The 69,761-nt window shown below is 43.5% G+C and overlaps 6 protein-coding genes across 12 annotated transcripts; 2 read left to right on the forward strand and 4 right to left on the reverse strand.

The window, feature by feature from the left end:
• Positions 1-11,774: 11,774 nt before the first annotated feature.
• On the forward strand, positions 11,775-24,370 carry glrx2 (glutaredoxin 2). 5 transcript variants are annotated; one of them, XM_062563409.1, is made up of 4 exons: positions 11,775-11,830; positions 22,617-22,677; positions 22,874-23,050; positions 23,653-24,370. In XM_062563409.1, the coding sequence occupies exons 1-4, from the start codon at positions 11,790-11,792 to the stop codon at positions 23,815-23,817; spliced, it is 444 nt and encodes a 147-aa protein (XP_062419393.1). In that variant the 5' UTR covers positions 11,775-11,789; the 3' UTR covers positions 23,818-24,370. The 5 variants fall into 5 exon arrangements, with proteins under 5 accessions (XP_062419393.1, XP_062419394.1, XP_037325883.2 ...); XM_062563410.1 differs by lacking the exon at positions 11,775-11,830 and adding an exon at positions 21,435-21,457; XM_037469986.2 differs by lacking the exon at positions 11,775-11,830 and adding an exon at positions 21,460-21,535.
• Positions 24,371-24,639: 269 nt separating this feature from the next.
• Positions 24,640-29,201, forward strand: uchl5 (ubiquitin carboxyl-terminal hydrolase L5). The gene is made up of 11 exons (XM_037469984.2): positions 24,640-24,846; positions 25,333-25,396; positions 25,479-25,584; positions 25,941-26,066; positions 26,687-26,748; positions 27,131-27,261; positions 27,395-27,458; positions 27,561-27,663; positions 28,232-28,345; positions 28,486-28,584; positions 28,890-29,201. Exons 1-11 carry the CDS (start codon positions 24,771-24,773, stop codon positions 28,932-28,934), a joined length of 990 nt encoding a protein of 329 aa, XP_037325881.1. The 5' UTR covers positions 24,640-24,770; the 3' UTR covers positions 28,935-29,201.
• Positions 29,202-31,710: 2,509 nt separating this feature from the next.
• rgs2 (regulator of G protein signaling 2) lies at positions 31,711-33,720 on the reverse strand. Its single transcript, XM_037469699.2, has 5 exons — positions 33,621-33,720; positions 33,422-33,508; positions 32,992-33,053; positions 32,636-32,802; positions 31,711-32,505 (listed from the first exon to the last, which is right to left on the reverse strand). Exons 1-5 carry the CDS (start codon positions 33,707-33,709, stop codon positions 32,323-32,325), a joined length of 588 nt encoding a protein of 195 aa, XP_037325596.2. The 5' UTR covers positions 33,710-33,720; the 3' UTR covers positions 31,711-32,322.
• Positions 33,721-46,681: 12,961 nt separating this feature from the next.
• On the reverse strand, positions 46,682-50,201 carry LOC119217274 (regulator of G-protein signaling 13-like). Of its 2 annotated transcripts, none has more exons than XM_037470795.2 (5): positions 49,292-50,201; positions 48,900-48,959; positions 48,534-48,595; positions 48,223-48,389; positions 46,682-48,109 (listed from the first exon to the last, which is right to left on the reverse strand). In XM_037470795.2, exons 1-5 carry the CDS (start codon positions 49,369-49,371, stop codon positions 47,921-47,923), a joined length of 558 nt encoding a protein of 185 aa, XP_037326692.1. In that variant the 5' UTR covers positions 49,372-50,201; the 3' UTR covers positions 46,682-47,920. The 2 variants fall into 2 exon arrangements, with proteins under 2 accessions (XP_037326692.1, XP_037326691.1); XM_037470794.2 differs by having other exon boundaries at positions 46,684-48,109; positions 48,534-48,598; positions 49,292-50,180.
• Positions 50,202-52,960: 2,759 nt separating this feature from the next.
• Positions 52,961-55,528, reverse strand: LOC119216661 (regulator of G-protein signaling 5-like). 2 transcript variants are annotated; one of them, XM_037469692.2, is made up of 5 exons: positions 55,345-55,528; positions 55,160-55,255; positions 55,023-55,075; positions 54,707-54,873; positions 52,961-53,235 (listed from the first exon to the last, which is right to left on the reverse strand). In XM_037469692.2, the coding sequence occupies exons 1-5, from the start codon at positions 55,419-55,421 to the stop codon at positions 53,050-53,052; spliced, it is 579 nt and encodes a 192-aa protein (XP_037325589.1). In that variant the 5' UTR covers positions 55,422-55,528; the 3' UTR covers positions 52,961-53,049. The 2 variants fall into 2 exon arrangements, with proteins under 2 accessions (XP_037325589.1, XP_037325590.1); XM_037469693.2 differs by lacking the exon at positions 55,023-55,075 and having other exon boundaries at positions 55,345-55,485.
• Positions 55,529-60,813: 5,285 nt separating this feature from the next.
• On the reverse strand, positions 60,814-66,258 carry LOC119216171 (regulator of G-protein signaling 8-like). Its single transcript, XM_062563470.1, has 4 exons — positions 65,842-66,258; positions 64,511-64,572; positions 62,271-62,437; positions 60,814-61,633 (listed from the first exon to the last, which is right to left on the reverse strand). The coding sequence occupies exons 1-4, from the start codon at positions 65,844-65,846 to the stop codon at positions 61,457-61,459; spliced, it is 411 nt and encodes a 136-aa protein (XP_062419454.1). The 5' UTR covers positions 65,847-66,258; the 3' UTR covers positions 60,814-61,456.
• Between the last annotated feature and the right edge of the window lie 3,503 nt (positions 66,259-69,761).

Raw genomic sequence — 69,761 nt, forward strand, 5'->3', positions numbered from 1 at the left:
TAAAGCCATGACTCAAACCTTGGGAACAAGGTTTTGGTATCATTCATGCATGTCCATATGCAATCAGAGCCCCAGATTACCGGCATCCGGCCGCACTCAGCCCTTCAACAAATGATGAAAACGAGGGAGAGGTCCGGGGAAGAGGTGAGATGAAAAAACCCAGGCAGAGACAAATAGACTGCTCCGCTACTGGAGAAGTCCAAGTAAAAGAGAAGAAGATGAGGAGGAAAAAAAAAAAAAAAAAAAGCTTGAAGGAGAGAGTGATGAATGAAGGGGAAAGGAGCAGTGACTGATCACTATTGAAAACCTGTGCTGCTGTAAACGTGGTATAAAAGCCTAACAGTGGAAAAAGATTGAGATGTCTGTCATGATGGAGTGGAGGCTATGGCCCGGCTTTAACATCGCAGCTCCCTGTTCCTCAGAAACCAAAAGGGAAAAAATTCACTTGAGGAAGAGACAAATCTCCTGACCTTTGAATAACAGCCAAGCCTGGAGCCTGCCCGATGGGACTACCTCTCCGTGGGCATGACTGATGAATCCATAATGGAGGGTTTGGGTGAAAAATAACTGAATTAGACAAAGAAAATGATGAATGTCACCTGCTGCAACTGCAAGTGAAAAGTATACTTTTAAAAAAAAGATTTACAAAGTAAAAATCCAGCAATTAGACTACTTGATGAAATACCATTTAAAGCCCCTACAACCCGGATCGTGAAGCTAAGCCAAACTGCAGTAACTGCCCCCTTTTCTCAGCAGCCATTGAGACACATTTCAGGAGAAACACAGCCATAATGAATGACTTTAATTATGGCCCAAGGGTGGGCCAGGCCCCCGGTATCGTGCACAGTGGCTCACCGGAATCACTGTGACAATACGAGAATTGCATTATAATTAAAACCCTCAGACTGGTTTAGCTCCATAGGGGAGTCGGTATGGATCCTCTCAATTCACACGCGGGCATCAGCACACATGTCGGAAAAAGTGAAATAAGGATCACAGCATAAAAGAAGTGAAATCAACTAGGGCTTTATTAGAAATGCCATTATATGACTTTACTTGACCTGCAATTCTATTATAACGGTATGGAACGGTTGTGGATTCCAGCCTGAGAATCTATGACAATTGAGGTTGGATTCAAAAGCGTCAACAGGTGTGTGGTGGAACAGTGCATGGAGATAGCAGGAAGGCTGAAGTGTGGAGGATCCTCAGTTCAAACCTGCTCTCTCAGAAGGAGGGTTTGGTTGCAGTCAGGGCTTCAAACTGTAAACTTTGAAACAGTTTTGAGGTTTATTAAACAATTCCAAGGTCTAATATGAGAAACGGACACAATGAGGCATGTGCTTGAATAGCACAAGGGACCAACTAAAGGGCTGCAGGCTCCAACCTGCTGTCTGAGGTTGTGGGTTCATGCCCTCTTCATGCAGACATCACTTTGCAAGAGTTTTGAGGTTTGAGTAGCAGTCTCAAGGTTAAATACGAGAAACAAAAATTTAATTTGTGCATGGTGAGGTAGTACAGCGGAAGAGCTGCTGCCACAAGCCTGCACTGCATTTGAAGGTTGTGGGTTCAAGCCCAGTCTTGGGTTTGAGCCTTTGCCTTTACTTCAGGTTTGAGTAGCAAGCTCAAGGTTAAATACAACAAACAAAGGGTAGTTAGTGTGTGGTGAAGTAGCAGAGTGGAAGAGCTGCTGCCACAAGCCTGCACTGCATTTCAAGGTTGTGGGTTCGAGCCCAGTCTTGGGTTTGAGCCTTTTGCTTTACTTCAGGTTTGAGTAGCAAGCTCAAGGTTAAATACAACAAACAAAGGGCTGATTTGTGTGTGGTGAAGTAGCACAGTAGGAAGAGCTGCTGACATAAGCCCCTGCACTGCACTTGAAGGTTGTGGGTTCAAGCCCAGATGTGGAAATAGCATTTAAAAGAGTTTTAAAGTTTAACTCACATGCTCAAGGTTAAATAGGAGAATCAAAGTTGCCAAAATGTGACCAGGACTGGTAGTGTAGGGGTGCAAGCTAGAGCCCAGAAGCCTCTGTGCGCACCGCCAGTGGGTTCAAATCCCGCTCGTGCCAAGTCTTGAGCACACTGCCGCGGAGGTAGTAGTGGGGGCATTGTCCCCACGGTTGTTTCAGAGAAGTGAACCCTGGGGGTTATGCAGAAACACAAGGCGCGTTCACTTGAGTTATGATGGCATGGTCAAGAATGATGAAGAATCTTTTGCTGACGAATTGAATTTGATGTTAATTGCTTTTGCCTTTTAGCACTTATTAGCCATGCTACGTAGCCTATAGGGTTCCACCTTTTTGACGGGAGATGAGCAGATGTGTCTCATTCAGTGGTCACACTGACATGAAACTTATTACAGCCTCTGAGGGCATTTTCACATGTTTGTCTACTTCAGGGCATCCCGTGGACAACCTTAAACTGACAGTCTGGCACAGGGTGTAGATTTGTTCACCCTTTTTAGTGCATCCACCCTCCAATTCTCTGTTACATTCAAATTCAACTCACTTGTGCCTTTACCAATGCAGGAAGAATGAATAGCATGGTTGATCCTCCAAGATGCAACAATTGATTATATGAAATATGATTTTTTCTAAATGTCAGTTACCCAAAACTAAAAAATGATTTAGGAAGAGCCACCATGTCCCTTGAGGGTTGAACCCAGATAAGGTTTAAAGTACAGAAATTTGGGGCATTTGGCATTAGTGACAGGGACGTGTAGGTTGCTCCATCTAAGATAATTCCAGTCATGTCATGGGAAAAAATATATTGTGAAAAAAGTCAAAATATGTAGGGTCAAAAAATGTCACAGAAAAGATTTTTTTTAATAGGTAAAAAATTATTATAAAAAATATATATATATATATATTATTAGGGCCGGGACTCAATTAAAAATATTAATCTAATTAGAGGCTTTGTAATTAATTAATCAAAATGAATCGCATTTTAATTGCATAAATATTTGACCTGAGAACAGTGAAAAGTAAATGGGTCCTTGTACTCGTAGTCGGGCTAACGTCCACGCTAGCTGCTAATCGTTTTGCGTTGAGGTGATACTTGAGGCTCGATGCGAATTCCTTGTTGCACAGCTTGCACGCAACCATGCTCTTATCGACGCTTCCATCCGTGTGATTATTATAAGATTTCCCATTCACGAGGCCACCCGACACGGTCTCGTCAGCTTCTTCGTTCATGTTCACTGTGATTTGGTGTTGTCTGAAGTCATGAACGCTAGTTGGTGCTCCAGTATAATCGGTCCTCCGAAACTCATCCAGTGAGAAACGTTCCACGGTGCAAAAAATAAGTGTAAAAATGCGTAAAAAATGTTTGTGTTATTTTTTGTGTAATTAACTAATCTTAATTAATTAATCATAATTAACGCGCTAAAGTCCCGGCCCTAATTATAATCAATTGTCTTGATTAAGCCTGGATTTACCCTGCCATGATAGGTCAAAGGGCTGCTTCGAGTAGTGTCTGTTGTAAAGAAAGCTCAAGTTGGTGCTATAGCCGTGGATAAAGCTCAATTCACTGACAATGTTGAAAAATGTACACTGACGTTTTTTTAAATTTATTTCCATATCTAGTCAGTAGCCAAATGCAATTATTGTGGGAAAGAAATGGCCAATCAACTACTCGCTAAATGGATACAATAACATAGTATGCCACATTTTAAATAGATATAGAGACTTAGTAGTAGAAAAAAAGATCTTTAGGAAAGCCACCGGTTAAACTCATCATAAAACCAATTAAATTAGATAAAGTTTTAATATTAAGGAGATAGCAAAATACTGCATGAAATAGTTGCATCTGCTATATCTAACTCAATGTTAGCCTCCAATTCAGCTACAATTTACTTTAAAATTACACACTAAATTGAATAAATTCATCTAAAATCAATAATTGTCTGCCGTCTCAATTTAACAGGAAAAAGGCAACATCCATTGTGTCCAATCATCCAAGGGAGAGCTCCCTCATGCTTTCAGACAGATGGCGGATTTCAGCCAGGACTCAATGATGGGCGGGTGCCAGCGTTGAGCCAAAATCGATTTATATATATATCATTTGACAGTAACACTGCACATCACAGGGGAAAGGCTGGACATCTCACCTGCCAGGGCCCACGTAAACCCACCCTGTTAGCAGTTTGATGGGCTCTCTGAAGACGTGGCTGGCTGTTTGCGTTGCACTCCGCCCCCAAAACCAGCAACAACCTGGACACGGAAGACTCAACGCAGCCATCATTTCTAAAGGGTCGATTGGACAAAGGCACATACAGGAAATGAAATTAACGTTTGCTATTAAGGAATTAAACAACAAACTTTACACCTATTTACAACAGGGAATACACAGGTGCCGATGCTCCTTTAAGGAGGAACAATGCAGTTAACGACCCTGAACATAGATGAAAAGGGCTACCAAAGAGTCATTTTCAGAAAACTCCTTGGCCAATTTTTGGCCTATTTCTCTGAAATATTCTGCGGTGGACGTGCAGTAAGTTCCATGTTTCCATTTTATTCTGAATAAAAGCAGAGAGTGCCAGCTGCCGGACAGAGGAAGTCCAAGGAAAGAGACATCACAGCAGCGCCCACACTGATTGACGGGTGATCTCGAACTGCCAGTCGCTGCAAAGAAACACACCAGCAGTGAGAAATTCACACCACAGATGGTGTTAACGGAAGAAAAATAAATAAATAATCTAGTACCATGATCAGAGCGTACGGGCTTCACCATTTACGTAAACGATCTCATCATCACATTAAAAGACTTGAGTCACAACAGCCTCGTTTGGTATTGTCCTGTTTGACTCTGGGGTTCAAATGATAAGCTAATAGAGTTCAGGTTTTATTTATATGGCTTTATATTTGCTGTCGATGATATTCTACAACACCACGATGCCAATCTCTCAAACTGTAAAAAGAAAAACTTAAATGACTTTGCCGTCGTCAATGGTGAGCCGTTCCTCACGTGGAACAATTTATTCCCTATTGCAGTGACAGTACCACCCTCAGTTGACACTGTGTTAACAGCACATTTTACTTTCCCATTCCTTGGCATCAACGGGTCCCTTAATCTGGCTACTGACTCCTGATAAGAGGTTGTAGAGGGCAGCCGGCCACACGTCTCCTCCTCCTCTGCCAGGCTCATGTTTCAGACAAGGAGTTTACCCTGGCACTTTCTGCCATGACAAATGAGAACGAACCACAGGCCAGAAGAGTACATTAGTGGGTTATGTGCCTCTGAAATATAAGACTGAACCATACTTTTTCTGTGAGAAATGTACGTGCAAAATGCATTCGTGTCTGGCACTGATTTGCTCCTGAGGGAAACATTTGGATCTTGAAGCTGTTTATTATAAATAATGTTCCTCAGTTAATTACTAACTACGTATGCCTGCCCTTTGGAGCTGAAGTCCTAAAATGCAGTGTGTCTTTTGCAAAGAGGAAATTGTCTTATGCAACAATGACAATAGCAACGACACTGATTAGAAAGACCAAAACAAGCTCCATGCTGCTTATCTGCAGAGCGATAGTGATAGATTTAACTGTTTATACCTAAGAATATGGATCAGCTTAATAATAAGTGATTATCAAACACGACACTAGTAAACACTGTAAATTGGATCCACATTCCTATTTATTTAAAGCACGTACATCGTCTCATCTGTCAGCGGTTATTGCCTAAAACTTCTTTCATTTTCTTCATATTTAAGCATGTGAAAATAATCCAGCATGAATCCAAAAATGTGTCACCTGTAAAATTGATGACACAACTCAGTCGTGTCGAAAGATCCAGCGATGGAAAGCGTCCCCGGCCGACACTGGATTAAGTCTCATAGCGCTGACATCACGTTGGCAGCAGTTCCTTCATTCCTTCAATGATGTGAAGGGCTCTTATCCGCCCTTCTCTCTCATTTTTACTCCAAAAACGTTGGTTGTCGAGCTGCTTCTTTCTGGCCTCTCCGAGACACCTTCTGGAGACGTTGTTGGTGGCTGGATGTAAAACACAGGAGCACGCAGTCTTTTCCCGAAGGGCCTGATGTATGGCACAGCAAAGAGATTGTGACAGGGCGCTCTGCACATGGCGGACAGGTCTGACAATCCCGCATTGTGATTCTCCATCCTATTTGCTTAACGGCCTCGGCAAATGGAAGAAAACGGAAGAGATATTGGAGATTTTTCCGAGACAAGAGGAATTACGCAGATATTACAATGACAACATTCGGACAGAGATATTTAGCACCTCCAACGACGTAGAAGCTATTAAGCAGAAAATCAATGCAGAACTGAACATAGGGCACCAGCATGTTTTAAATGTTTTAAAGATAAAAGGTCCACCCCCCTGCCCTCCACACACACGCACACACAAATACAGAGGAATAAAGGATGTGCAGACTATAACCGTAGCACCCTCTTGCCTATTGGAGGTGATTGATGTTGTGCACTAACCTGTAACATCCAGAGTTTCATTAAAACAAAATGCACGGATCAAGATAAAGGCACAGGGGGGGCTAAATAAAAGTGTCAGCCTTGAAATTGGAAGGGTTCTAATTTAATTCATAAAAAGGACCCTTTTAGCCAAGCGATAAATTCAAGGCTTTTGTCACTTTGTTTTTTAATTAGTTTGGTAACATCAGTGATAGATTAAGGTTGGAGTCGGGATCTCTCTGCAACGCGAGCAAAGGTTGAGTAAAGCAACTCTCCAGTGTCACACATTTCCATTCTTACAAACCCAGTCTGATGCTCATAGTCCACTTTGACCTCCACCTTTTCTGCCTTGTTAAATACAGTAGGGAAAACACATCGTCCTGCATTGGCGCTGAATGTTCAATTTGTGTCATTTGGGTGTCTGTCTGAAGAAGAAAAGCCGCTGATACAGTACTTGTCAAGTTATCTCCAGCTCAAAACCCAAAGGACAACTCAAAGTTTCTGGCTCAATCACTTTTATTTGGTTTTTCTTCTTTTGCCTTGATTTCCATTGATTTGCCAGTTCAGTTGTAAACCTTAAAAGACAAAGAACATTAAGTTACCTTTCAAAATGAAACATTCACATTTAAACATTCTCAAATTAAGTTTTTAACTGGTTTTGTATCTAAATAAACATCTTTGTACTTTCAAATTTAATTAAACATTCTAGCAAATCCTGAGAATTCACTTGATGCTGCAATGATTCACCCTACTCAGTAACCCATGCTTTAAACATAAATCAGAATTTTAAACAAAAGTAAATAAAATCTTACCAACCATTGGCGTCTTTGGACCGAACCGTAGAGTAACTTGGCCTCTACTCTGCTGTGGCTGTTTAAAAAAGGGGAATGAGGACCTCTACACAGGTGCTCCACGATTACAGGGATTGCTGCTGGTGCACTCTGGGAAATGTAGTCCAGATTCAGCTCAACAGTACTCCATAGCTGCTTTCACATGAAACGGCCTGAGAGGAAGGGCCACCCGGGGATCTCCCCCGAGGAACCATTTACCTCTTTTACTTTTAACCATTTGCATTCACACTGGAAATAGTTGAAGTAACATTTGCACACATCCCAACGAGGGATCATCAAAAATATATTGTTACGAGTGACATATTCTCTCGTGAAAATCTGTTCAGTTCAATTCCATTTTTTCTTTGTATAACACAAAATCACCAATTTGCCTCAGAGGGCTATATAATATGTGCACATACAACTTCCTCTGTCCCGGGACCCTCTCATCAACACAGGAGAGAAACCTCTTGTCAGTAGGGCTGGTGCGAGGGCAAGGAGGGAGGACTCAGATGCGGAGTAATGAAAAATAAAAAGACTTTAATTGTCAAAAACTCAAAATCAAAATCACTCCAACCGAAAAAAGGACCAGAAGGAGGCACAAACACAAACAGCCAAAAACAGGGACCTGGACTTGGAAACACGAAGACAGACTTACTTGACCAGAACATCGACATGTAATGACGCCACTCAAGACAAGAGACTCACAGGGCTTAAATACACAAGGGAGGTGCAGGTGATTGGACACAGGTGGAAACAATCAGGCAATCACAGGACAAGGCAGGAAGTGAAGTTACCCAGGGACACAAGCGACATGAAACTACAAAATAAAACAAGACAAGAACCCAAACCGTGACACCTCTGGGAGAACGAGAAAGGAAGATCCCTTTGTCAGGATGGAAAAAAAGTGCAATAGATATACAGTATTGCGTGCAAATTTTTTTTTTTTTTAATATTCATATATTGGTAGTTAACTAATGATTTAAAAATTGCTGCTAATGACAGCTATAGTAGATATAGGAGATTAACACTGATAAGTGGTGACGGTGACTGTTGATTATTACACTCTTATAGTCTATGTCAAGGACTCATTGGGCCACCAGGAAGCTGTCCTGCTTTTGTTTTGCACAGAAACACTTACAACCGCCTCATTTACGCTGTGATTCACTGACTCACACATAGAGTTGCTGCAAAAAGGGATTACAGTGTTTGTGTGTTAATTATGTGAACAATAAAATAAATCTTATCATCACTTAGATTGTTGGAGGAAGATGTCCAGCTGTATTACCATACTTACCAAGCTTCTAATTAAACCAATTTGATGATAAAAATGAATAGAGTATAGAAACACTCAATATCATGGAAGATAAATAGTATACATAAGCAGATGTCACCCATTGGTTGGAGAACTGCTGTTTTGAAGCCTGTAGTTTGGCGTTTTGGCCATTTTGTTGTTGTTTTTTGCAACCAGCAGATGTAAAAATGAGAAAAGCTATGTGCTAATTGCATTTTTTGATGCAACTGACCGGTCCCAGAACAGTCCCACAATGGACAAGGCTGTGGTAGTAAACTATCAATCACAAGGTAGACTCCCCTAAAAAAAAAAAACTCTCTCTATTGTCTATTTAATCTAAATGGGAAAATTAGAAAATGGACATCATGCTGTATTGAAGAAGACTTGAAACTAGCTATAACACAAACTCATGTTCACATTATTACCGAGGTAATAAATCAAGTGAGGTTTCCGCCCGTTTAGAAGTGAGAGCCTCGGTTAGTCCTCCTCTGTGTGATTCCTTCCTCCACTCTGTCTGCCATGTCCCTGCGGCTGCTTATATCAAATTCAAAAGCCTGCTGCTAATGCCGATGTCACCTTGTATTGTCCAGTTTGCAGCCGCGCCTCACACACCGGGCCTTTTCCCTTTGTCATAGCTGGCAACTCTGCCTTCCCTACTGTGGCCTGGACACTACTCCACAGGCTCTAAAGCTGTTCTACCTCACCCCCCCCCCCCCAAAAGGTTCAGTGACCTTCCCGAAGTCTCTCAATGCTTTCCGTGATATGAACACATTATATTGAGTACTGCAATGAAGAGACAGTCAATTCTGAGCACCGCAATGGCAGATGGCAGGAAAATACTCACCTTTTTCAGGAGACAAAGACCTGATTCAATGCATTGAATGAAGCAGAGTGGGACTGTGGGCAGATTCCAGGAACAAGCCATGTGTCAAGGGTCAATGGCGTCTGTTTGTTAGCATCATGAAAGGACTGTAGCTTTTCCTACAACCCTGTTTTATGGAATGATACAGTGTTCCCTTTGAAAATCAATGCATTCTGACTTAAGTGGTTTTAGGTGTACGTCACCCCGCGTTAAACAGCTCTGATTCATTTGAACATATTGTGTTTCTAAATGTCAAGAGAAAAACTTAATTGAATGTTTTTTCACTGACTGAACTGAAATAGATACACCTCTAATTATGTGAACTCAGCGTCCATTGAAGCCCCGGATACGTATCTTTTGAGTGCTGTTATCTTTGCACCACTTAAAGGAGCTGCAATGCTCAATGACACGAGCATGCTTTGCTCAAATACATTAAAGAGGTTAAAGGCATTCACACTTCATTGGCCCATGTTTTGGTCCATTTGCACAGTTTTCTAACATATTTCCCAGAAAACCCCAGTCCCTTTCCACCATGACACAATTAAAACATCACAGTTCATATGAACAATTGCAGGTGGTGTGAAAAGCATTATCTGTTGAAAAGCTTCTCAGCGACAAACAGACTCAACACTTTGTGGTCGTTGCCTGGGACTATTGAACAATTTTGATGTGAAGCAGAACAGCCCGTTAAACCTCCAAAGACTCTTTATTCAGTACACCCTTCACTGGCTATCCATCCACAGCCACATTTATGAAGTGCAACTGCAGCTGCGGCTGCTACACCGACCAGGCACAACTTCCAGAAGCAATGCAAGAAGTCAAGCCTGGCTGGTCCCTGGTCCCGGCGATATTACCTCTGGAGTAAGGGGGCATCAATTGTGCTTGTCTGGAGGAACAAAGGCCTGTGTCTGCAGCAGGGGAGTATTTATTGCATTTATTTATTTCCCTCCACTTTTGCTTCAACATCCTTTCTTGGACTTTTATGAGGAACTCGGAAGGGTTCCGACGTTGAATGAAAAGAAGAATAGATGAATATGTCCTTGTTCAGTTCTCTGTTTGACACAATTTTAAAAAAAAAATGTAGATTTTGAATCTACCAGCCAGATACTTCATTGTTCATTTTCTCAAATTGAGCTTATTGACCCAAAGATTTTAAAAGATTCAGCCGAGTTGGACATTTCCTGTCACTCGCAACTGCCTTTGTATTTGGCTCTTATTTCTTAGACGGCTCTTTTTCTTCCTCTGACTACGCTTTGACCGCTCAGTGACCACCTTCCTCCGGCGCTCCATGCAATTACAAAACATGATGAATTTACTTGGAACCCGGGCTGGTGTGGTACATCCTCAGGGCTGATGAATATGATGCCGTCTGTATCTGCCAGCCCCGTTTATCTCTCAGCGCGCACGTCTTCTCATCACCATGCACAGCAACCTTTCCTTCACAAGGTTATCTTTTGCATGTCCAACAGCAGCTACAGTCAACTGTTTGAAAATGTCATCATTCTTGATTTATTCTAATGATCCAGTGTGTCTTTCTGTAAATACCCTGTACCATCAGTAATTGCTGGAAGTTGAACAGCGGAGTGTAGGCTAACTCAGGGCGCTGGGGAGGAGTACTGGAGAAGGTAAAAATGTACAGGAAGTGACAAAGCAAGCTGACAATTGGGAGGGTGGAGATAAGCAAAGGTGTGAATCTGGAGGAGGACCTGGCAAGGGGAGGAGAATGAGTTGAGAGATGGGATGAACGAGGTAGAAACGATGAAGAAAACACGGAATACTTACTTGAAAATCTAATTTATTCTTCTCATTTCTTCTGAAAAATAGATTATCTTCTGATGAAAACCTTCCACCTTAACGCTGCGCACCAACAGAAGACCGAACGGCGGCCAAAACGATTAGATGCTCTTCCACTGTGCAGTTTCTTCCAAATCGTTCCTCTATTATCAACATTTTCTGTGATATTTCAATAAATAGCATTCACAGAAAGAAGTCTTAACCACAAAGAAACAAAACAAGCCTGACAGTGCTGCGTGAACCCCCTTCCCACCCCCCCCCCCCCCCCCCCCCCCCCGCCCTCCTTCTGAGTCCTTACTGTGCACGGAGCTGAGAGGAAGCGGAGTTCGGCAGGTGAGAGCATTTGGACCGGACAGCTGTCAAAGCCACTCGCCGCGCTGCAAGGGGCAGCATCACCATCACCATCATCAGCATCAGCACCCCCACTGCCAAAGGAGCAGGTCCAGTCCGACGGCAACGAGCACATAAACAGTCACGCTAATGCATACACCTGCACGGGGGTGGGGGGGGGGGGGGTGTCGTCGCCATGGCAACCGGTGATTGATCCCCTGAGTTATGCAGCGAGAGAGAGAGAGAGAGAGAATATTAATGACAGCCAACAAGCAGCAGCGGAGGATGGAAAGTGACGGGTGAGCAAACAGCTAATACACACACACACACACACACACACACACACACAGAGGCTCACACTAATGTGCCGCGAGGAAACGATCAAAGAAAAAACAGCATGTAGAAAGATTTGTGCCCGGCCGTGTCTGCAAGGCAAGGCTGTCAGACTGCAAGCTTTCATGCTCCATTCCGAACCGCTGCCCGCCGCCGATTGTGCGCACGACTGTCGGTGCTCCGTGAACTGTCGGTTGTGGACCCACACAGGGACGTGGTGATTTAAAAGAAATGAAAGAAACTTATGGCCTTTCCATCTTTTTTGGCTTGCCTACAAAGATTGTAGAATGGAGAGTAGCGCAAGGGCTTGTTGCATGGAAATGAACGTATGCATAATGCCTCTGGAGGACCTCTGTCTGTACTGAAGTGATTAATCCGCCGATGTCTACTGTTATGCAAGGGAATGACAGGGAGTGGCTCAGCTGGCAGCCTCACTTAACGGAGCTTTCTGGTGCGTAGGGAGGGCCGTTCGGAGATTCTTCTGTTTATTACGATTAATGTTGCTGTGCTTGAGGCCTGAATACCTTGTGAAGCTTTGAATGTTGTACAGTAATGGGCAGGTCCCCGTGTAGCACTCTCCTCCACCGTGTAGGAACCACTATGTCATCCAAGCCAGTAGGGTGGAACTCATCGTGATTTTGTAGAGGTCTGTGGTCTCAATCGTTACAATTCTTTATAATGCAGCTTGATGCTCATCTAGTACTTTATGGTCTTTTGGAGTAAAATGGAGAATAAAGCAGGGAATGCCACGTGGCGTAAACGTATGATTGACAGGTCGGTACCATGCTTTTGTCATTTGGGCCCCAACATGTTAAAAATGATTCAGCGTGTTTCCGTTGAACTTGAGGGTTCAAAACTGCAGTCAAAAAGACAATGGGTGCTGTCATTGTAACTATATTTACAGTCCACAAACTTGGCCAAGGGAAGGTGGGGCAAAGTGCAAGAGGCACCCGTCCGGCCATAGAAGGTTTGTTAAAGTACAAATATTGTTTTGACAAGAAGCTGTGGATGGTTGGTTGAGAATCACTTCTATATTTAGAACTATTTCATCCAGTACAGTATTGTTCTATTGAATAGCATGCTTAAAACCATAATTGGATCATTGAGTCCCACACATTGTGTAGAGAGAGTTGAAATAACACATCCAGCTTTTTCCAAGAAATCTCTTTTTTTCCACTTCCACCACAAGAAATCTTTTTGGTTTTACTATTAACCGTTAATGGTGTCTGCAAACATGTATTCATTAGTTAATCCGGCAATAATCTACCAGGGCAAATGATGGCTGCCCATGCATGTGTTACCAGAGCCAAATCATTTATCAGACCGGCTCAAATTGAGCTATTAATGGATGACTTGATGGCAGCTGTGCAGCCCATCACTTACAGCTTCTCCCCTCTGCAACATTTGAATTTGCCATTTAACCTTTGTGAGGAGACCTTGGAGAAAACCGGAAAAACTCTGTTAACCCTGAATCTGCATTTATTTAAGGTCTACTGTGTACAGACTGTGTTTGATTGTTTGAATGTTTGCATGAAGTTGTGTACAAGTTTATTTGGAGGGAATCCAGACAGCAGTGCTCCTTCTGATGCCCCCAACACCCACAGATGCAGGTAAACGATAAGTCCCTTTAAAGAAAAAGATGGATGAATGGCCATTTTTCTCATTTCAATTATTGATTGTTTTACTCTTGAAGGCTAATCAATTAATTGACTGACTGTTCTAGCTGTACCTCGAATATTTGTCTTTCCACATCGAGTCTTGGAGGCAAATACTGCACATCCAGTCATTGATTCTCCTCACCATAGCGGATCTTATATCCTCACATCATCTCACATGTGCTAGCTGTGAAGGTGAAAACATATTTGCAACACTTTTGCAGCGAGAACGTGGTCAGCAACATCGACTGTTGGAACAAGGAGAAACGGAGCCTGCAGATAAGAGAGGTATCAGCCACGAAGAGGATAATGATGCAGATCCTTTTGAGAGAAATTGTCTGCGAGACGCATCGGGGGAAGAGCTTCTTATCGGAAAGGACTTGTGACAAATTATTTTTTGGGGGGAAAATAGGAATAAAAAAATAAAAAAAAGGAACAGTGTCAATCATTAGTCGAGGAACAGACACCGTAGACCATTCGTTCTGATCAAACACTTCTAATCCTGTAGAAGGAAATCATCCTGTAGCAGCAGCACAGTTAAAAATAACTCGGGCACAATTCTGTGGCACCATGAAAGAATTCACTGTCACACTGGCTTTTCATAAGGAATAAATAATATGAACAATAACGACAGAAGACTTTCTTACATGCGGAAGACATTCATTATTAATGTGTTTTTTTTCTTCCTCTGAAGCAATGGTGGAATGATAAAACTGCCGCCGCCGTGTCTTGAGGACAACGGGCCTCTGTGATCCAAAAACCTCTCTGTCTCCGCCGCCCTGGACACCCCGCTGACCCCGCATCTCGTTCATTTGATTTTTTCCTTCTTCTGCTGATTCGCCCCCCCCCCCCCCTCGCAAAGGAGATTATTGTGCTCGTGGTAAAGTGTTTAAGTCGCCACAAGGTCAACGTAATTCTTGCGCCAGATAAAGCGACATATAGAGAGACTCTGTGCTGGGGGCTTTAAAGCTCGCTGATAATACTGCTATGGGCGGAGGATTCTTAAAAAAGATAAGAGAGAGAGAGAGAGAGAGGGAGAGAGAGAGAGGACGGGAAAAAGAAGAAGGGAGAGTTGGGTCAAGATGGATCGCCAGGTCCCTCAGCCAACAGGAAGTCATCTGTGATTGCTGCAGGCCACCCACAGAGGAACAGTGGCAGCGACAGGCTGTTTACTTATCTCCTTTGGCCTACCCAACCTCAGGGGGGTGGAGGATTGTTACAGAGGAATGCTGCATTTTTCTCCTTGCTACTATGCACCACTTCAACATATTAATGATTTTCTTTTTCATGCCCACTTTGCAAACGCAAGTCTGTTGTTGAATTGTTATGTCATAGGTAGTTGAACCACGACAAACGATTGAAAAAAAAATAATAATCATTATATTGTGACATTTGTTTCTGCTTCAAACTATTTTTTTGAACTTGAATGGGTTTGATACTTCCTTCAGCATTGAGTCAGTTTTAAACACGGGGGGGGGGGGGGTTTGGCTGTTGAGCAATTCGACAAAGCTACTCTGCCCTCTTCAGTTTGAAAACAGTATTACACGGGCCTGACTTCTCCCAATGGGTAGTCAGGAAACAGTCACACGACATAAAATATCATATCGAAGGAAAAACAAAAAGATTTTCATACTCAATAATCATAATAAATAGTGCGGTTTTGATACCCAACGTTGCCTCTAATTGAAATGTCAATCAAATATAACCGCAAAAATAGTTTTTTGAAGAACGCTTTCTGGCATTACTGTCTCATCGTGCAACGACTGTGTGAGAAAACACGTGAAATTATTCAGAAATTCAGAGAAAATAACACTGTATGGATGCTGTTGACCTTATTTGTAGGGGACAAGAGCGCTTGGCCCTGTGGAGCGATACAGATCAGTGGAAGGAGGGTTTTGGTAAGTGTTTCAGCATCGTTCAGGGGGCCGTTTTATTTGCCATCTTGTATCAAGAGCTCCAGGATTACTGTGCTCAAGGAGCTGTGAAATCTTTTCCGACACCTTAAGCCACTGAAACAACTGGTCTCTGCCTCTGCTATCACCGAAAACACACACTGGCCAGAGTCCATCCAGAATAACAACACACACGCACACACACACGCACACACACACAGCCAAAGGAATTGGAACCTGTCCCTTGTAGACTTCTAAACACTAACCTAACATGCCACCAATCCAATTTGTGTCAACAGCGGTCCTTTCACCCGTCCCCCTCGACAACAACAACAAAAACAGCAATTGGTGTTGACAGCAGTCGAAGGAATACTTAGGTGACACTTTGTCGTGACTTTGCCTAAAACAAATAGGACGGCACATCTCAGCTGACAAGAGGCACGGCATCTTTCAACGGAGACATTTCAGAACCAAAGATGACACACGGACAGGAGGAGAGGAGCCCAGTTCATTTAAACCGTACAAATAAAGTTGTGCTCGCATGTTGCTGATCTTCTTTGATGTAAGCCTTCAACCTAAGAAACAACTTGCTGGAGTTTTGTAAAATAAGGAAAAGGTTTTTTTGCTCTTATTGAATTTTTATCCTGTTAAAAGTTGTTAACGTTTTAACACTCTGTAATTGTGAACAAATGAAAATGCGGTGTTCAGGGGTCGTGATAATGTATAATTGAAAGAACTGCCTGTACCTAACTTCAGAAAATCTATTGAATGAATAAAGAGAGTGTTCTGCCACAAAGTATGAACTCTGATTTCATTCACAAGCAACACCGAAGCTCATTTAGGTCCACTGAGTCCCAGGAAACACTGCGACGATGGGATGACTACGTAGTCCTTTTCATAATACGTCAAGTATCTCTTTGCACACAGCTCTGTCTGCATACGGCTTGGAAGTGACGCCATTACGATTCTTATTCTGAAAACAATGGAGACAGCGTGGCAAATTTCATTTGAAATCCCAATTATAAAACTGGAAACTCGCACAAACCCAAACATCCAGTTTGAGCCTCGGCACAACACTACTTCACCTTCTTGATGACCTCATTTTTAATACTACAGTCGTCTTATGTTCAATGTGTTCCCTGCTTTGCAATGCTTTAGTCATATCTCATTTGTATAGTAGAGGTATTTGCAGCAGAAACACCGCCACTCTTAATTTGTGACCAAGTGTCCAAAGACAACCGCTGCACCAGACGAAAAAAAGCTGAAAGCCAAACCGGAAAAAAAGAAAAACAAAAGGCTTATGCATGACGGCCCAAAATCGACAACCTGAGTCATGGGTGTAATCAAGAACAGCCGCTGGGCCCGCCATGTCCTGCTAGCGGGCCGGTGATTGTGGAGGTGGGCAGCGGTACCGGGGCGGCGAGATTCATCACGGGCCTCGCACAGAACTGTGTGGACTGATTACACGTGCAGGAAAATGCACGCCGCGAAAAAAAGGGATATTAAATCAACTGGGCTCATTGGTGTTCGGGGCCCGAGCAAAATGCATCTGTAGCTCAGCCGTATAAGCGTTTGAGGCAGTGGGAGAATTACATTTCTGTGGGGCTCCGGAGGAGTTAGGCAACCGGGCCTTCTCACGGCAGTGATTAATAGTGATGGGCCCCTAACTAGTTCTGTCTGAGAAAAATACTGCTGCCGTTGTATCGGTTGTTTTGCACCTGGAGACCAGTCTTCCTTGTAGGGGCAGAGGTCGGATAAGCTGTCAACACAAGAGTGCAAATCCGGAAAAAAAAGAAAGAAAAAAAAAGCACTACTGCATAGCCGGTCGGACTCTCATTTGACGTGCGCTGAGGTTTTAATCCCGTTGATGTAGAATTAAGCTCCCAGAGACCGTCCGATCACATTGAGAACCTGGCAGCGCTACGTGACTTTATCTGGCTGACCCGTTTGCGCCCGCTGTCATTTCAACAAGCGGCTGTGTACTTTTCACTGACTTGGGGGCAATTCTTGTTGTCTGGTCCCCAGGAGCGTTTCTAAGCATCTTTCACTCGTCACGCACCTGTGTTTATTTGACTATAACCTGCAGCCAGTACTTCCCTCGGCACGGCAGTGCTTTGAGTAAAGGTACTTGGTCATTTGTTTAGCAGCAGCAGCAAATTGATGAATAAACTAAAAACACGCCATCACTGGCAGAATGTACAAAGCCATGTTCCACATAAATTTACTTTATTGGCTCGTTTTGAAACAAATCCCAGTGACACACACTTTACGTACCCACATGATAAGTGCTACAGATTTTAGTGTTAGCTTATCGATGAACTGACTAAAAATGAGTTATTACGCACTTTGACAATCGCCTGTTAAGCAGAAACTCCAGGGCACTCGATCAAGCTAACGCCAAGAGAACTATTCTTTAATCAATGGAGACTACAATTAAGAATTTTCTTTAGCATCAGGGTGCATGGCTTACAGAAAGTGCTAACTGCAGAGAAAATAGAAGCATGTGCAGGGAGAAAGAAAAGCAACTAAAGACTCATCACATTCTGCACTTTAAATTATTCATGTTCTTTAAGAGCGGCCAACTTGACAACTACCACATTTTCACCATACGGCTTAAAGAATGAAGCAGTTCATCAAAACGTGACTAGCATTCATCATTCATCGTTGTCTGTATGCTTCCAAATCAAATGTGTGATTTCTTTCTAGAAGAATGCCACACTGACAAAGATATAAAAATATAAAACACTAATCTCTGAAACTCCTAAAAGACTCTCAAGTGTTTAGAACTAAACCAAACCAAACCAAACGTGTCAACAAGGCACGCTGCTGTGTCTATACATGTTTTACATTTTTTCCTCTACGGGAATAAAGGAAGAGCACACAGTGCTAAGACTCATCAGTCTTTACTTTTCACACGTAAAAAAAGCCTTTGCATGTTTCTTAAATATTCTAGCATGCTTTGTCAGACGTGCTTGTCAGGTGGTTTTGAAACACCCTCCCCCACACCTTTTCTGACGTTAGATCAGGGGTAGCTGTGTCCGACCATATCTTACCCAGACGGACAATCTGGCATTCACACCCCCCCTTAACGCTGTGATGAGCCGGCCAGGTAGTCTATAGCTCCTTCTTTACATAACTATTTCTGTCACTTTTCATGATAACAACCATTACAGTGGAGAGCAATGTACTGTATCTCCTACATCTTATGTTGCCCCCCCCCCCCACACACACATGTACCAGGTGTTTGAGTATGTTTCCTTCACCAATCAAAATATACATATCAGAAAGATTTGAGTCTGAAATTCTGATGCAATTTAATATCAGACTCTTTTTTTTAGCATCACGTTTCCAGTCCGTGAACCAGGACAAATAAATGGCATTAATAAACGATGTCCATGAACGCATTGTGATTTGCATTCTGAACAAATGTTAAACCAGAGGAAGCAATGTCAACAAATCCCCCTGCTTTGGTTTCTAATTTGTCAAAGTGAAGCATCGGACGGCTGATGCCAATGAGATGTGTAATACAGATCACACTAATGGAGTCTTTTTTGCAAAGATGAATTCTCCTCAGCAAACCACGCATTCTGGGTAACATTAGAGTTCCTGACACAGTCCCAACCTGATCCCCTATTCTATTCTTAATGCAGGGCTGTCTATTTTAGCAACTTGTTATCAATATCACATGGTAACAATTTGCACTAGGTATCGGCACATTAAACGTGCTTTGCTCATTCTGTGCACGCATATCTGGAGACTGTATAGATGTTATAGCAGCATTACAAAGGCTCAACGGCACCCGGCGGTGCAAATACGTCCACCAACAATTTGTCAATGAATTTCCGTTCCACATGTCAGAAGTTCATTGCAGCTTGAAATGTTTTTTCATGCCTCATTACCAACCTTTTTAACATGGACAGAAGAGTGTGCAAATTTTCCTGACAGTGACTGAAATGCGATTTTTCTTTCTTTTTTTTCTTTTCTTTTTTTTTACAATTCTGGCCCCGTTTAAGAGTATCTTATTTGTTATTTTTTATGTTGGATGCACCACTATTCAGTATGTGCTGAAGCGTTAGAGATGTATAAAATAAGAGAATGAGCTGCATATGCCTATGCCACGACCGGTAATGTAGAATTAGTATTTTTTATTATTTAGAAACACATATGATATAGTGATAAGAATGTATTCACGAGTAATTGAGGGGTTACTGTCGCCATGGCAACATTTGACGAGCCAGTGGGACTCATTTTTACTCTTGCCCCACGAGCAACGTTTGGTGAAGGCATGATAACCCCAGTACAGGCTGTGATGCATTGATCATTTATAGGCGGGAGAGCATGTACGTTTTCTGACAGTGCCTGAAATGTTGCATAAATATGATTTGTTTTATGATTCTGGACTATTTGTCTGTTATCATTTCCTGTCAGATGCAAGACTTTTCAGTATGTGGCTCATGTTTGTCTTTCTGCTGCTGCTGCAAGAGAGATAATACAAAGCAGTTGTGTCCAAACAGAATGAGCTAAAGGTGCCTCTAGAGTGACTAGTAATTGGGAATGTGTCTCTTTTTCTGTTGCATTCAGAGGTCATTAAAGGTTTACCATTGCCATGGCAACATTTGACCAGCCAGCAGGACTTGCTCTATTAGCACCGTTTGGTGAAGGCAAAATAACCCCAGTATAGGTTATTTGGGTTTGATCTGGCTTCAAAGGCGTTAAAGTGTTTACTATATACACACACAGTGGCTTTCATGACTGTGGGGGACAATACACAATGCTCCAAACTTATCCTAACCCTTAACTAAATCCTTACCTTAAATGACAACTTGAAATGTAATGGTTTACAATACAGGGATGTGCATTATTTCGGCATAACAAAGGTAAGTCTTTGTCATTGTCACTGTGCAGAGGGATTACTGTCCAAACAAGTCATGAGAACACGCCGAGACAAACAAATGCACACACCAGTCCCAACAGCGTGAAAGAGTTCTAGTGCATTTGCTATAAAAAAGAGAAAAACTGTAGTGAGTTCCTTTAAAGCATTTTTTAAAAACTTCTATCAGTTGGAATGTGAACAGCATCAACAAAAACAAATATCTGGTCCATATGGTCGGCATCGGGGAACCATTGGCCATCACATTGGAGGAAGGGTTAAGCACCGAGCGCGGCTGATGTAAACAGAGTCTGCCATCGGTCCTCCCACCAGAGCTACTGCACTATGTCCTCTTCACATCAGCAGATTCCAGAGGACTCGATCACTAACCTTAATCCAACCGTATCCTTACTTTAACCCAGGTCTTGTTCACACCCATACACCCCGCGCCCCCTTCTCCATCACACACACACACACACACACACACACACACACACACACACACACACACACACACACACACACACACACACACACACAGTGGGTTGTTGAAGCCTTCTCCGCAACAGAAGCCCTTTCCCTTTATGTGGAGTAAAAAGGTTGCACACCTTTAAATCAAACCAGTGAGGTGACGACTCTAGCTCCATGTTAAAGCTTCGTCCAGTCTGACTAAAATAACTGAGGCTGTACAGCTGGACCAATCCTCAATGTCTTTTATCCTGTGTATCAATTCTGGCAGCAGGTATTTTAACCCTCCTGTTATTCCCCTCTGCCTTTCATAACATTTCCGGAGTTGTGTTGGGAATAACCGATTTCAGAGCAGAAGTACTGATCCCTTTTGTTGGTGGAAATCCTTTACCAAATGATGATTGTTGGGAAAAGCCAAGATGGCCAGGCGAGAATATATATTTCAAGTACCCCCTTACCCCCCGGCTCTGTACTCGTCCCGGGGCTCTCCCCTCCTCTGATTTGATAAGTGTGTTGGGTGACTATTATCAAAATGTATGAATTAATCAAATCAGAGCTGGTCTGGTGAAATGCTCATCTTTAAACGATATCTCTTGCCCGTGAATGTAGCAATCTTTAATCCCTATTAATTAAAACCCTCGTCGTTTGTTTCGTGGACTTTTTTTTAACCGCTGCCTACGTCACAGCTGTTTCCGGTGCTCACGTGAGGTAGGCTTCCGCTTCACACGCGCGCGCACGCACACACTGAATGAGGAGCGGGGTCGGTGTGTGACTTCACGACTGCTGGTACACTCACCGCATGTGTCATCCAGGCCACCGGCGCGATGGTTTTTTAGCCATACTTTCTTTTTTGTCCATGTTTGCTCGAGCGGGATGTCTTTCGACGGTGGTTTATTGGACCGGCTGCCGAAGGTCATTCCAGCTAGCTTGACGAGAACGACGGTTGACGTTAGCTTACATTTAGTTGTGTTTATTATCTAACCTCACAGACGAATAAAGACGTGCCCTTGGGGTTAACGGTATTAATGCGTTTCTACCGAACAGAAGGGTGAACTAACATAAGCTACTCCATTCACCGCAGCGGGTTTAACGCGGTGTCGTCCTCGACCGGGCTCAACTAAAACCTGTCAAAGTAACCTCAACGTTCTAAATGTCATACATTTTAAAGAGCCAAACGCAAACATCTTCAAGATTTAACAGTGCAATAGGTTTCTCCAGCACATTCGGCATGTGTGTGATCCACTGACAATCAATTATTTTGTTGATAAACGTCAACATTGACCACTGACGTGCCGGGTTTTGTCGTTGTTAGCTAACGTCATGCTACCTGTTACTTAACACATATTTAGATTAAACTGACATTAATAGTAAGCGTTACTTGGTGCCGAATCAGTTTGGGTAAAAAGTAGAATTAGGAGATGACGTGGCGTAACGTGGAGGGAGACCGTTCTCTTTACACGTTGTCGCGCACTCTTGACGTTGTTAGATGTCTAAAGTAGTTTGGCGTGTGGCGTTAATCTGGATCGGAGCGTGTGCACTCCTAATCCTGGATTACCTAGCGTTAGCTCGTAAACCGCACCGCAGTCGTCTGCCGGGCATCAACCAGTAACTCTACGACTGTAAACAATGGAAAAGGGTATCTTCAGACCGGTAGTCGTACTGCAGTTAGAAATGATTTCAATGCTAATCATCAGCCTTCAGCTTGTCTCTTCCTGCGGTAGCTTCACTTTTCGGAGGTTATTGCGCCAACCTACTCTGGAGTGTTAGTCCCTGTAGTGTGTGCGAGGTAGATTCAGGTAGACCCAGTTTTTATCACAGTAAACCAAATGCATTGAACTTCTTCAATTCTGTCATTTGTCTTTTTCAGAATGGGGAACTTCACATCCTCCCCGCCTCTATCCGGCACATCCTGTGTACAGTATGTTAAGGTTAGTGGATGCTTCTACATATGTTATACATCGCTGTACATCGCTCTGCAAAGTCTTCTTGTATTATTTCATGAAGTGGCACTACAGATCTCTAATCCACTAAACATTCATTAAATGCAGGGTTAAGGATCCTTTTCCCCTTTCTAAGCAGTGTTCTGTTGTAAGCATGTTTTTTTCTTTTTGTCTGACCTTTCAGGAGATGGTGTCACAAAACTGTATTGTAATATTTTCCAAGACCACCTGTCCTTATTGCAAAATGGCCAAGAATGTGTTTGAGGAAATTGGTGCCTCGTACAAAGTGATAGAACTGGATGAGCACAATGACGGGAGGAGAGTTCAAGAGGCCTTAGCTCAGATGACCGGAGCCAGAACGGTAAGAGACTCCTGTTGTCCATGTTCAATTTAGATGACTTGACGAGTGTTTTGTTTGAACTGTATCTTTAATGATAGAAAATGTATTCCTTTAAGGAAAATTACATTTTCTATGAAAATAATTTGAATATTTTGTTAAAGACTTCAACTGTATAATCACACTTGTATGATAAGCAAAATGTCCACTGTGCATAAATTCGGTTTGATATACATTGAGGACACTAAATGGGTTGTTTAAATTATCAAAATGCGATTCAAGAAAATAGAACTGGACTTCAATTCATTTGCGCACTACGTATCAAAATCAAAACAGCCCTTTTATTTAATTTCATTTCATTAAATGTCATTTAGCTGACACTTTTGTGAAAAGCGACGTACAATAAGTGCTTTTCAATCATAGGGATACAAACTCAGAAGAACAAGAAACAAAAAATGTCAGTGCTGACTCACTGTTGTAGATCTGAGAAGTTACTTGATCCAATTATATAGATCAAGAGAGCAGCATCACTACACACGCAGACTGACAAAACACAGGAGAGTAACTGCACTTTGACCTCATTTATTTTAAAAGATCTAATGTTGTGACCTGATTTGTGTGTTCAGGTGCCGAGAGTTTTCATTAATGGAAACTGCATTGGCGGGGGCTCTGATACCAAACAACTGCATCAGCTGGGAAAGTTGGTGCCACTGATTAAACAGTGTGCTCCATGCTGTCCTTCCTCCAGCTCTGACGGCTCGGGCGGCGGACGGTTCGAGTCGGCTAAATGACTAACCGTTCTAGTAGCTTTTTCCAATCCTGTATTTATTAAATGTTTGCTTGATCTCGTGCTACAAGTGGAACATTGCTTGAGCATGTTGTTTGTATATCAAAGTGCATTTGATACTTGATGCTACATACGTATTCATGCAGGGATGTACAGTATTCTTATTAAAGATGCCGTCTTTTAAACAAAACCTGTGGAAACTACTTCTCATCTCCATGGTTATTATAATATTATATATGTATAATATGACATTAAAAAAAAACATGATCTCTCTTGGCATCAGTTTTCCTCAAACTGTGAACATTGTTGGGTTGTGAAGTATTGCCAGTGTGATTCAAAACTTTTTATTTCAGTGTATTTGAGTTGTAAGATTACTTTTTTGTATGATTAGCACATTTTGTGTTCAGAAATGTTCATGATATGCATACAATGAATCTTTTTTTAATCTAGTTGAAGCTATTTAAATGTCTTTTTGTGTAATTTTTAAATGGTTTATTGGAGTGTATGAATAATCTAATAGGGCTGTCAACAATAAAACCAATGAAAGTCCGCCGTCAGCCTCCCATCGCTTTGCGTTTTTTTACTGTGTAGAGTGCTGCATTTGACACCCCTCTTCGTCGTAGGCGGGCGGGTATTAAGTGTAGTTCATAAAAGAACATCATTTTGAGAGCATAATTTATCATTTATTTTTTCTCATTACACAAGTGTATTTTTATCTCCTGAAAATGGTGCTAGTGACAATATGTCAAAGAAACTAATGTAAAATAACTATTCTCTTTAAACCGGGATAAGCTGCGCATTAAAACGTGCTCACTCAGATTGCTCACATGGCGAAGTATCGCTTTGACGTCACACCAGTCCTTCATTGAAATTAGCTTGACTAGCGGGCACGGCTAAGCTAGGATATTAGCATCTTGTACATGTGCACCGTAGTTTGAACAAAAAACGTTATAAATAATGGCTGGCAGCGCAGGAGAGTGGTGTCTGATGGAGAGCGACCCGGGCGTGTTCACAGAGCTGATTAAGGGTTTCGGTGAGTGACAGCCATCCTTGACGTTAGCTAACGTTAGCTCTGCTCATTCAGTAACGTTATGGCCACGGCTATCCGACACCGCTAACCAGATACCTTCTATGAAGCTAACAGCAACTTCTAAATGAGCTGCTGTTGATTGTCTACGCTTGAATGAATATAATGGCATGCAGATGAAACCAGAATTTGTGTGAGGCGATCTGTTCTACAAAGCCAACCAGAACGATGCATTCCGTACAAGGTTGCATGGAATAAGTGGGCAGCCATAGCTAATTCAATTGGCCAAGCTAACTAGCTAGCATTACTCAGCGTTCAAAACAACGGCGCGTGAATACAAATCGTGGACAACATTTGTGGTTGTTAGTCCAGCTGACAACGCGTCTGTCGCAAAATCGACCCACTTTGTTAACGGTTAGGAAGACCTAACTTTAAAATGTGCGGTCCTAGTATGAATACATGTGTGATGCTTTTAATAATTGTCCTTGTCAGGTTGCAAAGGCGCCCAGGTTGAAGAAATATGGAGTATGGAGCCAGAGAACTTTGACAACTTGAAGTATGTTAATATCATTATATTGCATGCTCTCTCTCTCTCTGTGTTGAGACGGACCTGTTGAACGGTGTCTACCTTGTTTCAGGCCAGTTCATGGGTTGATTTTCCTGTTCAAGTGGCAGCCGGGAGAGGAGCCAGCGGGTTCGATCGTTCAGGACTCGAGGCTCGATCAAATCTTCTTTGCAAAACAGGTCAATTTCGCTTTGTCCTAAAAAAAAAAAAATAAGGTGATCAAGACAGCGTAATAATAATACAATGGGCTTATAAAAGTAAGCGCAAAGTTCACAACAAAGTGCAAGGATGCTTCTCTTCACTCTGATAATATTAACATTATAAAGAAAGCACATTTTAATATGCCAATATTAAGATTTTAAACCAAACACACTGCAGGAAATGAAACATCAATTCATTCATTCTAAAAATTCCAATTTGTGTATTGCACTTTTTACGGTTTGATTATTCACTTACCATAATTAATTTAATTTAGGCTCTTTGATGTATAATTGCGTCCCAGTCATTGTTGTGTATTTGATGTGTGTATTTTCAGGTCATTAACAACGCCTGTGCCACCCAGGCAATAGTCAGCGTTCTGCTCAACTGCTTCCACTCCGACATGTTGGTTGGCGACACGCTGACAGAATTCAGAGAGTTTTCACAGAGTTTTGACGCTGCTGTACGTTTACGGTATTTTTGCACAGTAAATATTTGAACCTTTTCTTTTGTAACGTAGATGCCAACTGAATTTGGCTTGCAACTCAATTAAGAACTCATGCCTTCACATAAAGTTAACAGATCTTTCCTTTTTGGAGCTGTAATGTTATACACAATTTGCCCTTATTACCCCTTCCACTAGCAATCCTGACAGTTTCATCCTCTTACCTTGATGACTAAGTTTTCTGAACCACAAATTGTCAAGAGATCAAGCGTGAAGTGATGTTTGACGTTCAACTTCTCCTTGAGATTTTGAAAAGTTCAAAGTAGAGACTTCTGCAATGACTAAGATGTTTTCGTGTTGTTTTTTATCTTTTTTTTTTACGGTCAGTTAAAATAGCGGGAATCACTCACTGCATATTAATCTGCATGTCTCTAGGGTTTATGTAGACGCATACAAAAATAATTAGTACCTTTTTTAATATTATCGCCATTGAAACTCATGGAAAACATATTGACTGCATGGCATGTTGCTAGAAACAGGAATACATAATGTCTTCCATACAGCCTTTCATAACGCCGCTGCATCCTTAAGACACGGGTTATATGCCGTCAGCCTTCTAATCCTGCACCTCTCCTCAGATGAAAGGTTTGGCTCTCAGCAACTCCGAAGTGATCCGACAGGTTCACAACAGCTTTGCCAGGTAAGCTCCTGCTCATATCATATCGGGCTGAAGAAAGTCTGTGTCAATGGCTTAATGCTATTTTTAGCCCCTCATTCTACCTGTGATTGGGCCGTTTTGTGCTAATGCGTCTGCCTGGGTCATTTTTTGGTCCGACCTGATTCCCTTACTTAATAAATGGAAAGTAAGACAGTTTTGTTTTGAGATGCGGAGCACTTCCTCTACCGGCCTAAGACTGTATTTTTAAATGACACCTGTACATTACATTGATTGGAGTTAGTTTAATTGCGGAAAAAAAACGACATGTCTGATAGAAACAACCGCATAAATGATTGTATGTGGAATACTTGACTAATGTGTTTGATGTCGATCTTATGATTGTGTGTTCTTTCATATTTTACAGACAGCAAATGTTTGAATTTGATGCAAAGTCGTCAGCGAAGGACGAGGACGCATTTCACTTTGTGAGCTATGTTCCTGTGAACGGCAGACTGTACGAGCTCGATGGACTTCGCGAGGGACCAATTGACCTGGGTAAGCCGCGATGGAAGTCCGCAGTTTGTGCAGTAGGCTCTTGCCCTTTAACTGTCTCCTACGGGATGATGAGCCGTGCAGTTACTTTATCCACAACAGACCGTATTATTTGTCCCTGTCTGTGTCTCACCAGGTCCATGCAACCAGGATGACTGGATCAGCGCAGTTCGCCCCGTCATCGAGAAAAGAATAGAGAAGTGAATGGCTTTAGTCCCAGTGGATGTCCAATTAAGACAATGAGCAGTGAGACAATTGATAGTTAATGTACTTATTATAACTATTCTTAATTCCCCCCTCAGGTACAGTGAAGGAGAGATCCGATTCAACCTAATGGCCATTGTGTCAGACAGAAAGATGATTTACGAGAGAAAGATCGCTGAGCTCCAGACACAGCTTACTGAGGTGAGCTAAGTTGGACGTAACCATCTTGTCCTCAAGAAGTGGCAAAGAACCAGCACAAACACACCATGTGTCTGATGCGTCTTCTCTGTTTTAAGTTACATCTAGTCCAATGTCCATGGAAGGAGTTTGAGGCAAATTAGAGGGATCCTTGATGTCGGATCAGATGCAAAAACGTTATTTACAGAGGGCTCAATGGATGTTTCACCAACCTGTTTTTAGTCTGAATGTGTTCGAGCTTGTGCGTCACACAGCATCATAAGGGCATCATAAGGCCAGCGGTGTACTGATCACACCTTGACTACACATGAGCACTACTGCAGCAAGCCGAAGGACCACTGGAGGTCAGCAAACACAAGGCTTGGATTTTAAACATGGAAGGCCTTCATGCAGCAGTGCGCTCCTTTTATTGAGTTGTTACCAATCCAACTAACTGTACAGTGTTTTCCCTACCTAACCACAAGTCTTTGTAATAGCTTGAAGCAACCAGTAAAGCACAGGTGGAACTAATCCAACAATGATCAATGTTGGAATTATGACGTGCTAAAGTTTTTTGCCCTCGTGTTCCCAGGACGAGCCGATGGACACAGACCAGAGCAGCACGTTTCTTAGCTCCATCCAGTCCGAGATCGCCAAGTACCAGCTCCTCATCGAAGAGGAAAATCAGAAACTTAAAAGATATAAGGTGGGTTCCTGAAACGCCACATCTGCCACGAGCCCAAAGTGTTTACCCCTTGTAGAAAAAAAAAGAAGTGTTGAATGACTTTTCAATTTAAGTTGTGCTCAGTCTTCCTTACTTGTGGGATCTATGCTGTTTTCTCACAGATTGAAAACATTCGGCGAAAGCACAACTACCTTCCTTTCATCATGGAGCTACTGAAGACACTGGCAGAGTATCAACAGTTAATTCCTTTGGTGGAGAAGGTATTTGCTTTTCTTTCAGAAGCCTTTCTTCAACATTACTTTTTTGAATGGGAAATCTTGCAGTTTCAAGCGACTCTCGCAGCTAAATAATGGAGGATTTTGGTTAGAATTGACAGTCTCTGGGAGGATAAACGCTGAATTTGCCAATGGCACTTCAGCTGCAGTGTTTATTCTGTCCACTAGAGGGCAAACCTACATGTCTCATGTCAGCGAGCCATGCGTAGCCCTAATCTTTAGTTTCTACAATGTTTTTAATAGACTTACGCACTTCAAATGAAATAAAAACATGGAATTTTTCTCGCCAGGCAAAGGAGAAACAGAGTGCCAAAAAAGCCCAGGAGGCCAAGTGAACAACAACAACAACACACTTCCAATAGAGAAGCCTCTAAACACACACATCCAGAGCAGCAGTCACCCTTTCATCACTGAGCCACTTACAGATCCTGTTCATCGTTGGTCATATCCGTGTCACTGACCATGGATGGTGTGCAGCACTGCGGGGGGAGCAGAGAGACTCTCCATGTGTGTCCATCAGCTCTACTGCATGAGAGAAGGAGTGATGTGCTCAAATTATGTCCTGTCCTATTTTCATAATAAAATGTCTAGATGGTTGTGAATTTGTGTTTAAATGTACCAAATTCCAAGATGGATTCACAGAATTTAAATTTTTGATATCAGTTGCAGATTGTTTTTTTTCTTTTTAAATGCCCCCACAGCAGAATCCATGCTGCAGTGATGGAGCTTTGCCACCACCTACTGGTAAAACAGGGAAAAATATAGCTTACATTTAGAGTACATTACCAAAGTGGAACATTTTAACCAGCGATCGAAATCTGCTCATCCATTAAACCTTATGAGGGCACAACAGCAAACTGCAAAAACTCATTAGAAATGACTTGGAACAAATTTAATGACCATTGTTCTTTTTGGATCTCTTCCAGTGGGGCGTGTTGTTTTTTTGCACAAAGGAATCGCGCTCCGCTGACTCCGGGCTGATCAGACACTCTGCTCGTCTCGAGGCTTACGTCAGCTGACCCAAGTGTTCTATTTTTGGCGCCTCTGTTTACATACGCACCTTAATAAGTACTTCTTGGATCGGGTCTCAAGATCCTTCATAGCAACTAATGGAAACACAGGTTTTACTACCATCCTTGAAGATAGAACAGAACGTGTCTGTTTTAGTGCCTCTTGGGGGAAGCCAACAAAAAGTACTCCTGGTGACAGTTCTAGTTCTTCAGGGTGAGCATGAATACTGCCACCGCCTCATTGGAGAAATATGGACATGCAGATGCATATACTGCCGAGAATTAAGTTTTAAAATAGCCTGCCTGCAGGAATGCTCTGCGTGTGCGTACTTTCAAGGTCACATGTAGTTTATTTGCACAGATTGTTGTCACATCAACAGGTTTACAGGCTCTCGGAAGCAGCAGTTCCTCAAGTTACTCCGCCAGTAGTGCATTTCTTTCCTTTTTTTTCTCTTTAGTTGTTTGACAGGGCCATCAAAATGTCAGAAAAGTAACCCCAATAGAACTTAGCCCAGAAGTGACGGTGTCCTTTATGTGTGGCCTTTCCATGCTGTCCTCTTAGGGGAGGTTATGTCATTTGGTGACTCTAAATTGCAGTATATGAATGTCTTGTGACTGACGAACCAGTCCAGGGTGTACTCAGTCGCTGCCAAATGACTTTTACATTACCATCAGTTAAGCAGGTATAATGATCACCATGATTGTCGTCATTATGGTTTGCCATGTTTTAAAGCTATAAATAAGTACAGCTGAGGCCCTTAATGAGGTCAATGGTAATGCAGGTATACGATCGACAAGACATTTTGATGTGATTGTGCTTCTGTGGGAAATGTTGAGGGGTTTACTAAAGTTAATTCTGACGATGTCGATTTTCTGTGGAGACTTAATTTTCAATCCGTACAATTGAGACATTTCGCGTCAAACCACAAATGTCAACCCTATGGGCGCGTTGGGAGAAAAGTCAAGGGGCTGCCGAGGTCAGTAGTCCAAATCCCATTAGGTCTCATTATGCCAAAATGTAAATGGCGCTCCATATAATGGCGCTTTCATTCCGGGGGGCGAAAGTGGGAGATGGCGCCCGCAGACCCGAGAGCCGCGGCAGCAGCATGTTGGGATCATTATTGTTTTTCCGACACCGAGGAGAGAAACCCTCTCTAATAATAAAGCCACAAACGTCTTTCCACACATCACGTCCAGCCTCCGGTGCCAGGTCCCGAGGTCCCGAGGTGGAACGGTGTCTTACACCTCCGTTCCACCTCGGCAGCAGGCAAGCGTCCCGAGGAGAGGGACGCAGCGGCCTGCCTGCCTGCCAGAGGCCGCCGCCGCGAGGTCAAGGCTGGACACCGAGGGCCAACACACACACACACCCCTGCTTTCTGCGGCTCGGGGACACAGACCTTCAGGAAGGAAGCTGAGCTGCGATGACGCGCTCGCCGTCGGCTGCAAAGGGAGGAATGTTGTTCTTGTTGTTTACGCGCGCATCCATATCGGGGATGCGTCCGATCTTAATCCAAATGCCTGAAGCCCATGACGTACACGTTGAGCTATTTAACGTATACAAGACAAAAGGCTTTTTCTAGTGGAAAAGTATTGCTTCACTTCACTAAAGAAGATATGTGATGACAATCTGAGACACATACTTTCCATTACGAGGAATACGTTTTTGTTTTATTAGTTATGTGTTTTTTATTAGTTATATTATTGGATCAATACTATTAGAGTGCCTGGTGAGCGAAGCGCTGAGGAACCACATTTGTTGTCTTTGCCAGAAATGGGACGTTTGTGCGAACTGTTTAACTACAAACATTAATGATAAAGGTAGATATGTCCCAATATGGGGGTTTTACTGGATCCGCTGGTTCCGAGTAGGAAAAAAAAAAATCTGTTAATACAAGTTTTAAGTAAATGACCAGTTTAGTATTGAGTAATGTATACATTTCACCAGTGAATGGGGAGAAAATCTGAGCCTTAGATGTGGGTGAAACTTTAGCATCTACTTAGCCACAAACAAACTGAAATGTCAACAATTAACTTGCCATGCTTGAAGGTGTTTGACATGTTCGCAATGAATTCAACATTAAATCCAACGCAGGCATTTTGGAATTGAAAAATATTTTATTTCTTGCGCAGTCCAGCTGCCTGCCCACATTAAACACAAGCAATATTTAAAACACATAACATTTTCACATTACGCCAGGGAAAATACAAAGTGTTATTATGCAAGTTAAAATTGCACCTTTTGTGCAAACGGTTCCAAACAAATCCAGAAGAGCAACACGGCAGTAAAGGCCAAGGTCACAAAAGACGACAGTCTTCAAGTGGGTGTCAGCGTGGAAATACATTCAAACAGCTCCGTCGGTTAAAGAGTAAAGTGTTTTGACAGCGATCACAGGTTTTGTATATACAGTCGTGCTTCATCACAATCTTCTGGAACACATCGCTGCCCCAAAAATCTGTGAGTAAAATGTAACAATAATCGAATGTGGTAGAAATGCTGCGTGCACTGCCAAGTCAGCACAGCTCTCAGCACCATGCACTAAAAAATTGCTTATCCGTGTTGTTTATGCCGAGGATTTGCATTTGGGATTATTATTATCCCGAGGCAGTGCCAAAGAACACCATCAGCGCTCTGTTCACATTGTCACAGCGGTAAACAAATGACTGGAGGAGTGTGTGTGTGTGTGGGGGGGGGGGGGGGTCGTCGGACCAGGAGTCAATGCGCCTGCCCTCTGGCAGAAGCACACATTTCTTTGTAGAGGTCGGAGTAAATAAATCTCGGGTAGGAGTCGTTCTCCATCAGGCTGTAGACTTTACTCTGAGCTGCCAGGAAGATGGTCGCAGTGGGCTCGTGGAGGTTCCGGACGATGGTATTTTTTGTGTGGAAATCCAGGTTTATCTGGAACCAAACGAAACAGCCATTATGACCCTTTGCCTTTTAACGAAGAATACCTTCTTGTATTCATAAAACTTGAAGTACATCGATTCTGATTTAAAGGATTTGAACAGGATAGAAAGGCAGCTGGTACCTCTTTGGGAGCTTCACTTCTAACAAACTCCTCGTAAATACTGTCGGCCTTGGACGCCAGCGCTTTGTGCGACGTGATGTTCCTGAAATCCTCGCAGGCTGTCCAAAACTCAATGTTCTCCTCGCAGAACTCGGACTTCAGAAAGATAGAAAACACCGTTTTCCCGTCTGTGTGGAGGGGGGAGAGAAGAAGTGTTAACGAATCGGTGGGTAATACAAGCCCCGGGACGGCAAAGTAAGTGAAAAGCCATTACGGCTTCCTTTTATGTAAACCAATAAAGTGCTTTCATTTGGCACACAGCAACCATGCGACCTTTGAGACACTCATGCACCCGTAGTGCAGTGAGTGATGCTTACATTTATGACAGAGTAGTTTGTCAAGCGACTGCGCCCATTGCTGCACGTCATCAGCAGTTGGCCTGAAGGGGAGAGAACACAGAGCGGATTAGAGTGGAATTTTGGAGGAACAAATCTGGAACAATTAACTTCTGTAAACGATGGTTAAAGAAAGCAAAACTTTAGATTTTCAGATTTAAGTCATTGTGACCTGGTTGGGTTGCATTTACTGTACGTAAATGCAAATAAATTAACATTACATACATTAAATAAAGTGCATAATGGGTAGGCTGTGCAGGAACAACAAATAAAGTAAAATGAAATAGAATATTATTCAAAAGTTAATATAATTGTATTTATATATTAAAATATTGTATAGATATAAAGCAAAATCAATTGGAGATTAATGATTAAATGATATGACATAGTCCTCAAAATAAAGAGGTCTTACCTATAGGATCGTTTCTTTAGATGTAATAATGACTTGGAAGTGTTAGTCTTCAAAAGAAATCCAATTCTTTTCCTCCAGGTGTGCCTCCTTCAAAAAAAAAAAAACATCAGTCATTACTATTTCATGTCAGTTTAATTGCAAGCAAAATCTTTTAAAACCACATAATGAAGCGCATGATGCTCATTGATAAAGAACTCACTTTGTCTTCTCCGTGGACGCCTCATTTGGTGCCGCACAGCCAGTCAACGCCATGTTTTGGATCGACACAAAGGCAAGGTTCTCTCTCATGGAGCAATCTCCTCTCCTTCTCCCTCTTGACTTTTCAGGGAACTTTATAGTCACCCCCCCCCGCCCCCCCCCCCTCCCACCGAGTTCCGGTTTGTGACAGCGAGGGATGGCCTTAACGCGATTGGCTCTTGCTGTGTCAACACTAACTCTCCCTGGTATGACTCTCAGGGCATGAGGCATTGGGAGGATGTTACTACAAAAGCATTACCTGCACAGGCATCCTGCGGGCTGCACATTTCAAAGGTCATAGTGTCACTTGTGTTGCAAACACAATGTCCTTATTACTAAAACTGTATGAGCTGTATTGAAGGGGCTCTGTTATGAATCTATCAACAGCTCTCTAAGCATTGAACAACGTTCTACTTTCCTCATATTATGATTTGAAAAGTATTCTCTGCAATGAAAGAACGACAAGGACACGCAGCCCCCCCCCCCCCCCCCCCTCACATAGCGTAGCCTTCAACGTGCCTTTTCCTGCTTCCGGGAGCCGTTGCCTTTGCAACACTGGGTACAGTGTTCAACGCATTACTCACACAGGGTGTGGCTATCATGACGGCCATGTGCCAAGGTTTGTAAAAAAAAATATGATGGCGCAATGTCCTCTTACCTCCATGGGCGCCTGGGGAGAAAAATGTGGGCAGGGTTAAATGAACTCTTTCACAATCTTCTCATAACATCCGTTCATGAAAAATGTGCTTAGGATCGTTGTTCTTTCTTGGTATTTAAGTCCAAGTATTTAAAAAGATGTTTACCTTTGGTTGGGGTGTCTTTGAGGTGTAAATTACCGGGTTAACTATTTTCAACGGCACAGAAAGCCAATACCTCAAAGCTGTTGATCAGTCATTCGGCACCGCCTAGGTTGAGGAATTTTATTCATTTATAGCAAAAAGTTGTAGCCCACACTTCGATCTGATGGAAAAAAAGCATTGTTGTTTTTAGGGGTCTGCTGATCGTGAGACACTATCAGGGTCAACAGTAGATCCAACGCCGTAGGAGGAGCTTAGAGGGAGGGGGTGTTGGCACGGGGGAATCAGAACACATAGTGAGAACTGGATGTCAAAGTACACACCTGTGACTCGGACAGTAAAGAATGAAACAGCTGACGTAACGGCGCGTTCGGTGTTGTGTCAGAAATGTTCCAGGCGCTGGCAGGTGGTCGAGAGGTGGTTTTACATTTCCCAGACTTCCAAGCTGCCCAACCAGCTCTGACTCGGTTGCACCGTTGACGCGTGGATGTCTCTCAGCTGTAAAGCACGACCACTTGAGGAGGGGTCAGAATACTTTGACCACAAGCTGAAAATACGCAGAAGTACACCATGATATTTTGGCCTACGGGACCAGAAAGCAACATTTCATCAAAAGGGACAAATGTAAGTCCAATATTCACTTGGTTGTTGGATATCTTCACCTGCTGGACAACCATCATGCACCAAAAGACGCTTACAGGTTTAGAGAGGTTTCACAAAGTATGGTCTTCCAGCCCTTCTCCTAGCAAAGACCTGTTTGTTACACATATAGCAGGGTTTTAAATGAATAACATGTAAAACATGTGTTTAAGCTGAAACCTGCATGTCTCTTTTTTTGTAAATGAGACACCCACATCCTTTTCACTTTGCAATGGTGTTTTTCCATCTAATTACAGATACAATGTTCATGCATGGTGAGTGGTATAAATGCATACAGCCTTTGTTATGATCGGTTAATTAGCAGCATTTCAGGAGTGCAAGACAGTTAAGAAATGTCGGCACACGATGATGCGTGCTCTGCCTGCTTGAGCCTGGTTTTTAAAGTCATTTCATGTCAGTCTCTTGTTGAGAAACACCATTTAAGCACTGCGAAGCCCATATTCCAGTAACGGTGTAGTTTGACATTTACATCATATCCCAGAATCACTAAAAAGGGGCCTTTCCATTGAGGCACAGGACAAACGTATAACAAGCACAATCACAATTTGTTCTAGATCCTTTGTGCCGTAATGCGTGTACGTCACACACAGCGCCGCGTGTTGTGGTTATCTCCCTCCCTCCCTGGGGAGCCTGTCCGCAGGGCCGTGTGCAGACGGTGATTCCCAGCACCGCTTTGCAGAGTGCGGGATCGTGGATCAGAAAGCCCGGCTGCACTGCTCACTCCTCGCCACTATTTGGGGGTTTTCATTCGAGCGTTTAGCAGTTATTATCGCCACAAAAAAAAAAAAAGAAAAGAAAATGCTTAAAGTAAAAAGGTAAACATGGACTTTAAGCGAGTCCACCAGCATGGAAGACTAGTTGTAAAGGACTGCAATTACTGTGTGTGTGTGTGTGTGTGTGTATACTACGGACGGCAGAAAAAAAACACCATGGCTGCTGCACATGCACTCAGCCAAAAACAATTAGAGGGTGAAAACACATTAGAGACAAGCAATGGTTGGTAACTAAAATTGGCTTTCCAATTTGGCTGTTTGTGACTCGTGACTAAAGCTAAAATATTAGACGAAACCTCAACAGGAGTCAGGAGGTTTCTGTGAAACACCTGGATTGTCTTAAAACAGCCTGATGTTGTTTGAGATTTTTTAAAGAATTTATTAAGCAAACGTGTTTGTGTCAGCGGCCGAGGTGAAGAAAAAATAAGTTATGTTGCCAACAACGCCACCTAGGTAAAGGCTAAGAGCCCTAGGAACTCAACTAAAACAAAAGTCCAGGTTCTTTATATTTGGGGGAGAGCAGTGACATAATGACCCAAAAGGAGACAAGGGCGGAAATACTAATAAGGTATTTATTTTAATATAAATGCTTAAAATGTATCCTAAACCCTAAAATAGTCCATCCAAGGCCACCACAGCAGAGTCCCGCACGTAGATCTCCCACCAGCCACAACACTGGGTTGACAGCCGCCCTCTGCTGCTCGTGCTGCTCCTGCTGCTCCTGCTGCTCGTGCTGCTCGTGCTGCTCGTGCTGCTCCTGCTGCTCCTGCTGCTCCTGCTGCTACCACCACAGCTCCAGCTCCAGCTCCAGCTCCAGCTCCAGCTCCAGCTCCAGCTCCAGCTCCAGCTCCAGCTCCACACTGCCACGTGTCCTCTCTCTGTTCTTTCTGCACCCCCCAGTCTCTGTCCACCTGTCTTAAAAAGGGAACAGCCCCGCCCTTGGCAGTTCTCCATTGGTCCCTTTGCCAATTAGCGGCTGATTGTTGGTGTGTCACTGGGGCAGATTGTCAATTAAGGACACCATGCCAATTAAAACTGCAAACAAATTGCCACACAAATCATGCAAGCAAACAACAAAAACCATGCAGTAATATCAATAAAATAAACCAATAAACATGCAATTGTCCACCCCGTGACATACCCCCCCACTTAAATGTAGGCAGTCCCTGCCACTGGACAAGCCTAGTCTCGATATCGGCCTGGTGGTAGTCCACGGGTAGTTCGTGTCGACCGGCGGAGCACATTCTCCACTACTCCTGCTGGTTGTTGTTGTTGTTGAGGCAAAAAGTCTGCCCCTGCTTCTGGGGGCACCACATAAAATCCAAAACATACAGGGTCTACTTCCGCCCCTGTCTCGATTCTAGTTTCTGGTTCAGGGGGGACATGGACGGGGGTTATACAAAGTTTCAAAGCATTCCTGTGCTGGGTTCTTTCCTCCCCCCCACGCTCTGGCCTAACTTTATACACCACTCCAGAATCGCCCACAAGGCTAACTACAACATAGGGCTCTGGATTCCACCATGACCGTAGCTTCCCTTGCCCCTGTCTGTTCCTATCTCTTACCCACACTCGTTCACCTGGGAGGAAGGATAACGCCTGGGCCTTACGGTCGAAGCTTCTCTTATCACGTTCAGCAGCATGACCCATCCTACCTCTTGCGAGCTTGTAGGCTGAAGTTAGCTTATGATGATGGTCTTCCACCCACCCACTAAGTGTCAACTCGGGTTGTTGGGGCGCTACTCCCAGCTCGACGTCTACTGGGAGTCTTAGATGGCGGCCAAACATAAGGTAGGCTGGGGCAAAACCTGTAGAACTGTGGACAGTATTGTTGTAGGCTTGTAACAACTCAGGAACATGCTCTGCCCACCTATTCTGCCTTTCACCCTCCAAGGTGCGCAATAAGTTTAGCAGAGTCTGGTTCATCCTTTCTACCCTACCGTTTCCGGCTGGATGATAGGGGGTTGTTCGACTCTTCGCTACTCCATACATAGCGCAAAGCTGCTGCATCAAAGTGGATTCGAAGTTTGGGCCCATATCGGAATGGAAACGACCTGGGCAGCCGAATGTCTGAATGACATGAGTCCATATTGCCTTGACTGTAGTCTTCGCTGTCTGGTCTCGAGTTGGTACAGCCCATGCGTAACGGGTAAACATGTCAGTCATCACAAGGATATTTTGGTACACATCTGTAGGCCTACCAAGAGAAAGAAAATCAAGGGCAACTACCTCAAGAGGGTATGACACAACAATTGGGTTCAGGGGTGCCTTAGCCTCTACTTTGTCTTTCTTCAAGCTACACATGACACACCCCGAATGAAACCCCTGCACCTCTTCTTCCATACAAGGCCAGTAGAAACAGCGTCGAATATTGGCCAAGGTCCTCTCAACCCCTGGATGTCCAGCTGCCACATGGTACTTCTGCCAGACTTCTTGGCACCTAGCTGTTGGACACACAATTTGGGATCGTAGCTCGTGAGTGTTAGGGTCTATTACCTCCCGGTAGAGGACCTGTTCTCGGATAACCAATTTCTTCCATTGTTGGAGGATCCTTCTGGTCTTATCGGTCATAGCCCTTTTCTCTGGTCCTTGTGGAGGAAGTCCCTGGCCCACATACCTCTTGACGATGGCAATGTCAGGGTCATCCTGTTGCCAGTTTCCCCACTCTCCAGATAGCAGTGCCACTCCGTCCTCTTGGTCGAGCCTAGCAGTGGTGAGGTCGACCCTAGCCGATGTTCTGCCTGTGGACATGGACACTTGGGGGAACCTGGACAGGGCATCAGCGTTAGCATTCTCCTTTCCAGAGCGGTACTTCACAGTATAATCAAAAGAGGCAAGTTGTGCAACCCACCGCTGCTCCACAGCGCCCAGACGAGCAGTCTGTAAGTGAGCCACTGGATTGTTGTCGGTGAATACTACAAACTTGGCTCCGGTGAGGTAGTCTTTGAACTTTTCCACAACAGCCCACTTTAGGGCCAAAAGTTCTAACTTGAAAGAGCTATAGTTTGAATCATTCTGTTCTGCCGGGTGCAAGCTACGGCTAGCATAAGCGATTACCCGCTCTTGGCCCCCTTGCACTTGGGCAAGGACTGCGCCCAGTCCTTTGTTACTGGCATCAGTATACACTACAAAAGGCAGCGTGAAGTCTGCATAAGCTAGGATTGGAGCTTGGGTTAGGGCAGCCTTCAGTTGTTCAAAAGCAGATTGGCATTCTTCTGTCCAAATCACCTTCTGAGACCCTGACCTTTTATCAGTGGGAATACCTGCTAAAAGCGCATTCAAGGGTCGGGCAATCTTTGAGAACCCCGATACAAAACGCCTATAATAACCTGCCAACCCTAGGAAGGCTCTAACCTGTTTGGTGGTCGTTGGGGGACTCCATTCAGTGACTGCAGACACCTTCTCAGGATCAGGACGGACGCCTTCCTGGTCGACCACATGGCCTAGAAACTTCACCTGTTGCTGCAAGAGTTTACATTTGCTGGTTTTAAGTTTCAGACCATACTTCTGCAGTCTTTTAAACACCTCTTCCAGATGCTGCAAGTGAGAGGGGAAATCTTTTGAATAAACAATGATGTCATCCAGGTAGACCAGCAGAGACTCTGTTAGTTGCCCGCCAAGGCATCGTTGCATAAGGCGCTGAAAAGTAGCAGGGGCATTACAAAGGCCAAATGGCATCCTATCAAACTCGAAAAGACCCAGCGGTGTTGTAAAGGCGGTCTTCTCGCGATCTTGGGGGTCCATTTCCACCTGCCAGTAGCCACTTGCCAGGTCCAAGGTTGAAAACCACTCAGCCCTATATAGGGTGGTAAGGGTCTCTTCAATTCTGGGGAGGGGAAACGCATCCTTATGAGTCACAGAGTTCAATTTCCTGTAATCCACACAGAACCTCAAACTTCCATCTTTTTTTCGAACCAGCACAATAGGTGAGGCCCATGGACTAGAGCTCTCTCGAATGACACGGTTATTTAGCATACCTGCTAGCAGACTCTTCATATCTTTATACAGAGTTGGAGGTAAGGGCCGGAACCTGTCTCGAATTGGAGCCGCATCACCCATGGGTATTCTGTGTTGGACAATGTTAGTCCGACCAAAGTCATCGTCGTTGGCGGCAAAAACATCACTCCACTTCTTTAATAGAACACCGAGGTCCACCCGTTGCTGCTCAGTTAGATCAGGCCGGTCAACCGAATTGTTAACCCACCAGTCTGGATTTTTACCTTCTGGGACCTCAGAGGCCTCCACAACGCCAACCTGAACTACACCCTCCGAGTCTTGTGTTAGGCTCAAATTCTCCTTTCCATACAAGTCCGCCTCCTCTACTTGGCTGATAGTCCCCAACTTCTGGTATCGGCCTATGGACAGACTGTATGGGTGAGGATTACAAAGGCGAACAGGAAGTCTTCCTTTCCTTACCGTTACCACGGATCTTGCAGTGCCAACGGCACTGGTGTGTGGGAGGGGTTCCACCAGTCCACAATAATCAGTCCCTTTCGGGCCCATACAAGCACGACCCCATATTACCACTTCGGTGAAGGCTGGAACACATACCTTCTGGCGGGTAGCGGGACGGATATAATGCGTGGCCAATTCACCTGTTGAGACGCTGATCCGACGGCATGTAGCAAAGGCATGACTCCAAGCCTTTTGAGCCTGAGGGCTATCACAGGGCAATGCAGATCCCCCTGTATTCTGGAAAAGAGTCTTCCAGCAAGCACCAATGACATTCATTCCCAGAATCAAGGGATTGGTTGAACACTCGTTTTTTACAATGACAACACCCCTATTCGGTATCTTAATGTGTCCCACTTCGAAGTTCATCACTGCGTAGCCTATATACGGGATATCCAAGCCATTAGCCGCCTTGAGAGTCAATACAGCAGAGGTTCCTCCCACCCCCAGCTTACAATCAGGGAAATGTCGTTCCAGTACTTGCTGTTGCATTAAAGTTACTTGAGACCCAGTATCCAGTAACCCTGAGAGTTCTACTCCATCTATGCAAACCTTTACTAGTGGACAATTTCCTACAAAAGTTGGGGCGGCCCCTAAATTGGCTATACCGTCTGACCCTACTACTCGGACCTCAGGAGCAGGGCTAACTAGTTTAAAGCCAGCTGGGTTTCTGAAGTTCTTCTACAAAACCTAGCCACATGTCCCGGCTGTTTGCAGCGACGGCAGATAGGCCTACCTTCAGTATCCCATGTATTGGAGCAATCGGATGTAGCTCGTCGTCGTCCGCCTACTGGTGGAGGATACAGGGAATGGTTAGGTTGCATAGGCTCTAGGAGAGGCCTTAGTTCCTTAACGATCTCCTGAGTCAGCCCCTTCATCTGGCCCGCAACTTCTGCCATAATCTCATCCTTCAAGGCTTGTTTCCAATCCCGTTCCGATGTCAAGGGCTTTACTGCCTGGGATTCTCGCACAGCAGAACACTCTGCTTCAATTTGCCCTTTGCCACCATGCTCGTCGTCTAGCAGCATCGCCTCCTGGCGTAGGTCATCGAAACTCCGTCCCGGGTTACGTCGGGCATAGGTTTTTAGGTCCTGGGCCAGGGCGCCTTCCTCCAAGCCGAGTAGAAACTGTTCGCGCAGATTGCTTTCTGTGGGGGCGTCATCTGGGCTGCGTTGCTGTAGCCTGCAATATAGCCCTCGCAAACGTAACAGATAAGTTTTCACAGTTTCCCTAGGCCTTTGATGACACTTATAAAACTGGGCCCGCAATGCAGGAATAGAAGTTTGTTCCCCATAGAGTGCATCTAAACAAGTAAATATTTTAGCAACTCTATCGCGCTCAGCCTCAGCCAGAACACCAACCTGTTGTTTGGCTTCCCCCCCTAAAGCTCCCAAAACAATTTCTATTTTCCTTGCTTCAGGAAATTCCTGAATACCTAAAAGTCCCTGGATCTGTTCCTTCCAATCCCCATATTGTAGACTGCCATTAGGGCCTGTATATTTGGGCACCCAGGGGGCACCAGCATATAAGGGCATCATCATCATTGCTAGGTTAAACAACAATCCTTTAGGCCACTGTTCACTGCTCCCAAAAAATCCAAATCCTGCCGACAACGCCAAATTTATGTCAGCGGCCGAGGTGAAGAAAAAATAAGTTATGTTGCCAACAACGCCACCTAGGTAAAGGCTAAGAGCCCTAGGAACTCAACTAAAACAAAAGTCCAGGTTCTTTATATTTGGGGGAGAGCAGTGACATAATGACCCAAAAGGAGACAAGGGCGGAAATACTAATAAGGTATTTATTTTAATATAAATGCTTAAAATGTATCCTAAACCCTAAAATAGTCCATCCAAGGCCACCACAGCAGAGTCCCGCACGTAGATCTCCCACCAGCCACAACACTGGGTTGACAGCCGCCCTCTGCTGCTCGTGCTGCTCCTGCTGCTCCTGCTGCTCCTGCTGCTCCTGCTGCTCCTGCTGCTCGTGCTGCTCGTGCTGCTCGTGCTGCTCGTGCTGCTCCTGCTGCTCCTGCTGCTCCTGCTGCTCCTGCTGCTCCTGCTGCTCCTGCTGCTCCTGCTGCTACCACCACAGCTCCAGCTCCAGCTCCAGCTCCAGCTCCAGCTCCAGCTCCAGCTCCAGCTCCAGCTCCAGCTCCAGCTCCAGCTCCAGCTCCAGCTCCAGCTCCAGCTCCAGCTCCAGCTCCAGCTCCAGCTCCAGCTCCAGCTCCAGCTCCAGCTCCAGCTCCAGCTCCAGCTCCACACTGCCACGTGTCCTCTCTCTGTTCTTTCTGCACCCCCCAGTCTCTGTCCACCTGTCTTAAAAAGGGAACAGCCCCGCCCTTGGCAGTTCTCCATTGGTCCCTTTGCCAATTAGCGGCTGATTGTTGGTGTGTCACTGGGGCAGATTGTCAATTAAGGACACCATGCCAATTAAAACTGCAAACAAATTGCCACACAAATCATGCAAGCAAACAACAAAAACCATGCAGTAATATCAATAAAATAAACCAATAAACATGCAATTGTCCACCCCGTGACATTTGCCATATAAAATAGAAGGGAGTCACATGGAACTAATTCAAACTAATTACAGAGGGAATCATTTCCAGGGAGACCGTTTCTCTCGCTGCCTCCTTTCGCTGCCCCCAGCGGTGAAAGCTTTGTCTCGACATGACAGCCTTGCCATCCCGTATCTTGTTATTTCGGGCAGGTAGAGACACGAGCCGTGGATTCTTCCCTCTGTCCTCCTCGGATGGCAACCCGACCCCCCACAGTGGGTGGTTTGGTGTCACAGCAGTCGGGTGAAGTGGTCCGTTTATCAGTTTATTATTATATCTTAATTTGCTAATTTACTCTATAATTGATCTTCTTTGAAGGATAAAACACAAAACTGTAATGCTACTGACGTTTTGCTCCCGGGACGGACAAATCCAGTTAAAGTGACACTCATGAAATGAAATGCCAATAAACCCACAAAACATTCCCTCAGTTAATACAACAAAACCAGTCAGTCAGTCCTGAAATGTAAAAAACCCCACAGATATACTCCACAAGATGAAGGACGTACTGTTTTGTGCAGCATTTATAACAGCAGAGGCAGTTATGCGTTTATCTTTCATTTGTAATGCGGTTGACGGAAACAGCTTGACCAATTGGGAAGTCCATTTAGTAGCTTTCATGTAGAGATTTGTCCTTTAAAGCTGCAGTGCTGAATGCGGCAGGCAGGTTACAAATTGCAACCAAATAAAACATCCTCCATCAGCCAAGCGTGAAGGAGCTATGGTGACCAAAGACACGAAAACACGAAAAGGCAAACCGCCCTTTAGTCATCAGACTTGACCACCCGGTCCCTTTATTTCCTCTCTTTGGTTAAACAATACACAGCTGTCACAGAAGTTCTCGGGTCAGAAGCCCGTGTCCCAACATCAGCCCACAACGTGCACAAAAGTTCAAGGGCCTTTTCATCGCTGCTGGAAGCTTTAATTAATGATCGAGTTCATGCATTTCTTCCGGCTTCATGTAGACATTTAAATGGATATGTTTTTTTTTTTCTTTCTTCAATTAAAGACACGATGAATAAGTACTGCAGGCGGTCTGTCATTATGTGGGTTATAATTAAGCAGATCTAAGTAAAGGCCTGAAGTGGCAGGTATTCCCTTTCACAAGTCATTCATCATGTGCTGATGACAGTTGCTCATTTGGCTGAAGACACTCTCAGCGCTATCACATCGGCTTCTCTCCCGGTGGCTCCAGCAAGTTGAAATATAGATTATCAAAGCCACTAATACATAACCATCAGCGGCTTCGGTTACTGTAAATTAGATCAGGGTACCTTTTGAAAATAAGTGGAAACATGATTGATCGATAGGTTTCATTTCCCCGTCCTCTCTCGAATGGCCGACGACGTGACCCCAAAATGTAAATTCTCCAGTCAGTTCATTCCAATGAATCCTGCAAAACTGATTCATGGGTAAACTTAATTATGAAGTTACCCATTATGTGTCTTGTATAATGGTGTGTTTAAAAATATATATATGACGGTAGGTTTCACAGGGTTTAAACGTTTCAACACTATATGTCACTAGATTAATGGAAGACATTTGTGAAACCGATCTGGATCCAAACCAGCGGGGCCGAGGTGGTGGGCAGCTACACATCCTGGTGGATGCATCAATGGGCACATTATCACATTTAAGAAGCTAGCGCTTAATGACTTTCTATCGTCACTCACTTTTCAAAGTTTCATTGAACTTGTAGCGACATATTTTTAATGGAGAACTAAAATCTCCAGGCCAATTCTAGTTTTGAGCATGAAATGCATGCTGGAACTAAACCCACTAATTAGTTATAACCCAGTAAAGGTGTGTATGCGACAGGTCGGCTCAGAACGTACCCATTAAGTGAAGTTCAACTACAACGCCCCCCCCAAAAAAAAAAAATAAGTGGTCGATCTGTTTGTAGAATTAGGCCGCGAGAATTAGGCCACGAGTAGACACATGTCGATTTGGCAACTACAGGGAAAGAGTACATGACTGGGTGTTGGCTGGATTTAGGCTTAACTTGATTAATTCTAACATCTGCCTGAAACAAATCAATAACTTGTATATGTTTTAAAGCTCCTACATAGCGTTGTGTTCATTTGTTTTGGGTGGCTGCATTTCAAAAATCGCTTTGTTCACAACGACTCTTTTGTAAAAGAACAGATAGCACAGTGTTTGTTCACAAAATTCAAAAATATCCCTCAAATAAATGTATTAGAATAAAATACTGGTGCCATGTATTTAAAATATTAGAAATGGGGTTTTCTTTACAATTTTGTAGAGCAGAGCATTCGGGTTCGGACTATTTAATGTACACCGATCTACACCAAGAACGGTCACAGAATGTCAGTGTAACTAAGCAAAGCTATTAAAAGACAACTTGATTAATTATGTTCTGTATGAACACTGCTTAAATAATGAAAGGAACAGTAGATCAGGGTTTGGCATGACTTCAGCTGCACTTCTCTGATAACGATCTGGTTGGGTAAGGAGCGAACGTGGTTGTTCAAATTTCAGCTTCATTGGTGCTGTGTGAATAAACAACATGTGCGCTAGAGGTGGAACAGTGACACGACCAGGAACAGACCACACGAGGGGGGGGGTGGGCGAAGGGCGCGGCGTCCTGAGCTCCGTTGGCACTGAGGAACTGAGGAACACACAGATGAGAGCGGGTTGACCCCGATCACCTGTGATACACGTGACGGGGGCTGGAGAAGCCGAGGAGAACGCCATGCTGCCGTGCAACGTCGTTCAGGGATGATCTGGGGAGGCGTACTCCTTTGAGGGAGCACATTAGGTACCGGGGTGACATCCTTGGACCCGTGGTGAGACCAGGTTCTGGGTTCCTCTTGATGCAGGCAGTGCCTGGAGGACGAGAGGACCGCTACTGAATGGCCCCTCACGACAGAACACCTCTGGGTCACTGTGTTCCGGCCCATCAGACGCTCGGACTTTGCAGGAGCTCACCGACGCCGTTGGACAGATCTGGGAGGACGTCCCACGAGACACCATTCGTCGTCTCATTAGGAGCAAGCCGCCACATCATTGTTTCACTTTGATTTTTGGGGCGTCTATAAAATTAAGCCCTGTAGGCTGAAACCTTTATTTCCATCAAACGTTTTTTCACATTAAGATCTGATGTTTTCAAAGTGTTCCTTTAATTCTGTAAATGACGGTGTGTGTATATATATATGTATATATTGGCACTTAAGAGGCCATAAATGTTTGAATGTTTTAGGAAAATATGCTATACAAGCAAAATATAGTATTAAAGCCAGTTGAACACAGTTGAAGATCTTAAATAAATAACTGTACATCAAGTTGTGCACAGAAAAATGAATTAAAATAAAAGGTTATTAGTAAATGAATAAAGTAAACCGATGAAGGAGAAACCTAAAGTAACTTAACAAGGGAGTAGCCTACTTACTTCTCCTTTACTGCACCGTGGCTAGTAGCATGGAGCCTACTTCTACTCCTACATTGGCGTGGTAGGCCACAAAAAGGAAAACGGGAAACTAGCGTGTCGGATATCACATGGATCAGTTTGATTTAATGTAATTGTGAATGAGAAAACAAGATGGAAATTCAAGCTAATGCTGGGTTTTTCTTTTCAGATTTTACTATGACTACACTCACTTTCTTTTTTTGAATTTCCACCTCCTTCTGAAGTAAAAAAAATAAAAAAAATATTTGAATGAGCGAGGAGCTAAATATAATAGATAAATAGTTGTTCTGTATACTTTGTCAATCCACAGGATAGAGTTTTAAGTCTGAGCTGAGCTCCAGTCGCTTCTCTACAACAATGAAAATACCACAGCACAACTTTAGGCTTCCATGTGTATGTGGTGGAGTACTGCTTCAAACATACAGCAGACAATCACTATGTAAACATGCCAGATACTTTGTGATATAATGTTTAAAAAATCTATTTCACTAGAAGCGGGTTGCAGTTTTCATTTGAGTAAATTCGCTAAAAGCTATGATGTGACAAATGAGAGTGTGTGTGTGTGACTAAAAAAGTCAATTTATTCCAAGTGGGCAATTTAAATAATTTAATGTCGTTCAAATGAATAATATTTTAACAATCACTTCAACACAGCAAACCACTTGTACTCGAATGGTGATAACTAATAATAAATAATTCACTACATAACCTTTCAAGTAACTAAACAATTCACCCTTTGGAAAGCAATAGTAAGGCATTTTCTCAGATATTTAACATCCCATCATGCAAGGTGAAACTGTAATAATTCCACTAAAATAGTTTATTAAATAAAATCCCAACTCTTGAAACTTGCAGTAATGAAAGAAGTTTGTTTGGAAGAAGATATGGGGTCAGTAGCTAAGAGGAAGAATCTCCATTGAAGTGTTCCACAATGCCTCTTGCACAATTAAGTGGCCTTCTAAAACATCACTATGGACTCCTAATGCTCCTCATCTTTCCCGAGTGCTATTGTTAGATGGTTGGCCAAGTTTTGTTGCAACATCTTGTTCTTTTTTATTCTACGTGGCAGTTAAAAGCTATAACTAAACACTCACCTTCACCCTATCTGACACACACACACACACACACAACTAATCGAATATGACTGTTGCATTTTACATCCTCTCAAGACTCTGTACAGGAAGCACGTCTGCAAAAAAAAAGGAGGCCAGATGCTTTGTCGGTCCCCTCAACGAGTCACTCATCGTCAGAAGTGATCAATTTGTCAACAAGGCTGATCATCCACTGCGAGCGCACGGCGCGGGGTTAACCGTCATCAGGTCTGGTCGTGTTTATTCTGCTCCTCGGGGTTGTGTGACGCGCTCAGTCCGTCGGGACGTGGGGGGGGGGCCCGAGGCGCGGCCCGCTGCTGGGCCCGGTGACGCCGCCGAGGCGCGAGGCCTCCGTCGGTGTCAGCGCAGCGGCCCCTCCTTCCTCCTTTGTTGTTGGGCCTTCCTCCCGAAGGAGCTCAAACATTCCAGTTATGGGTTTTATGTCTCTCTCTCTCTCTCTCTCTGGCTCTCTCTCCCTCTCTCTATCTTCCTTCCCCCGGTGGCGCTTTCATCCCTTTGTGGCGTCCGCCGCGAGGTTTTCCAGTAGAGTTCTATAAATGTCCGAGCGGAGGAACCGCGGGTACGAGTCTCTTTCCATCAGCCCATAAACTATCTTCTGAGCGTCATCGAAGCTGTGCATGGTGGGAGTCTTTACGTTTCTTTTGATCTGCTCCCGGGTTTGATAGTCAATGTTGATCTGGAATGACAGATGGGAGCGATATTTCACTTTCTCAACGCGTGGGCTGGCACTTTACGACACGATATGATGTAAAGTGACTGCATGCAGGAATGCGCAAAAGTTGGATTTACCTCTTTAGGAGATTCTGCTTTGATGAACTGCTCATAAATCTTCTTGGCTCTTGAAGACATTCTGAATGAAGACTTAATCTTCTTGTAGTCCTCGCAGGTGAGCCAGAACTCAATGTTCTCATCGCTGTATTCAGATTTCAGAAAGTTGCGAAAAGTGGCCAACCCATCTGAGGAAAGCACGAAAGTCGTAGCGAGCGTGAGGTACAGACAACACCTTTGGTCAGCTTTAAAATAAATAAATATATATTCATATCACTAACACAATTCACTGTTCTAGTGGTATTCTCGTACTCCGGGGAAAGGCAACCTACATTTAGACTCGAGAAGCCTTTCCAGTGACTGTGACCATTGTTGGGTATCTTCTAAACTTAGCCTGCTGGGAGAGAATGCAAGTTAGATTACTCAACCAAAATCAAATTTGGGTAAAAACAAAAAAAATGAATAAAAGCGTGAGAGCGCTGCAAGGCCGCAGAAACTAATTGAGAAAGCCTTGCAGATGTGCTTATCAAATCCAAAAATGTCCACCCCTGGATGGATATCCTGGCGTGTGTGCCAAAGCAAACATGGAAACTCTACTTCATTTGAATCCTTTCATGATGCCATACATGGAAATGATGGAAGCATGCTGGCTATTTTAAAACAGAAATGTATGCAAAACACTTCATAAGTTCCCTTACCTCTCGGAGCCTGATGAGTTGGAGAACATGCACTGGAGTCGGCACATAAAGTTCTTTCCGCTGTGTACAGATAAGAAATGCATCAATTCACTGGATTTACTGCTGTTAAATTGGTTCCCAGTGGATCTGTCAAAGCATGTTGGGCCTGCTAGTAATTAGAATTGAGCATGTGAATGTAGTAAATTTAGATGACATCATTTCAGAAGATAACACCAAGCAACATTAATGTCCCCGTGAACTGCTTTGGATTCAGGTGTGAAGCGAAAAATAAAAACAAGCATCGCATATCCATTTGAAAGTAAAGCGCGATTTTAAAAAGTTCTTCCTTCGAGCGCCACGAGAAGTCCGGTTCAACCGGAGACTCACGATGCTGAGCTAGACGGTTCACTCACATGTTCTTGTTTCTGTTCCTGTCATCTCTGTCCATGATGAAGTGCTGTGTGTTGGGTGGTTCGACGATTAGGCTGGGCATTGTCTTGTTAAGTCCACCCTCCCAGGCTCTCGGTCCTGGTCATGCTGCAGACGAGAGGCGCTTTAGGAGGGTTCCCCCCTGCGACTCGGCTTTTTATACCAAGGTTTCCTGTTGCTACGGACCGGGGCTTCTAGGATACAGCAACAGCTCAGCCCAGGCTGAAGAGGAAGAAAGACTTTTTCCTCCTCCCCCCTCCCGTTCCTCCTCTCCTGCTACCTTACTTTTAGAAACCGCTCATACTTACACTGCACTGCATATTTGCCTCCCCCCCTCTCTCTAGTCTTGCTGCCTGTTATGTCTCTCTGCTTCTTTTTGCTGTGGATCCTCCTGACTAAACGAACCAGAGTGTGACTGTGTTCACATTATTTTTAGTCCGGCAGAACAGATGCAAATGACAGTAGCATTGTGCTGCGATAGGCAAATTTCAACCTTTGCACGTGTTTGTTTTTGGAAACGCTCAACCGCCAAACACATGTCTAGTGGAAACAAATGCAATGGGTGCTTTTCTGTCTGTAACAGACGTTTATTGATCTCTCAAATGTGAATTCAAAAGCGCGGGGTGGTGAATTTGTGCTGCACGAGGCCACGGTCATATCCGAAAAAAAGAGGAAATTGCAAACAGATTGCAACAGATGACTTGACGACAGGAAGTTCGAGAAAAAAAAATAATTGTCAGGACATCACATCATGACCACACTTGTTTCAGCCACAAAGTCACTGTCAAAACTGGAGACTCAAATACCAAACATGGAGGGCGGAAAATGCATAACCTTGAATTATTAATTTTTATATATGTCTATATGCAATCGACATATTTATGAGAATTAAATCCTCACAATTATTGAAACAGTTTTTGAACCCCTCAAAAGCAACGATATGTTGTCAACCCTAACATTGACGTTGAGATGATTACTGTTTATTTTACCTTCTGTACAGCACTTTGGTTCCACTTGTGGTTTTGAAAGTGCTTTATAAATAAAGTAGAGTTGAGCTGAGTTGAGACTCATTTTGGTAAGGCCAATTCAACATGAATCTAAGATAATAAGATAATGACCACAGATCTCAAGGCCAACATCAGCACCGACTCCAGACATTTGACTGACCACAGCCCTTTACGTCCGAGTCCGTCAGACTGGGATCAGACAGGATTCAAGAGGAATAACCAGTTGAGTTGAGTTGAGTTTCGATGGGAGAACTTGGAAAGAACTGGAAAGCTTCTTGGCGATTGACCAGAGCAAGATGAAATTAGCGTTTGTAGCACTGACCCTTGTCTTGATTGGTTTCCTTCAAATCAGTTCAGGTCTGACATCTTTGACGTTTGAAGTGTAGGCTGCAGCAGATGATTGAAACTGAAGAATGAGCTGTGGGAATTTTATTTTTTTAACCCATGCCAATGATCACCAATTTTTTTTTTTGAAACAACACACTTCCTGACATTCTCCCGGCAGGCATTTAAAGTGTTTCACGATGAAATTAAAGTTAGCTTCACATTAAGTGGTGGCAGCACAGATTAAATAGAACACACACATACAGTATAACTACCATGGAGCCAACATTGCACCCAGCAGCGATACACTCCCTCTCAGCCACTCTTTGTCTGGCCTTACCTGAAAAAATGACCTGAAACTAATGCATTAAGATGACTGTAAAACTCCTATTTGTGCAGGTTGGGACAGTGCGGATGGACAGTCTGATGATATCATGTAGGAAATGCTAGCTAACGGGTGTTTTTGGCCCTCGCTACAGGCTTCGTAATTCAAAACTGTATTGTTAGTTTTCCTCTTTTGAAGAAGAAGTGCAAAGGATCAGGTATAAAAGTCCTTGGGTAGCAAATGTAACTTTGCTTCTTTGCTTCACGCTAAGCTTTGGCTTGAAGTGGTACATGACGGAGTCACACCATGTTCCTCTGTTCACCTATTGGACAAATGGACTCTTTCATGTGGATGCATTCATCTGCTCAACATTAATAGAGACATTTGTTGCTATTTTACCTAAATGTCTTAGTTTTGCCTCAAGAGGTACTTGATGGAACAAGAAGATGAATTTACTTTTACCAGCCACTGTTTCTGTTAAGTTGTATTCACAGGGAAAACAACCCTGACAACAGGTCAGGAAAAGGAAAGCGATATGATTTGGACGGTAATGAAAAAAAAAAGAGTTCTGTGATATTGTGAATCTGTCTTATAGCCTGTTGCCAGCTGCGCCTGCTCACCATCTGATGCCCCAGGCTATTTGGTTACAATCTGCTCTTTAGCTTTGCTTCCCTGATGCCGCTCCCCCTCTTTTGCCCAAACACGGTTCTCCGTACTGAAGGGTTACGCCGAATCAACCGACGCTGGGGACAGAGAGTGCTCGCCTTTCATTTTAACGCGTGTCTATAGTTACAGGTATTATGAGGAACAAAGCAGAACGTCATCGGCGCCTGTGAAAGCATCCAGATCTAGTGAAGTTCCCCAAATGTGACTGTCTTGACACACTTCCTTTCTGCTGCCATGGGAACTGTGTCGGCTGTGAGAAAACAGTGACTGAGCACACTGCCATTCATCAGCGTGCTCAGTTACTGACGTTTGATATCCAAATCCTTAATTAAGCTTTTTATTGTAATACCTGCAAAACAAAGCTTTCATATATATATATATATATTTAGCTCCATGCCGTTCATTACACCCCTCGTGCTGCTTGGAAGAAACAAACTAAGCTTCACTCATCAAGACATCAGTCGCGAATTATTGTCTCCTCTTTTAAGTGAACAATATTAAAAGCACACTTCTCATTTGTCAAAGTAAAGCATCTTGTGTCTCTGCCCTCATTGTCCGTGGGCGATGAGGTAGTTCCCCTAACAAGGCAACACATTCAGCCTGATCTGCTACGCATCAGGTTGTCTGATGACTCCAGTGTTGTCGTTTAAGCCCCACTGGGTTATTATTAGCTGCCTCAGTACTCCTTTTTAAGGCACCATTTTTAAGAATAAGGCCATTTACAGAACAGAGTGAGATCAAGGGTTACCGCGAGGTTACTTTTTTCCAGTTTGGTAAACCCTTTTTGCTGCTGTGTTGAGTCATCTATGCACCTAATTAAAGGATATTACACGTGACCAAAGACCGAATCTCCTTGCTGGGTGCGCTGTGGAAACTGTTCTATTTTTTTCCTTTGGCATTCTAATACCGGGTCCAGTTAGATTGCAATCAGATGATTATGAATAAAAAAAAAATAATGACAATAGTGAGAATGAATATGAATGGTGAGTGAGAACTGCTCCTCTAAAGACCTCTAGAAGTCATGACTTTGTTAAAGAATAAACAGGTTTACCATTTATTTAGCATTCGTCATACTCTATTCTGCAGCCTAACTTCTTTGGACGTTTTCGTCAACGCATCATTTCAAAACTTTGCAAACTCAATTAAAGTACCCAAATATCAACAGTATCCAGTACACATACCCTCCCTCCCCCCCGCCGATACTACTTCTACCTTTTCCCGCTTTATTGTCCGCACTATTTTATTAAAGCATCATCTTAACCGTGAGAAGTTGATGTTACACGTTCTTGAAAACTTCCTCTTCAATAAAGAGACACTCCCATACAACGGTTTTGCTCCGAGCTTCTTTATTTTATTTATTCAGCGAAATGCGAGACAAAGCGCTGAGATCAGTAAAGCCCTTTTGAAACTTTGTTGTGAGCTAAATGTACCAGCGAGTCTTGGATTTGTACTTCAGACTCCGGTAGGCCTCTGAGTGGAGGAATCGGGGGCAAGAGTCTCTTTCCATCAGCAGGTAAACGTGTTTCTGGGCCTCATCGAAGCTGGAGAGGCTCGGCTTCTCCAAAGACCTCTTGATCTTCTCTTTAATGTGGTGATCAACATTGATCTACAAAAGAAACGACAGAATGGTGTTGAATGCAGTGGTGTTTTCACCGCCTTCGTCTCCCAGATGACTCTTTAGGAATGAGATTTACAACTAGAAAAACGAATGTTCCCAACTAGAATTTTCTAAGAGTAAGCCTAAGAGTAAGCCTCTTCATGTGGAAATCCACATGAAGAGGCTTTATTGGTGTGTGCATATCCAGGAATTATTAGTCTTGTATTGGTAATTTAAGATCGTTACTGGTCTAACAAGGTCAGTTAATAGACAGTTCATTATTGTCCCACACGGGGTGGTGCATTCTCACCCAGATACCAAAACCAGGGTTTTTGCGTGTTGACAAAATCCAGCCCAGAATCATGGCAGAACTTGGACCAGTCTGAAAACGTTATCTTTTTTGTTTAATCTTGGCCAAGACGAAAACCATGCCATCGGGAAGTAAATTGGCATCCATTTTTACTGGCGGATCCAAATTAATAGACAACTACGCGAGGATAAAAGGACACACACAACAGGACCGGGCGGAAAGGTCCCACAAACGCACAACTTTCAACCACAATGTGTAAAAAATGAATTAACTAATAGATATTTTCGTAGGTTTTTGTTGCATGAATGTAATGTTGGGGACAGTTTCCCCCCCCTAACTTTCATCTTTTAGCGCCCACTGTTCATGAAGCCAATTGCTTTTGTATTTCGTGACTATTTCATCAACTGCCGTGAGACTGTGCCGCTTAAAATTGTTTTCATCTCGCAATACTTCTATTCCCAAATTATTATAATATTATTATCCATTTCCCAGAGAATACTGATATGTGGGATTTGGTTTTTAATGAGCACAAAGTCGCACATCAACACAAGTGCTATTAAAGTCCAGGGGTTTGATGAATTAACTAATTATTTATTGTGTCAATGAGGTGAATAGATGGCACATTTACATGATATAATAGGTTCATTCTACAAATTAAAAAAACAAAAGCTTGCAGGGGAAAAAAAACCATGCATCAAAGGTGTGGACACTTAGGTATGACATAACATGAGAGCCTTTCTGCATTTGTATTGTATTTCATTTTTAGATTCTAAATCGGGACCTGTTGCTTAAATTCTTTGTTGATCATGGCACATACATCATTTCCAGTGTAGACTGTTGCATCATAATTCACCAGAACACTGAAGTTTTACGTCCTTTTATGCAGTTCTGTTAGTTTGTCCTACATTTTAATTTAACGTTTCTATTCCATTTGCTCCTTTTTTTTTTAAGTCTTGTGTGTTTGTTCCGGTTCATTGCCTATATGACATGGTCTCTTTTGACTTTTGAAATGTTTGCTTGCATCAATGTTATGTATAACTATGCTTTGCTTCTTCGTGAAGCACTTTGTAAACCCTGTTTTTAAAAAGTAGGCATATAAAAAAAATTGTCTGCTGGCTATTCGCCAAGCTCCGTCTCTTGCGACCACGAGCCCACCCTGGTGTCACTGACCTCTCGGGGGGCCGCAGGCTGGATGAACTCCTGGTAGATCTCCCATGCTTTCCAGGGAAGGTCCTCCGGTGAAGCAGTTGACTTGAATTCTTCACATGCGAACCAGAAATCGATGTTTTCTTCACTGAATTCAGTCTTTAGGAAACAGCGGAATGCTGCTAAATATTCTGTTAAGAGAAAAATATGTAAAATTTATGTTTTAATATTAGAATGTCCACAGTGGGTAGATGTGCCCATAATTGCACTATAGAGATTGATGTTGTTCAGTAATACTTTTGATATTTTATCTCAAAACAAGCATTTTGTAATGTGTTACTTTTATCATGAAGCATTATTTCCGTCGGTTGGAGTTCATCATCCAACTGCCAACTGTAGAGATATTTTGAAAATTCATTTTCAGTGTAGTGAATAGCGGGATCATAAAGATATCTACACTAGTGCCACATACAATACCTGAGTTTTGAAGGATATGTGTCATCATTTATTCTTTCTCCAATGAAGGACTGGAAGTCCTTCTTACTCACGCTTTGGTTATGAATGATATCAATCCTGCAAAACAAAGGAAGTTAAACTTTTACACCAATGTACAGAAAGAAAGCCTGTGGAGCTTGCTCAAACCATTACTCAATTGGCCTTACCTTTTGGGATGCTTCAAAGTTTGCCACATATCTTTCATTTTAGAGAAACGAGTCTTTGAAAACAGACATTTTGACATTTTAACATCCTTGGAAGTGTCCTGAAAGCAGTTACAGAAGTTTGCTGTGGTGTCTTTAAACAGAACTCGCCTTTACCTGCCTTCTACCTCGCAGGGAAGGAGTGAGAGCCGTGACGCTGAAGGCCTGCCGGTACACGTATATGAATTCCTCTGCTTGAGCGTGACGAATTCAGCGACTTCTCACTGACTCACAGCTGGAAAATTCCAGTTTGAGATCGTACCATTGGACGGGGAGGTTATGTCCATCCATCAACCATGAGGCAAAATACAGTTCTGAACTGTTTACCTAATGAAGTAGCTGTTCTGTGGATATCTCCCATGGGAGGCAAAGATATTCATCTTCTAACACAGGTAGACGTGTATCAGTACCCTCATCGGGAACATGACAAAGTTCAGAGAATGTAAAACCTAATTGTCATTGTGAGCAATCCATTGAGCTTGTGGAAAGGCAGTGTTTTTGTCCTACAAAAAAGCGGAATTGCGGTTGATTACACGTTCTTTGATTGAAGTGTCTAATTTATATTTCTAATAATACAATATAATAATGTGAAAGGAATCACTTGAAAGGACAAAACTACGGAATCTGCATCTCCTCTCAGCTTTGGATGGATCGACGTTGCTTCATTCGTTCCCATTGGTAAATTAACAGGTTTTATTGTTGCCACTGTTGCCATTTTTTGCAGCATACTGCACACAACCACTGACAGGACAATCAATTACCAAAGCGAGACTATGATTCAGTGTATTCCCCGTCTGTGATTCAGATGAATAGGCCTACATTTCTCAAAAAAATCTGCTCCATGTCTCCACCGTCATGTCGATTTTCCATAAATGCTGAGGATAACGAGGAACTTATTCCATTAAGAAATGTTCACAGTGAGGCGCAGGAATTATCCCCAACGAATGGGAGACTGTTTAAAAAAAAAAAAAGTAAATTGCTTTGTTTGGGTTTTTTACGAAAATATAGTACAAGTTCAGACAGGAAGGCTCTACTCGCGCCCACGTTTGGAGCTTATTTCTCATCAATCACTCCTTTAGATCAGCTGCTCTTCTATATGCAAAAAGCACAACGAAAAAAAATGACGACGGGTGGTTCCCAAACTGAAGGGGCTCACCCCTTAGAGGGGGCCACCATGGAACTAGAGGGGGGGGGGGGGGGGGGGTCCCAACACGCCCTCATCCACCCACACACAGACACACCGGTACAGAGTGACGCAGAAAGAGACTAACAAGGTCACTGTGTGCAAAGATGGACAGATCTGTGACAGCTTTTACAGACCACCATAACAACAACAACACAAAAACAGGTAAAAGTACCGAAATATGCTGAGGCACATCTGTCTCTGGGCTTTGCAAGTACAATGGTCGGCTAAGAAGAGAGACCACCATGTGTTAAATAGTGATGCCAGGAACCCGTTACTTAGCAACGTTAAAGTTGTCATTTCTATTTTGAGGCGGCGGGTGTTAACTAATAAAGTAACCTGTTATCTAACTTAGTTACTTTTAAAATCAAGTAATCTGTAAAGTTACTTTTTAAAAAGGAGTAATCAGCAGTCAGTGGTCCGATCACTTTTTCAAAGTAACAGGCAACACTGGTGTTGAGTGCTTTAAAATACTGCCCGGCGGACGGTACGAACCATTTAAACCAAAAGCGATGAAAATAAATCGGATTCTAAAAGAATCACCAACAACTTGTCAAATATGCTACCATTATCCTTTTTTTTTTAGCTTGAAACTGAACTAATCTGACAGACTCTTGCATAAAAGATGAATTGCTGAGTCATCGCCACTGAACGGGCCCCATTTCCTCTGGAATGGTGGTTGACACCAAAGATGTAAAATAGTTGAAACTGAGAAGCAGTTTACTGAGACTACGCTCCGATAGCGAGGAAGTAACACCTTCCGGAAAAGTGCCACCCTCATCGTCTGACACCCTGGTAAACTTGGCACGCTGTTTTGAATGAAAACACTTGAATCATCACTGGTTCAATTGGACGGAAAGTGTAAACAGCGCGACCGCGTGACTCCTAAATCTCCTTGGCTACTCCGCTCCCTTCACTGGGCACCAGTGGCTGGCTGCATCCGTTTCACAACATCGCTACTTGCTTACCGTGAGAAAAAGGTCGCTGTCAACCCTTCCATCACAGCCCGCTCAGTCAGCCTGCCAATCAGCTTATTGCTCCCTCACTGGGAGCTGAACACTAAACACGCTCACCCACATCCAGACATTTGCTCCATGCGTCCTCCGCTGTGAACTGAAAACACATGTTTAATGACTACACCTGGACGAGGGAGTAGTTGGGCTTTCTTGAAGAAATTGTACCTTATTGGAAGTTGCTTGAAAGTCAAAATGTACTTTACTGGCTCCTTAATTTATAAATGGAGGAACATTGCAGAAATCTTAACTGTCAATGATATCATACGATCTTAACAATAGTAGTAGTACACATATCTGCCTTGGTTTATACCTGGATTAGTAGTAATCTACATTCTTACAATTCAAAATATTCAGAATGTAGTGGCAATATCTGTTTGGTATGATTTAGCAGTGCATTCACCACACCATAATTCCCCCTGATTGACAGTAATAACACTTGTTGATTAGGCTACTTCATAACACTAACTCTCGCATGTTTTCACAGGATCTGTTGTAACATTAGGTTTACAAAATCGCGAACTATTTCATCAGACAAGTCCAGGCCGATTGACAGGAAGTCTGCTGCAAGGAACCTAAGGAACTTTAAGGACGACACACTTCACTTTGTATGACAAGTTGGTGTTCAGCACAGAGCCACCGCACAAAAAGCACGTGACATGTTAGAAAACGATAAACAAGCAGCGTGATCACATTCTGGCAGGTTTCAATTAAGAGCCCTGTCTATTCCGCTTCTATCAAACCGGGTAGCAGACAGAAAATTGGCAGTGCTGATTGTCTCTGTGTGGCTATTGTATTGAAAAAAAGAGTAGCAGTGTAGCATAAAAAAAAAAAAAAAAGGTACACACAAGTTTATCGTCAAGAAGAGGCTTTAAAAAAAGCCACATAATATACTCAGTGTTTCCCCCACCGTCAGCAGCGATTCAGCAGCAGAGCTGGGTTTTATGAGGAAAAATACACGAATAATAAGCCCACGATGTGCTGTTCGGACCCAGAAGAAGTGCTATTAACCCGATTATCCCATTTCTAGTGTTGATTGCTCTTATGGACCCTCACCATCTTATAGCTGTGACGTTTATTAAAGCTGTTGTGGTCTTCTGGCCTCTATCTTAATACATTTTTGCTGACCTGACAGAATCACCACAGTCTCAACAGCCTGACAGGGTTAGGAAGTTGCAAGTGTCTCACCATAATACTTTGCGGGAGAGAAGCTGAGAAAGCTTCATTTTATGCACTTCACTGTCCCCAGAAAGATGTCCCTAAATGTCACACTTCCTTTCCTCACTCTGTTTGTGAGCAGGAGTCGTTAAGACACTGTGGTTTTCCGTGTTTTATTTTGTTCTATAATAATGGGTGACGCTTTCAAAAATGCCATTAAAACAGCAAGAAATGGACGAAAGGCTTGATCAAACAGGAAACGTTTCTGAATGTGTCTGAATGCATTAACTTACCTGCAGCTATTTTCCAAATGAGACTTTTACTGAACTTCAGCTTGGGTCAGATTTGTCTCCATCTAGTGGCCACGTGTGCACAGATTCATAACAATTGTGTAGTGTTAATTGCGTGTTATAGTTTGGGAGGTTGAGAAAGATTCTTTCTGCTGTTATTAAGTACAAGTTTTCAAAACATGATCCAAGCGCCAAATGCCAGCTCACTAGACCCCCTCCCCCCCCCCCCCCACAGGCACCATTCATTTTCACACTTGGTGTGTAGTATTTGATCGAATGCACATTATCAAAATCAAGCCAAATGCATTTTACTTGGTCATATGAGATAGGGCCTAAGCACCCCCCAGCGCCAGTGTTAGGAATAAGATCCTATAAACACGGCTTCGTCTATTTATTTTCACTAATGGTCTCTTGGAAATTATTAAAAATTCAATCTCCAAGAGCCCAAGGAGACAACATTTAATTGCTTGTTTTGTACACCGGATGATGTATTTGACTTTTAAAGCATACACAAAACGTCCCAATACTTCCAGATAGTCCGAATATTTGCAAAGCATGATACAGAAAATGTTTGTTAATCCTAGTAAATAACTTCAACAATTAACCAATTATTGATTAATTGATTGCCTTTTCAACGTTTAAGATGAACACATACTGTTACCTACCTACCATACATTTTGTATGCCTGGGAAATACAATAAATGGACCCAAAGTGCCCTACCTGTAGTGACACATTATTTCAGCATTAGCTGAAGTATGCTTCAGGATTTCAAGAGGCTTGATCTGACCTCGTTGTGTGAAAGATACTTTTTTATTCCATGTCATAAGTGTGCTTATACAGAGTTTCTGTATTTTCAGTAATATTATAAGCAGTAAATATCCATTGTTGAATGATGCGTTACGGTTGCAGTGTCTTTCCCACAAAAACCCTTTGCAGCCAAGTGGCCGGGAGTAAGCTGGAAGAGAAACACTGCTGTGTCTTTAGATCACAAGATAGAGTGGATAAAAAGATACCCTTTCATCAGTCCTTAAATCTTTGGAGCCAGATTTAAAAGCCTTGAAGTCTGCCACAGGAGGAGTTAATCTTTGGGAGTTTCTGCATTGATGCAGTGTAAAGTTTTCTCCTCCCCAGTGGAGAAGAAAGAGCGGCTTGTGGAAGTCCGCAGAGACTGTGTTGCCTTATCTCCCACCCACTGAGAGCTGCTCCTCGCATCTCAAGTCCTGGGGCATTATCTCAGCCTCTGCTGCTCACACTACGTCGACCGGCCCGGGCTTTGCTGTTTGGGTCCATCCATCCATCCATCCATCCATCCATAGCAATCCTTCTTTCATTTACTTACTTCTTCCCAGCCAGGCCCCCAATGTTTGACTATTTTTTCCTTTCCTCCTAATTGCCTCACCTCTGGTCTTGTTTTTATCTCATTGTCCACCCTCTTCAAATCCTTCTTTTGTCATTAGACCGTCTTTTCCCTTTTTTCCACTTCCTTTGCAACTATTTGTCCACTCCTTCCAGCAGTTCTTTTCCTCCAGCCTCACAAAAAATTTTTCTGACATTCTTTTATTCTGCTGGTGCAGCTTTTTGACCATCCTCTCCTCACCTCCTTTCCTCAGTACTAAGCCCTCGCTGACTTCCAGCAGGGCCAGATATCAGATAATGCTGGACCTCCAATCAGAATGGAAAAAGTTTGGTTTTCAGCAGAATTGCTTGCAGGGTGACTTCACTTTGCCGATGCAAACTGTGCGTGAAAAAAAGTTTCAGGAATAAAAGCAAGAACGGCACTTCTTGCACAAGCTTCATTTGTTTATTTTTTCAATCTTTAAGTCTCACAAATTTCTTAAATTCATATTTCAGATCTCATTTGTCAATCCTCAGGCGTAATGGCTATAAATAGGTGTCACTGGATACTGATCAATACTGTCATGGGAGGCAATTCAGCTTATGAATAAGGTTAAAGGGATACTTTGACGTATTGGCTAAATGTGCATAGAAACCTTCTTGCCCAGCATTAGATGCTTTATAAAAGACCTGCATCCAACAGGCGGTTTAACTTAGCTTTAAATTGTGACATTCTGTGTGTTACATTGATTTAATTCCTCACCCGTAACACATCAACCCATTATTACACATTAGAACACTCACAGGTGTTCTTCTTCAGCCCCAAAAAAGGCCAGAGTGGAATGCGGAGCTTTCTTTTTTGTTGCAGTATAAAACAATCCACACCAATTTGGATTTTAAAAGCTGCCCAACAGATTTACATGTTGGCCTTTCGAAGCCAGTTAGTCCTCCTTTGGACAGCTCAGTATCTCCATCCTCTTCTTGCTCTAACAGAGAAGCCTTTTGTGTTTAATCTGAGATTCTCAGGAGAGTCGGCTGAAGAGCAGAATCAATCATTCAGAGAAGTGTCCGACAGGCTCCTTTGCTCATGATGCTTTCATTGCTGTTCAGCCTGTTCCAGGAGACCTTGGTACATTTCTGATTTCAGAAATCGTGGATAACAGTCGTTTTCCATCAGACTGTATATCACTCTCTGCGCCCCGTCAAGACAATTTGGCACCGGCTGAGAGAGGTTTCCTCCGATTTCCTCTCGCGTCACGCAGTCGATGTTTATCTGTGTTGAAGGAAATACCAATTCTTACTTCACACATGAGTTCTTTTATATTAGTTCGGAAAGTGAACCGCATGTTGAGGTTGAAATATGTGTAGCACTTTAGGAAAAGCACAAGTGTAAATAAGTAAATGGAGAGGAGCTGAATTGCCATTAGCTGCATTGATTGCAGGCTCCTGACATCCTGCAATGAAACGCTTTCACATCGTTAACGTACAACACATGCAAAGTAAAAGCCCATCTGGGAGTTTCAAAGAAGTCACGTCGTGCCGAGAGCAGCCCAATAACAGAACCTTAGCGATTCATTAATCTTCCTGCTATGAGAACTAAGCAAGAAAAGGCTCATGGTTGCATTTCATATTGAAAGTGAATTACACTGTGGAGGCATAACGATGTCAACAAGCCGGCTTGCACTTGAGGCTAATTTGGAGTCACACACACACACACACACACACACACACACACACACACACACACACACACACACACACACACACACACACACACACACACACACACACACACACACACACACACACACACACACACACACACACACACACACACACACACACACACACACACACACACACACACACGTGTCTGACTTTGTTCATGTCTCACTAAACAAAAGCCGTACCTGTCTGGGCGCATCAACTTGGACAAACTCTGCGTAGATCTTCTTGGCAGCCACCGTCATTTCTGCCTGACTGGTAATGGTCTTGTATCCCTCGCAGGCCAGCCAAAACAACAGGTTCTCCTCACTGTATTCGGTCCTCAAGAAGTCCTCAAACAGCAGCTGGCCTGCTGCACGTGTAACAGAAAAACTTGAATTGAGACAAAATCAGTTTGAAAAAAATAAATAAAGGTTTCATCATTTTCATTACATCTTCTTGTTGTGTAACCAAATCCACTTTAAATATGAATTAGATTTACACATGCTATCAATCTTCCAGCTCTCTATAATTAAGGCTACTTGTGATAAGTTGGGCACATAACTTCCATTTTGTGGAGAAAAAGAGAAATGGAGCCACTGAAGTCCCAGAATCCTTTTGTTCTCAAATCATCTTGGGATGTCAGGGCATTGGGCCAACAGCTGTTGTTTGTAAGATATTAGAATTTGCATAACCAAAGCCCCTGAAATGCCATATAGCGCTTCTAATTTCCAATTTTCTAACATGATATCACGTACAGAGTAAGACTTCAGAGCTTCTAACAGCAGGTCTTAATCTGGCTGATTAGACTACGGTGCTGAGAAGAGGTCTAATCACTGATTTGAGTGTCCTGTGCTTTGTTGCACCTGTTAGGGTGAGACCATATTAAATGCTGATATGGCCAAAGAGAACTACCCACAAATCATTGCAATGTGATGTTAAAAACAGGAAAACGCACAGAGACTTAAAAAGGTAAACAAAGAGGACGTTGCACGCGAGTATAGAAGTATAGAGTTTAGAATAAAATGTGTGCATTTAAAACAGGTGTTTTACATGAAAATCAACTCACTTATTAACCTATTAATAAATAATAGAAAAATCCTCGCAGCAATTTTGACAAAAACATAACAACTTTGAAAATAACTCTAATTAGAGTTAGGGGTTAACTCTAACCCCTAGTGTTGGGTGATGATTTGTGAACTAATACCTACTCATCACATCTCCTCCTACCTTCAACCTAAGCATAGGTACGAACGGTCGTAACATTTGTGTGGTTCTTCTCAACGTTTAGCTGCGCCGTTGGTGGTTTTAGGCCTATGTGGCGTCACAGATCGAGAGTTGGATGTCTTTCACACAAAAATCACCGTATTGAGATAAATGCAAACGATTTGTATATAAGTCTGACCCTATATGAGGCCAATTGATATGTGCACACAAGGAAATGCACTGTGGAGGCTTCGTATTATACATTTACATTAATAATCAGAGTATTTGATTAGATAAACTGATCCCATCAAGATTTTACGAAACATTATATCTTTGTGCAAACAGTGACATACTATCAAGTTAAAAAGGAAATGTCTACCTCTTTTTTAAAGGATTTCCAATCCTAATAACTTCCTTAGTGTCTGCCATATTGACCTGGGAAGTTGAGTTTGCAGCGATGTAGTTAAATGCAAGAAAGGACTCCAGGCAGCCAGGAGTAAATGCTCCAGCTGCTGCTCAAAAACATACTCTGTTATTCACACAAATTGCTTTGCGTGAATCACAGATGGCGTTTTGACAGTAATTGACAGGAGACAAAATACGTCCAGGGGCTGATGGTTCCCATCTACAAATCACTCTTGGGCCATATCCAAGCTTTCAATCATAACCGAGTCCACCTTCTAAAATTAGACGTAAAGTTATATGAAGCTGCCACATGCACAGCTATTTATTTTTTGCTACTATTAGACGATTTGTTTTACTTGCCACTGCATTTCTACAAAGGTAAATGGAGCAACTGGGATGCAAAAAAAAAAAATGTATCTTCGGATAGCAGACAAACTGGAATATTAAAGATTCAGTTCTGTTGAGTTATAAGAGAGCAGAGAGAGCAGAAAGAGAGAGAGACAAGGAAGGCATCGGCTTGGTCGGGTGAAAGCCATCAGAGTGGTGGCTTCATAAATGAATGGAATCACCCCATCTACCCAAGCAGCTCAGATTAGGCCTCTTATCTATGCCAGCGGCATCCTCCTTCAATATATCTCTGAATGGATGTGACTAACTTGAAGGAAGAATATATCCTCTATTTTCTTCAAGAAGCCTGAGGGCAATACACGATAATATGCAGAGTCCGACCTGCGGACAATTGAGTGTAAAAAAAAAATAGAAAAGAGAATGAAGAACTGAGAGAGGCATCTTGACAAAAGATTGAGGGAAATCTATGCGGGCCGAGTGATCTTACTTTTACACTGCAGAAGATGGTCGAGTGACTCTCCCCACGCCGAGACATCATCCCCAGGGTCCCTGAAGAGTAAACACGTCAGCAACAGGTACCGTGTGGCCAACAGCTGACCTACATATTTTGTTGGGGACACAAGTCCTTGTCTGCAAGAACGTGAGTCATTTCAACGTTTCCACAACTCACATCAGAGCCGTTTAACCATTAGTGAAAAGTAGTTTTTGACATTACTTTAATCAATCAGAGCAAATGTATGAAAAAAATATGGACGGCCATCTCATTTGCAACCGTAGAGGAAGAAATCAATGACATATTAGGGGTTAATTAGGTACTAGGTAAAGAAATAGTGTTGACTGCATTAGGGGTTCCCTCCTGACCATCATGACTTGGGGAAGCAAACATTAGAATAAGGATTTATTCCTTAGTCGTTGCAGCATAGGCAGAGAATTTGGACTGGATATGTAAAAGATGGCTGTGACATGGAAAACCATTCACCGTAGAGAGAAAGGTCATTTTTATCTCAGATATGTGGCAACTCACCACAATTCGGAAGTAATTGAGTTTTAAAGCAATGAGGGCTGACGGTGGGTGCACAACTCTGACCTGAATGTTTTAGATGTGAGAGCCAATGAAGCAGTGGCCTACACTTTCAGACCTGCAGTTCTTTTGATTCGAACAGATTTTTTTGCCCCCCCCCCTAAAAAAGTCCTTTAATACAGACTAATTTCTCGACGGTAGTTCATTCAATGAAGTTGTATTGGATTTCGATAAAGTTGTGAGAGCTTTGACAGCACAGCTTTGAGCTATACTTTTCCAAGATGGGGTTTCAAAAAAAAAAAGTCCCTCAGAAGTAAGACGAGGCCTCAGAGAGAAGGCTCGCACAGCCACACATTTTTGCATCATCCAGAGAGCAGACCGTATTCAGCTCTAAGGATTCCCACTCATCTGTGGACTTTTTCATGTTTTTCTTAGGGAGGAAGGAAGGAAGGCAAAGAGAGCTGGAGGCACACTGAGAAGTACAGAGAAGCAGACGGAGAGAAACTTCACAAAAAAGAAAAGGAAAAAAAAACGCACGGATCACAGGGGCCCCATCAGAAACACTTGCTAATAAACGCAGAGACAAGAGAGAGGCCTCCGCAAAACACATCCCAGCTCTGTTTTAGGGACATGCTTTTTTTTTTCCGTGCATGGCAAGATCTTAGTAAGTCACTGACGAACAGGCCGCAGGGGAAGTAACTCATTGAAAATGCTCTACAGTGTCAAAATCCTCCGCGCCAAACAACCAGTTTGTACAAAGTCTTGAAAGATAAATCCAGTTTTGAGCTCATACTTACAACATGTGTTTTCTGTGGCCAGAAAAAAAGAGGACAAGCGCGATATGCGTGCAAAAACGCACTGATCCTTCGCTGTTCGAGCTTCTTTTCTGCTACTTGACGAACCCTACAAAGTGCAAGTCCGCGCATGTTGAGTTGAAGCACAGACAGGCTCAAATTTTTGACATATGTCCGCTTTCCCTCTTTACTTTAAATACTCAAACTCCCTGAGCTAAATATAAGTATTACGTTTAAGCACCACTTTGTCTGTACCCATCAATCAGCAGCTACCGCTATGATTCCATTGAACATGTGACTTTAAAACATGAAAAGACTTTTTTATATGAAGCTTAATGAAAGTTCAGTCCAGTGGTACCTCATCATCTCTTTGTCTCCCTGCCATCAGCCTATTGTGGGCGTTCACCTCAAGTTACCTGACCAGTTATGCGTTTCTTGATTACATAAACTTAACTCTGTGCTGCATTCAGTTGTCTGAATATTGTATTTCGGTCCTTCGGGGCTTTCGCACACCAAGGCGAAATGGTCTGAAGTTGTCAATGATACTGTTATAGCAAAATAAAACTTCACGTTTGTCTGTCATTTCAGGCGGGTCTGTCATTTTATCTTGCATAGCAGTTTTTCTACCAAATTGAATCATTAAGGATATTTCAACCAGTGTTGCAACGTTTTTCTTGTGAGGTCTCAACCCCAGCGTGACGGCAGGAGGCCGCAAGGGGGAGCCCAAGGCCGCGTCCCCCGGAGCCAATCACCGGAATTCTGAACACCTGCGAGAGAGGACCCTATAAGAACAGCCCGACGCAGCGGGCAAGTTGTGAGGTATTGCAAGTACGCTTCTCTGCTGAACCGCTTTGTTTCGCTGCCCCTAAATCCCCACAGAGCAACCAATGGCGAGCTGGTACATCGTAGGCGGGCGACGTCGGGACCAGGGCTCTATAAAGGGCCCCGAAAGGTAGGACCATTCATCTGTGTGCCTTCATCTAGTGCGTGTGAAGTTTTCCTACTGCTATGGCTGTGCGGTTGTTTGGGATTCGACCACGATGCGGGCACATCGGTCTCCCGCTCGAGCAGTTTCGATCCCCTCTGCAGGACAAGCAGGACAAGCTTGGCCAGCCACTCACTGTGAAACAGTTTCAGAGACTGTTAGGTCTCCTGGCAGCGGCATCCTACGTGATCCTTTGCGGCGCGTTACACTTGAGACCGTTGCAGTGGTGGCTCAGGGCCGAGGGGAAACCAGCTCAGTCTGATCAAGGTCACTCGCCGTTGCCTGCGGGCTCTGGCCATATGGGGGCAGACGCCCTGTCGAGACAGGCGCCGAAGCCCGGGGACTGGAGACTCCACCCTGAGGTGGTGGAGCTCCTGTGGAAAGGCGGTCTTACCCAGGTAGACCTGTTTGCCTTCAGAGAGACCACTCACAGTCCTCTGTGTTTCTCCCTGGGCAGGATGCGTGAAGGAGATGCAGTGCAGGTGCAGGCATGGCCGGGGTCATGTCTGTACGCCTTTTCCCCAGCCCGCACATTGGCTGTCCGGGCCCATTCTATTTGGGGTATGGCGGCTTCAAAAGCCCTTCTGTCGGGGACCTTAATCCTGCACCTGAGCTCAGGAGCTCTCGTCTGAGTGTGCGCACTAACTTCACACCACGGTCACTTGCTCATATGGTGGAGTGGGTATTGGGTTCCCACAGCGTCTTCACGCAGCTCGAGTTCCCTGAGAGGGAACGTCTCTCGGTTACGTATGTAACCTTCGTTCCCTGAAGGGAACGAGACGCTGCGTAAACTTTGCCATACTCCCGGCCTGCCCGTGGCACTTGATTCGGCTTTTCAGAGATGAATGGTCCTGCCTTTCGGGTCCCTTTATAGCACCCTGCTCCCGGCGGCTCTTGAGTCAGAGTCTGCCTCCAGGGTCCATTTGTTACATTTCCTCCTTTATCGGACTCGTAAAGAACAATGTAAAAAAATTGTTTGGTTTTATCAGTCTTAGAATTATGATGTATTTCACCCAAGTGGTGTGGTCTAATGCTTTCCTTCTTTACCCTTTTTTAGAATTGAAAGTGTAGGTAAAGAAAAGCCTCTTCACTGGTACATGGCCACGAGTACAGAATAAACTGCATGACATTTTGTTTGCCATAGTAACGCTTTTAAGTGAGAGAAATTGGTGGGTTATAAATAGCCGTTTGGAAAGGTAAGTGCTGATTCTGCATCACAGTAAGACTTGAAACATACAAAAGCGCCGACTGACAGCTTTTTACTGCGCCGTTCTACAGAATGGACACACGGTGTGTGTGTCAATGCAGCAGAAGCAACATCAGTAGCTCAACTATTCAAATGTAGATGTAATTCATAGGTTTACCGTCCTAAACTAGACCCAGGTCATCTTCACTATGTTTTATTGGGCCGTCTTTATTGTTAAAAAAAAAAAAGGTTGTTTAAATTTTAATTTCAGATCCCTCAGTGTAACACACTGGGACAGGATTCAGGATTGTTTTGCCTTTGGTAGATGCACTACTCCTCTGGCCCTTTATTCCCTCACCATGTTACAGGGACCGGTTTCCTTTTCCATGAACACAGACATCTTTACAGGAACGCGGGGGCTTTTCGACACAGTTCACACAGAACCCCGTGAACGTAAAACCCTCCAGAGACAACCAGAGGCAGACGCGGGGTGCAATGTCCTCATCCGACGTAGTGCGAGAGAGCGAGAGAGAAGAAGGCTATGAAAATGACTGATGGAAGAACGAATGGCAGAGCTGTGATCAGGAGGAAAAGGGAGGGCGGGAGTGTAGAGAGGAGAGGAGGGGGGGGGGGGGGGGGACTCCACTGACAGCCGAGCGGGCTGAGCGGGCTTACCTGTCCGCCTCTCTCTCGTTTTTCTGTCTTGATTTGCAAGTCCTCGACGGGACACTTACCGGCGCTGGCCTGGAAAACAAGAACAGGTGTCATAAAACGCCGCTGTGACTGGGATTTGCATTCGTAACGACCCAACTACAAATACTGAGGCGTGAAAAAGCCTGCCAGGCATGGGCTCATGTGGTATTCATCACAAACTCAGCTGCAAACTATCACCCATGATGGAAAACAGTTTGTGTTCTCAAAACAGTCTGTTTTTTAAATCTTACTTTCCATCCATTTGTGGCAGAACAAGACTTAGATTTTACCTGAAGTCACCCGGTTAACACAGGGGACAGGAGAGCTATTATTGGAGAAGATTTTACATGGATTTTGTGAGGGATTTAGAAATTCAATCATTTCCAGAGGGGACTTCCTTGATACCATCAAATAAGTTTCATATTCAGGACCAGACACACACGCGCACACACACACAGGGTATTAAACAAGTCCTTCAGCATGTGGAGATCACAGATTCAGTTTGAGAGCTATGGCTGCAGTGAAAACCCAGGAAACAGTGAGAGGAAGTTGAATTGTTGCATGTATTATTGTCTGGTGATTGTCATCTCAAGGTGGCAGCACTGATTTCAGGCCAAACTGGTGTTAGCTTTTGTGTGCATGAACCTCCCAGCTGTTATCGTCGCCATGCTGGTCAAAAAGCTGCCAGGGAAGGACAAGATTCGCCCAAAGTTGCTGAAAGGGCTTTTCAGTGTAGCAATGAGGTCCGGAACAGTACCAATGGACATGCACACCAGGGCCGTGGTTCCCCTTTTAAAACAAAGGGAGGACCGCAGGGTGTGCTCAAACTCACTGGGTATCCCATCGCACAGCCTCCAGGGGAAAGCTTGTGGTACGGTGCTGGAGACGAGGACCCGGCCCTCTGTTGAGCCTCGGATTCAAGAGGAGCTGTGCGTCACGGTCGTAGAACAGTGGATCAGTTCTTTGCCCTCGCAAGACTGCTAGAGGGGTTAAGCAGGAGGGAAATGGATGGATTGATGTGACACACACGGCACAATGGGGATGTGAGAGTCTTGGATG

The sequence above is a fragment of the Pungitius pungitius genome, chromosome 7 (genome assembly GCF_949316345.1).
Source record: "Pungitius pungitius chromosome 7, fPunPun2.1, whole genome shotgun sequence".
NCBI lineage: Eukaryota > Metazoa > Chordata > Actinopteri > Perciformes > Gasterosteidae > Pungitius > Pungitius pungitius.

Coding starts and splice junctions, on each gene's coding strand:
- glrx2 (XM_037469985.2), top strand. CDS start 21,549: ATGTGTCATCCAGGCCACCGGCGCGATGGTTTTTTAGCCATACTTTCT. Junction 22,678..22,873: donor CCTGTGTACAGTATGTTAAG/GTTAGTGGATGC, acceptor CTGACCTTTCAG/GAGATGGTGTCACAAAACTG. Junction 23,051..23,652: donor AGATGACCGGAGCCAGAACG/GTAAGAGACTCC, acceptor TTGTGTGTTCAG/GTGCCGAGAGTTTTCATTAA.
- uchl5 (XM_037469984.2), top strand. CDS start 24,771: ATGGCTGGCAGCGCAGGAGAGTGGTGTCTGATGGAGAGCGACCCGGGC. Junction 24,847..25,332: donor AGAGCTGATTAAGGGTTTCG/GTGAGTGACAGC, acceptor TGTCCTTGTCAG/GTTGCAAAGGCGCCCAGGTT. Junction 26,067..26,686: donor CACAGAGTTTTGACGCTGCT/GTACGTTTACGG, acceptor ACCTCTCCTCAG/ATGAAAGGTTTGGCTCTCAG.
- rgs2 (XM_037469699.2), bottom strand. CDS start 33,709: ATGAGAGAGAACCTTGCCTTTGTGTCGATCCAAAACATGGCGTTGACT. Junction 33,054..33,421: donor CTAAAGAAACGATCCTATAG/GTAAGACCTCTT, acceptor TCTCCCCTTCAG/GCCAACTGCTGATGACGTGC. Junction 32,506..32,635: donor GAAGTGAAGCTCCCAAAGAG/GTACCAGCTGCC, acceptor GTTTGGTTCCAG/ATAAACCTGGATTTCCACAC.
- LOC119217274 (XM_037470794.2), bottom strand. CDS start 49,371: ATGCCCAGCCTAATCGTCGAACCACCCAACACACAGCACTTCATCATG. Junction 48,599..48,899: donor AACTCATCAGGCTCCGAGAG/GTAAGGGAACTT, acceptor ATTCTCTCCCAG/CAGGCTAAGTTTAGAAGATA. Junction 48,390..48,533: donor AAGGCTTCTCGAGTCTAAAT/GTAGGTTGCCTT, acceptor TGCTTTCCTCAG/ATGGGTTGGCCACTTTTCGC.
- LOC119216661 (XM_037469692.2), bottom strand. CDS start 55,421: ATGTCAAAATGTCTGTTTTCAAAGACTCGTTTCTCTAAAATGAAAGAT. Junction 55,076..55,159: donor ACATATCCTTCAAAACTCAG/GTATTGTATGTG, acceptor ATATCTCTACAG/TTGGCAGTTGGATGATGAAC. Junction 54,874..55,022: donor AATAATGCTTCATGATAAAA/GTAACACATTAC, acceptor TTCTCTTAACAG/AATATTTAGCAGCATTCCGC.
- LOC119216171 (XM_062563470.1), bottom strand. Junction 62,438..64,510: donor CCATCTTCTGCAGTGTAAAA/GTAAGATCACTC, acceptor TTACACGTGCAG/CAGGCCAGCTGCTGTTTGAG. Junction 61,634..62,270: donor AAGTTGATGCGCCCAGACAG/GTACGGCTTTTG, acceptor CCTTCAACACAG/ATAAACATCGACTGCGTGAC.